The 72,089-nt window shown below is 37.9% G+C and overlaps 1 protein-coding gene across 1 annotated transcript; it reads left to right on the top strand.

The window, feature by feature from the left end:
• Positions 1–23,270: 23,270 nt before the first annotated feature.
• On the top strand, positions 23,271–38,697 carry LOC148193403 (uncharacterized). The gene is made up of 8 exons (XM_088098539.1): positions 23,271–23,525; positions 24,478–24,564; positions 36,817–36,981; positions 37,051–37,148; positions 37,221–37,347; positions 37,426–37,704; positions 37,796–37,900; positions 37,980–38,697. The coding sequence occupies exons 1-8, from the start codon at positions 23,271–23,273 to the stop codon at positions 38,511–38,513; spliced, it is 1,650 nt and encodes a 549-aa protein (XP_087954665.1). The 3' UTR covers positions 38,514–38,697.
• Positions 38,698–72,089: the final 33,392 nt, after the last annotated feature.

The following is a 72,089-nucleotide window of genomic DNA, read 5'->3' on the forward strand; positions in this document are numbered from 1 at the left end:
TTTTGATGTCTTTTCTAATTCCATCTCTCTCCTTCTTCAGTTCTTTCACCAAATTCACCTTAAAACCTGCACAAAAACACTGAAATCAAGCATAAACCTGTCCAGCTCTCTTATTTCTGAAAATATGAACAAAAGCATGATTTCAAGCTAGTTTCTAAGTGTTAAAGGTTGCTTTTAGTATCAATTTTAATCATGAAAATAACAGTTTTTCAACTGTTATCACCTGCCCAGCATATTAATCACAATTGTAATCATGCTTCTGTTTTTAACAAAACTATGAGTAACCACTATCTATGCTTAAAAGCCTCACCAATCATTAACTCAACATGCTTGATAAAACAATAAATCAAACACACTTATCACAAACAACAGTTTATCACATCATACCAAACCATTGCATCACAATTCATTAAACTAAGTACATAACAACACAATTCAAATAAGCATAAAGATCCTGATCCAGCAACATCCATCAGTATATGCTTTCATCTGAATCTTCCAACATCCATCAGTAGATGTTATCAACTGAGTCCTCCTAGCATCCCTTAGTATGTTGTCCAGCATCCATCAGTAGATGCTGTCATTACTGCAAAGTAAAATCAAATCCAAAAGATATAGTCAGAAATTGGGGTGCCTCTCAATAAGCGTTTGTTTAACGTCACAAGCCTGACACCATTAAGATCAATCTGGATTTTTGATGTTGGCGTTCTTCTTTCTTTCATGACACCAACAAAATCTCAGCAAATTCCTAGTCACCAACTTGACTCTCTGTTACGCTGTCGTTGAAGCTATCAAATTAATACTACTTTTCAAGGCAACTTCAGTATTGCCAAGTAGTATCCTAGAAAGTAGATAGGGCTAAAGTAACCCTGAGTCATCTCCCTACGAACACGGAATTGCTTTCGAATATCTGACTCTTATGAATGCTATGTAATGCTTATGAATAAAAGTAATGGTTGAACAATGTTTAAAGAATAAATAAGAAACTTAAAAACAGTTATGATTAAATAGGCTAATTCCACTACTTTTCAAGGATAGATTCATCATCGGTTATTCACGAATAATTATTCAATTAATTATTGTTTAAGTTTCAAATTAATTAAAGTACATTCTTAATTAATTTGAGGGCGATTGTGCATTGATCCAAAGTAAATTCTCAATCAAATGCAAAACCTTTCTAGATTATTCACAATAAATTCAACCAAAGTACATTCTCAATCAAATTCTATTGTGTTTAATCATGTCTATTCTTAACTCTCCTAACCAAATTAAAAGTTAATCAATCTAAGTAAATTCTCAATTGATTATAGTTGAAATTATTACTAATCAATCAAAGTACATTCTCAATTGATAGTAAAAACCATTTAATCATATGAAAGTTCCTAAATTAAATCAAAGTAGATTCTCAATTAAACCTATAACCCTAGAACTCATATAGTCAATATGCATGTAGATTCAAACACATTATGATGCAAAAATCTTTACTTATAACAAGATAGAGAGATGCAAGACATAGAGAGAGAACAACTTAAATCAATAATCAAAATAAACAATTGCATTAACTGAACGTAACCTCAGAATCCATCATGGAATTACAGTAGAATAGCCCTAGATGCTTAGCTCTCCATGAATGGAGTTGAATACAAGATGAAATAAGAGAGAGAGAGAGAGAAGTGGTGAATGAATGAATGAAGTGCCCTTTTCTGCCTCCCCTGGGTCTCTTATATATGACTTGATTGGGCTTGGACTCTGAATATTCAGTTGACAGAATCTTTCATCTCATATCTTCCAAATAACTAAAAGATTTAGATAATTATAACATTATTTGGAAGATATTTTTTATTGATATTCTCAAATTAAATTAATTGAACAACTGAATTTTATCTTTTAGCTTTTCTAACTTTCCAAAATTGCATAAATGCCCTGAAATTTCTTCTATCTGTACTTTAGCCCCAACTGAATTCCCCAAAATTGCTCAAAGGCCCCTGTTTGACTAGCTTTGACCAGAGGAAGACGTACCCAATGAGGGTCTACCACGTGGCAGCCCTCTTTCTCACCCATTTAGGGTTGTTTGATATAGGGAGGAGAAGGATTTGTGCTCTGTGTCGTGAAGGGATTTTTGCTGGTGTGCGAGAATGATGGTGGTTGCACGGCGGCGACGCTGGTTGATGGAGAAGTCGCGATTGCGTTCTATTTCTGCGTTTTCTTGCAGGTTTGGTTTTGATGCAGGTTTTGATGCGGTGATGGAGGACGACACATGATTGAGGCGCTGTAATGGTCGTTCCTACGGCGACTTTTGGTGTGCGCGAGGTTGACCTCGGAGCAGCTCACATTTGGGTGTTCATGATGGAGGATAATAGCGGTTTCATGGTGGCGTGGTGTCCTGACTAGAGAGATCGCGTTTTGATGACAAATTTATGAACATCGAAAAACGACGCCAAAAACTTGTTTAACCCTCGGCAAGTGTGACCGAATCCTATCAAGTAATAAACTCGGTAAGACCAAGTATCGTTCTCCCAAAGGACTCACGACCTAGTTAATTATATGATTTCTTGATTATTTAAGACTTGAGAATAAATTGTTATAAGTTTCAAATGCAAAAGACAAAAGATAAACATGTATGCATGTGATGATCAATGGGAAAGAAGAAACAAAACACGTGAATTGAAATATGTGGATGAGTATGTTGTTGGGGCAATCAATTTCATCTTATCCACTCTCATATAATTTATGAATTCATCATTCTTTTCATCAATGTTAATGCCACTCTCTAAAGTACCTTAAACCCGATGTCTCGGCGAAGAAACCCTAATCATAATCACTAGTTTACAATGTCTTGTCTCCATAGCAATCAATCATGCATTATAGTGAACGGAAGCTTAACGACAACCAACCATCATATTCCTATGTCTAGGTTTATACTACTGTTGGGAGAGTTTCCCCAGATCTAGATTTTACCGTATGTGTCCATATCAACAAAACCAATAATCATGACATCGAGTGAGTTAAACAATGCATGCTTTGAGCAAAGAGGAAAAACCCTAACTAATGATGAAAGAAAGCATGTAACATAAATATGATGTTTAAACATAAAATTCCATATATGAGAGCTTCAAAAGATTACATTGATTCCCCAACAACAAGAAGAGTTTAGTTCACCATATTCATGATGAAACTAGATGAAATATGATGAAAGAGTGAAAGAGAGAACCCTAGAAAGTTGAGTAGGTAGCCTTACCATCCAAGATCTTCCTCCAATGGGTGGAAAGGTATGTGTTTGCTTCATACTCTGCCAAAGATACAAACCCTAGGACGTCCTAAAGCTTATGTTCTAAAAATTACAAAAAAGTAGGCCCAAGCCCAAAATAATGGCGCTCAACGGTAAAATACCGCTCAGCAGTAAGTGCGTGCGTTGAATTCGTCCCCTCAGTTGCACTTTCACCTTTCAGCGGTGCCAACGAGTGTTAAGTAGTGTCGCTCAACGGTAAAATGGCGCTGAGCGGTACTTACAACTTCTCTTCTTTTGCACTTTTTGAGTTCTTTTCTGATTCCATCTCTATCCTTCTTCACTTTTTTCATCAAATTCACTTTAAAACTTGCATAAAACACTGAAATCAAGCATAAACCTGTCCAACTCTCTTATTTCCAAAAATATAAGCAAAAACATGATTCCAAGCTAGTTTCTAAGTGTTAAAGGTTGCTTTTAGTATCAATTTTAAGCATGAAAATAACAGTTTTTTAACTGTTATCACCTGCACTTCAATTGTTTCCTGATCTAGATATTTCTTCTTCTTATTGAGGAATTGCTTCATGTGCTTCGCATAAGCAGGAATTTGCTGCCATGCTTCAGTCCAGGGGATAGTAATCTCCAATTGCTTGAAGATCTCCATGAAACGCCCAAATTGTTTCTCTTTCTCAGTCTTTGAAAAGTTGTTTGGATAAGGAAGGGGCTTCTCAATTATTTTCTCTTTTTTTCTCTCATCCTCTTCTGCTTTCTTTTTCCTCTAATCTTTCTCAACCTCTTTTCTTTCAGCCACTTCTTTTCTCTCTTTATTCATCTCTTCTTTTTCACTCAACTCAACTTTTTATTTTCTCTCAACTTTTCTCTCATCTAACATCGTGCCACTTCTAGTCATAATGGCATTGCACTCGTCCTTAGGGTTAACTTCAGTATTAGCCTCAAAACTCCTGTTAGGCATCTCCTCTAACTTCTTAGCTAATTGACCAACCTGTATCTCCAAATTTATAATGGCAACTTTAGTGCTTTTGTCATTGGAGATTGACACTTGCATGAACTGTTGGAGTGTCTCTTCTAACTTTGCAGTTCTTTCAGATAAGGAGGGTTGTGATTGTCATTGCTGTTGTGATAGTCTATTAAATTGCCCAGCTTGCCCTTGACCCATGCTTTGGTGAGGTTTCCACCCTTAGTTGTAATTACCTAGACGAAATTGATTGCCTTGACCGATAAAATTGACTTCCTCTTGGGTAACTTCTGGCATAACACATTGACCATTAATATGATCATCACCACACAACTCACAAGGTTGTTGTTGAACTTGAGAAACGTTCTGCAAATCCCTTAGCAATTGAGAGATTTTATTCATTAGAGTCTCCAGTTGATGATTCATTGATAACAGTTGAGAAACTGTTATTTTTACACTTAAAATTTATATCAAAAGCAACCTTTAAGACTTAGAAACTAGCTTGAAATAATGCTTTTGCTTATGTTTTTGGAAATAAGAGAGTTGGACAGGTTTTATGCTTGATTTCCTTGTTTTTGCAGGTTTTGAGATGAATTTGATGAAAGAAGTGAAATGGGACAGAGATGGAATCAGAAAAGGACACAAAAAGTGCAAAAGAAGAGAAGCCGCAAGTACCGCTCAACGCCAATTATCGGTGAGCGGCACTTTCAAGGACCCGTTGGCTCCGTTGAGGGGTAAAAATACAGCTGAGGGGCAGAATAGAAGACGCACTATTGCTGTTGAGCACCACTTTTATGGGCTTGGGCCTACTTTTTTGTAATTTTTAGAATACTATATAAGGTTTTAGTTAACCTAAGTCAATCATCTTTGGCTGGGACGAAGCAGAAACACACTCTTTCACCCATTGGAGGAGGATTTTGGATGCTACATCTCCTTTCTCACCCTTCTAGGGTTTATTCTTTTACTCTTCCATTGTATTTCATCTAGTTTCACCATGAATATGGTGAACTAAATTTATTTTGTTGTTGGGGAATCAATCATGTATTGAATTTGTTCTTCAAGATCTTTTATAAGATACATGCTTTCTTTCATTAATTGTTAGGGATTTTCCTCTTTGCTCAAAGCATGCATTGTTTAACTCATTCGATGTCATGATTATTGGTTTTGTCGATATGGACACATACGGGGAAATCTAGATCTGGGGAATCTCTCCCAACAGTAGTATAAACCTAGACATAGGAGTATGATGGTTGGTTGCCTTAAGCTTCTGTTCACTATAATGCATGATTAGTTGATAGGGCGACAAGACATTGTAAACTAGTGATTATAATTAGGCTTTCTTCGCCGAGACATCGGGTTGAAGGTAATTTAGATAGTGGCATTAACATTAATGAAAAGAAAGAAGAATTCAAGAATACATGAGAGTGGATAAGGATGAAATTGATAAACCCCAACAACATAATCATCCATATATTTCAATTCACGTGTTTTGTTTCTTGTTACCATTGATTAATTCATGCATACATATTTACTTTTGAGTATTTGCATTTAAATCTTAATCAATCGGTTTTACAAGTCTTAGCTAATCAACAAACCATACAATTGTCTAGGTCGTGAGTCCTTTGGGAGAACGATACTTGGTCTTACCAGGTTTATTACTTGATACAATTCGGTTACACTTGTCGAGGGATTAACATGTTTTTGGAGCCGTTGCCGGGGACTCGTGGTTTAACTAGTCTATTTGTGTGATTTTTGATTAACTTTGACTTGATTTGTATATTTTTGATTTATCTTTTTATTTTTTTCTGTATCTTTAAGTTTATCCTTTTGGTTTTTTGTTTTTATCTTTTAGTATTTCTAATTTTATTTGTTTTATCTTTCGATCTTCTATTTGTTTTATCTTTCTAATTTTCTTCTCTATCTTTTTGTGCTAACAATTTTTTCTAGGGTTTTGTTTTCTTGTGTATGCAGGAAGCAATTCGCACTAGAAGCAATAAAACTTCAGAACCTCTTCTTGAAGGCTTGGACGAGAGTAGACGGAGGAGAAGAATCCGTACATCTAGAGAACTATTCCCTCCTCTAGAAACACTCTTACAACCTTCACCACAAAGGTTTAACCAAAGCACTGAAAATATGGCAGAGGAGAATAATGGTTGACGAACTCTTGCAGATTACACCACTGTGGTTGGACCTCAACATTTTAACAGTATAGCAAGGCCGAGGGTCAATGCTGCAAACATGGAGGTGAAACCAGCATTGACACAACTGGTAAAGAGTAATCATTTCAATGGGCCATGAAAGTCCATATGAGCATCTCACTACTTTTAATGAAATTTGTAACACCGTGAAGATAAATGGGGTGCCGGATGAAGCAATCAAGCTTAGCTTGTTTCCTTTCTCATTGGAGGCAATGCTAAGTTATGGTTAAATTCTTTTCTAGAAGGAAGCTTTACAGAGTGGTAAGCTGTGGTTGAAAAGTTTTCAAACAAATACTTCCCACAATCTAAAGTCAATAAAGGGAAGTAAGAGATATCTTCTTTTAGACAAGGCATGGAAGAGACATTAGGTCAAGCATGGGATCGTTATAAAAGTTTGTTGTGAAAAACTCCCACACATGGCTTTGATGAAGCAGTATTAGTCGTACTTTTCCTTCGAGGTCTTGGTTCACAAACCAAGTTGATGCTAGATGCCCTAAAGTATAAAAATACCCTAATGGGCCCTACTCCCGCTGAGCCTAAATGAGCCAAACTATTAAACCCAAGTCTGTAGTGTTACCGCTCAGTGGTAATTGCCGCTACCGTTGAGCGGCACTTGCATTAATTACTCTCCTTCTTCCTAGTTCTCCCTAGGTGTGCCATAATCATGCCTCTCACTCACTCCCTGCATTTAAGTTCTCCCATCACTTAAACATTCAATCCCTATCTTGCAACTAAAACAGAATAAAAAATAATAAACAAAAAAATAAAGTCAATCAACTGGGTTGCCTCCCAGGTAGCGCTTGTTTAACGTCACGAGCTTGACCCAAAATCCACCAACACCCATCAGTAGGTGCAACAAACCTAGCATCCTTTAGTAGATACTTAACCACCTAGCATCCATCAGTATATGCTATAACCAAAAGTCTCAACATACGAAATTGTCCAAAGTTTATAAAATTACTTCACCCAAAAATAAAAATTAAAGAAATTAATGTTCTCAAATCACTGGGATGCCTCCCAACAAGCGCTCTTTTAACGTCACTAGCTTGACCCAGTAAAGCTCAAGTTCCATCTTCAATGTTGGTTTTCATCTTGTTGTCATCACACCAACTCATCAGCTACCTCTGTTCCACCTTTTTGACTCTCCTTGAATATGGAGATTTAATCTCTATAACTCCATTCTCTTTATAGTCTTTCACAACCCACACTTTGTTCTTGAATCTTACAGATTTACCAAGTTTGAGTTGTGCTTGCATCAAGTCATCATGAACCGTCCTGCCTTTGCCATCTTTATCTTCTTCCCTAACCTATGACAAGAAACAATTTTTACCTTTGAAGCCCGGCTTTGCATCTTTAGAGCTAGTCATGGGTACATCTTTATATGTAGCTTTATGACTAGCCTCTTCCTTTTGCATCTACTTCTCCTCTGTGAAGACATTAAAGACCTCCCTTTCTTCTTGTTCTTGAAGCACTATCATCCCTTCATCTACATTAATGATGACCTTGGCTGTTTTCATAAACGGTCTTCCAAGAATAATTGGAATCCTTTCATCCTCCATCTCCATCACCATAAAGTCCACCAAGAATTTTAGTTTGCCTACACAAACTAAAACATCTTCCGCTACACCATAAGGTTTCTTTGAAGATCCATCTGCCATTAGGAAAGTCACCTTTGTTGGCTTCACTTCAAGATCACCAATTCGCTCAAGTAGAGATAAAGACATCAAATTAACACTTGACCCTAAATCAAGTAGGCCTTTCCTTATCTTCTCCTTCCTTATGACGCAAGGAATAGTGAAACTTCCTGGATCTTTCACTTTTTAAGGAAGTGGCTTCTTCTTAACAACTTTGCACTCATTAATCTCCTCATATATATATATTATATATATATATATATATATATATATATATATATATATATATATATATATATATCTTTTCTTTGTGTAGACTTGCTTCATATGCTTCGCATAAGCTGGAATGTGTTGCAATGCTTCATTCAAAGGTAGATCAACCTCCAATTGCTTGAAGATATCTTTAAAATGCCCATATTGTCTCTCTGATGGATGCTTGCTATGGGTGAGACGCATTGAACCAGAAAGCCAAACAGCAAGCATTCCAGTGAGCAATGAAGGCAGCGGAATTCTGAAATAGATGTAGAGAATAGTATGGTTTCAGTGAAGAATGGAGTGGGTTAGAACCTCTCAGCTCAGAGGGCCTTCTACTTTGGAAGGAAGCTAGAGGTAAGGAGAAAGAAAGTGAAGAATTGGGTTGACTCAAGAGCAAAGATAAGCTGGAATTTCATTTCTACAGCAATTAGACTAAGCTCAAAAGTGTCTACAAAAGGAAGAGGTCTCCTATTTATAGGAAGATAAGAGCCTCAAATCTGAAATGAAATTCAATCCAAAAGCAAATGAAAAAGGCGCCAATTTGCTTCAGCTCCAAACATGCCTCATTCCAACTCAGCAGCACAGGTGAAACAACACCAATTCTGAATTCTTATTCCAACTCAACAGCACACGTGAAAGCTGGGCTAGCTAGGTTATGAGCTTTTTTGATAGCTTTGCAACAAGCTTCTCCCTCCAAGTCTCTATTTTCATGTGCTCAAATGCTATGCTGGCAGCTGCTCCCTCCAATTTTATTACTCCTAAAAGCAAAGAAAAAATGTGCTTTTAATTATGGGAAGAAGGATTAATGTAAATTACCTTCCATAGAAGCAAAATGGTAAGTGATCCTTCTTCCTCTTGAATCCTCTTTGCCATGGCTCTAGTAAGAGGTCCAATGTGTGTCTTAGATGGTCTTCCATCAGACCCTCCCTCTTGAAAAGGATCTGTCCTCAGATCTGATTCAACCTGTTGATCATTCCCTGTGAAAGGAATTAAGTCGCAGATGTTAAAAGTATGACTGACACCATAACTTTCAGGGAGATCTAAGATGTATGCATTATCATTTATCCTTTTGACCACCTTGAATGGACCATCTCCTCTTGGACTAAGTTTGGACTTCCTTTGAGAGGGAAATCTTTCCTTTGTCAAATGAAGCCAAACTAGGTCTCCTTTTTCAAAAACTATTTTCTTTCTCCCTTTGTTGTTGTATTCTGCATATTTTTGAGTTTGTTTTTCAATTTGGAATTTGACTTTCTCATGTAACTTCTTGATGAACTTCGCTTTAGAAGCACCTTCTTTATGAAGAAAAGAAGATGATTCTGGAAGAGGTAGTAAATCAAGAGGTGTGATAGGGTTAAAACCATAAACAACCTCAAAAGGAGAAAGATTAGTAGTCTTGTGGACTACTCTATTATAAGCAAATTCAATATGAGGTAGATGTTCATCCCAAGATTTGTTATTACCTCTTAATATTTGATAACAGTTGAAAAACTGTTATTTTCATGCTTAAAATTGATACTAAAAGCAACCTTTATACTTAGAAACTAGCTTGAAATCATGCTTTTCTTCATATTTTCAGAAATAAGAGAGCTGGACAGGTTTATGCTTGATTTCAGTGTTTTTGTGCAGATATTAAGGTGAATTTGGTGAAAGAAGTGAAGAAGGAGAGATATGGAATCAGAAAAGACATCAAAAAGTGCAAAAGGAGAAGCCGAAGTCACTGCTCAGCGGCAGTTTACCGCTGAGCGGCACTCAGGAGCTCACGGGAGGTCCGCTGAGGGGCAAAATGGTCGCTGAGGGGAAGAAACGTGACACGTACTTACTGCTGAGCGGTATTTTACCGCTGAGCGGCACTTTAATGGGCTTGGACCTAATTTTCTGTAATTTACGAATAATATATAAGCTTTAGGGTTTCCTAGGGTTTGTATCTTTGACTGGAACGAAGCAAACACTCTCTCTTCCACCCCTTTGAAGGAGTGATGGACGAACGCCCGAGGAGAGGACGAAGGTGCGTGTCGCGATGTCCTTCGAAGCTTCCTCCAGAGATGTACGCAGCGAAAAATGATGACGAAGCTCTAAATCGAGAGACAGACTCAAGAAAAACCTAAGATCTAAGGTTTAATCGGTAGATAACCTTAGAGACACGAAGAAAACCCTAGAAAAGGGGGAAAGCTCAAAATGAACTGATGAATCGGGTCAAACTCAAGATTAAACGATAGGAAAGCTAGATTACTGATGGACAAATTTATGAACACCAAATTATGATGTCACAAACTTGTTTTCAATCGGCAAGTATGACCGAATCGTTCAAGTAATAAACTTGGTTAGACCAAGTATCGTTCTTCCCAAAGGACTCACGGCCTAGTTTAGTTATGTGGTTTCTTGATTAACTAAGACTTACAAACGAAATATTTGGAGTTTAATATGCAAGACAGAAAATAAACATGTATGCATGAAGTTTTGATCAATGGCAAAAAGCAAAAGATAAACACTTTCAATGAAATTTATGTATGAATATGTTGTTGGGGGTCAATTTCATCTTATCCACTCTCATATATTTTTAGGAATTCAACAGTCAAATCATCATTGTTAATGCCACTCTCTAATGTACCTTTCCAGAAGGCTTCTCCCTAATCACGAGTTCATACAATTCCTAGCATTCCTAATGATCAGTTCATAAGTGCAGGAGCTTAACGACAACCAATATCATATTGGAAGAAATTCCCCGGATCTAGACTTCCTCGTACGTGCCCGTATCGACAAAACCAATAATCATGCATCGAATGAGTTAAACAATGCAAGCATTAAGCAAAGAGGAAAAACCCTAACTAATGATGAAAGAAAGCATAAGTCTTAATTAAAAGATGTAAAAACAGATTCCATATATGAGAGTTTCACAAGATTACATTGATTCCCCAACAAACATACAGAGTTTAGTTCACCATATTCATGGTGAACCTAGATGAATTACAATGAAAGAATGAAAGAATAAACCCTAAAAAGGTGAAGAGGAAGCCTCAGCATCCAAGATCCTCCTTCAAAGGGGTGGAAGAGAGAGTGTTTGCCTCGTTTCTGCCAAAGATGCCTAACCCTAGGAAACCCTAAAGCTTATATATCATTCGTAAATTACAAAAAGTCAAGTCCAAGCCCATTAAAGTGCCGCTCAACGGTAAAATACCGCTCAGCGGTGAGTGCGTGACTTGTTTTCTCCCCTCAGCGGCCATTTTGCCCCTCAGCGGCCCTCACGTGACTTCCAGAGTGCCGCTCAGCGGTAAACTGCCGCTGAGAGGTGACTTCGGCTTCTCCTTTTTGCACTTTTTGTTGTCTTTTCTGATTTCAACTCTCTCCTTCTTCACTTCTTTCACCAAATTCACCTTAAAACCTGCACAAAAACACTGAAATCAAGCATAAACCTGTCCAGCTCTCTTATTTCTGAAAATATCAATAAAAGGCATGATTTCAAGCTAGTTTTTAAGTGTAAAGGTTGCTTTTAGTATGAATTTTAAGCATGAAAATAACAGTTTTTCAACTGTTATCACAACCCCAAACTTAGAACTTTGCTTGTCCTCAAGCAAACAAGATGTAACTCCATCTTCAACCAATTCATATGATAGTTCACCTCATTCAAAAAAATCTTCTTTCAAGATAAGTAAAAACTTCAATTAAACTTATAACCAATATTTCAATCAAGATGTGCACATGCTTTAGTGTTCACAAAGTCATTTAAATTCCAACAAATGGTATTCTTCATGAATGATCAATCAATTAAGCATGGATGTTCATGTGTTAATGGAATATCTCCTCACTAGGTAAAGTGTTTCACTCACACACAAGTGTATAAGAGGTAATCACTCATTCACTCTACTATTACAATGTCACATGAATTAACTTTGCCTTTCATTTTACCACAATCAAAAACATTCACAAGCATGCATCATCACAAGGACTTTTCAATGGCTTATAATGTGGCTGGGCTAACAAGAATATTGGTTTTTCTGGATCACAAAATCCTTGAGCTAATAGAATCATAACAACACAATCATCTTATTCATACCCAACTCTCTTTTTGCCGTTGCATTGAGCTTTGCTTCTTTTTCTTTTCTTTTCTTTTTCTTTGCATATTCTTACTTTTTAACTCTTAGCTCAATGCTTTTCATGTTTTCCCAATAACCCCAAACTTGAGCATTTAATAATACCACCCAAGATCTTTTATTTAACTCAAGGTAAAGATTTTCAACTAAGGGTTTTCAGTGTATATTCAAGGCTAAGGGTTCAAAGGATAGAACACACAGTGTTCTCTTTTAGTGGGCTAATTTTATGAATTTGGCCAATAAAAAGGTTTTCAACAAATGGCCTTGATCATGTGATGCAAAACAAGCAATTGATTCAATCATAGAAAACCTGGGCAAAACCATTCATGCTTTCAAAGTAATAGCATTCAACAATAACAACTCTGGAGCTCAAAATCTCACATATAAGCTCATTCGCATTTGACATACACATCCTGCTTAATTTCAAAATCACAATCATGATATCATGCATTTGTTCACAAAGCTTGTGAATCACCTGTATAAGCATTTTAATGTGCACATCATCTCAACATCAATCAATCATAAGCATCATTCCGCATTACTTATCACACAATCACAATTAATAGCAAACCATCACAAGAAACCAGGTTTCAAATAGAGTACATCAAACCCTAATCTAAAAACAAAAACAAATAAGTTCAGAAAACTTAAACCACAAAAGCATAATCATATGATAGCATTTATCAGTAAATGCTATCTCAGCTCCTCATCAGTCTGAGCTGTCCTCTGTATCTTCCTCTTCCTCTTCATCTTCATTATCTTCAAATGCATCATCATCATCAGCTTCATCTTCTTCCATCTCTCTAGCTGAAGCTTCAGCTGCTCCAGCTCCTCCTCCATGCACTGGCTCCTCTGGCCAAGCTACCACATTATGGAATTCATCCATAGTCCACCTGTGGGCTGGAGGTGTATCATACATCCCCACAATCATCTCAGCAGTGGCCACCTGCCCTCTGTGAATGGACTGCAACTGAGCACCTATAAGAGACATGTACATGTCCCTCATCTGGAATGGTTCTGCTTCATGTGTATCAGCAGATGTCTTGCTCTGTGCTGGCCCTCCTCTCTACGAGCCCGGCGTGGTGGAACTGGCTGAGCTGCATCATCACCTCCACAATACTGTCTATAATAGGCCTCATCAATAGCTTTTCTTGGCCTCTGAAATGGTGGAGCAGAAGTGTCCACCCCAGCTATCTTGCAAAGGTGCGTGATCAAACAAGGATGTCCCAGTGGTGCTTTGTTGTTTGAAGTATTGGCGCACACACTAATCTCATCAGCTATCACCTGCCCAATATTAACATTCAAGTTTCTGATAGCACAGTAGATGAAGAATGCCCTGCTGAGAGTAATATCTGACACATGTGAACATGGCTGAATGTTGGCATGAGAAAACGCCATCCAATACTTTGCAAGAGGAGTCAAATCTGTCCTCCTAATGTTAACCACTGAGCCAGATCGATTCCTTTGGAAGTGTCCTCCAGGTATACACAGTACTCTCTCCACATCCTCATAATCAGCACCTTCCTCCATGGAAAGAGCAAACTGGAACTGCTCACCAGCCCATACAGTGTCCAGAAAGTTATTAATTGAATCAGGATCATACCTGATAGCATGGCCTCTGACATAGCCCAAATAATTCTCAGCTGGATAATCACCAATCTTCTTTGCATTGGTGTAAAATTCCTTAACCACAGCTATGTTGGCAGGTGCAGGATAAGTGGCTAGCTTTCTCCAGTCATTCCCTAAAACTTGCTCTCCAAATTGAGGAGCAAGGTTAGGTATCATTCCAACCTTTCTCTCCATTAGAAGTCTCCTGTCCTGAACCACTTTAAAGTGCTTCTCATGTTTCCTAGAGAGGAACCTACTAGAGTGGGGTTACTCTGGTTCCTTTTCCTTTCTCTTGGTTGCCATGGTTTTCAATCTTTTTCCTGAAGATGATGCCATTCCTACATTCAAAACACAAATACAAAACCACAGAACATGATGTTAATCATTAGTAAAACACAGAACACAACTCCTTTCGAAGCTAAACCACCGCTGAGGGCCAGAATTCCCCCTCAGCGCTACTAGTACCACATTCCATATCACAAAAAAAAACAGAAAAATCAAATCTGGCAGAGTGCCGCTCAGCAGCAGTTTACCCCTCAGCGGTAACTCTGCAGATTTTTGAAAAACTTGTTTTAAAGCTTTCCTAACTCCACCCAAATGCAATTTTCAGTTTTCCAATTCATAATCATGCAGTTTAATCGGTTCAAACATCAAATATATCATCAAATCATGCAAAGAAATCACAACCCCTAAATCTTCATGCTTTGACAATCATATTCAAAATCAAAAACCCTAGAATGAACAAAATGCATTTTACTTACTTGGGTGGAGATACTAGATGCAATGAGAATGCTTCCAAGCTAGAATGCTCTCTTCCAACCCCAAACTTTGATGGCACACTAGTGAAAAAGTGAGTGGAAGAGAAATTTTCTTAAGAGGGAAGAGTGAAAAGATGTGGAAAACCTTGGAGAAGGTATGTGGGAGTGTTTGTGCAGAGAAAAATCTGAAAGTGTGAAAGAATACGCAGCTTAGGGTTTAAAAATACCCTAATGGGCTCGGGTCCCGCTAAGGGGAACTAAAACCCACTCTGCGAGAGTACCGCTCAGCGGCACTTTCGTGATGTGTTCTTCTCCTTCTTTTCTTAACCTACGTGCCTCCTAGACATGCCCCTCACTGGCTCCCTGCAATTCAATGTTCAAAATGCTTATGCAAACCCTAACTAAAACAAATCAACAAAAATATTCAATCAACTAGGTTGCCTCCCAGGTAGCGCTTGTTTAACGTCACGAGCCTGACCCAAAATCCACCAACACCCTTCAGTAGGTGCAAAATTTTCTTACCAACACCCATCAGTAGGTGTTACAGCCATTGTATCCTTCAGTAGATACTTAACCACCTAGCATCCTTCAGTAGATGCTATTTCCAACAAAATAATTACAAAAATAATGTTCACAAATTAAAAATTACAAAAACCAAATCAAAAGTCTTTAAATCCACTGGGTTGCCTCCTAGCAAGCGCTCTTTTAACGTCATTAGCTTGACCCAATAAAGCTTAAGTTCCTTCTTCTTTTTCTTCTTTCTTCTGAACTTCTTCAGAAATTTGATCAAACCAGGAACCTGTTGCAGTGTCTCAATCATAGGAACTTTAATCTCCAATTTCTTGAAGATTTCCATAAAGCACTTAAATTTCTTTTCCTTCCTATGATTCTTCTTTAGATGAGGATGTGATTTTTCATATGATTTCTTCTTCTTTCCTCTCATCTTCTTTTTCTTCCTTTTTCTCTCCCTAAATTTTCTCTTTTTCTTTTCTTTTATTTTTTCTTCCCTTTTCTTTTTCTCCTCAACTTCTTTATTTTCACACAAATTTTCTTTCTCTCTTCTCTCTCAACCACTTCTTTTTCTTTTTCTTCATCTTTATCTTTCTCACTCAACTCTTCTTTCTCTTTTCTCTCTACCCTTTCCTCATCTCCCTTTAATTTTTCCTCATCAAGAATCTTGTCACTTTCAGTGATAATGACTTGCCCTTCCTCCTTAAGGTTAACTTCAGTATTAACATCATCATTCAATCTCTGATTGATGTAACGAAGTTGGATCTCCATTCTTTTACATGATTCTTCAATGCTTTTCTGAGTAGAGTCGGAATTTTTCAAAAATCGTTGAAGGGTGTCCTCCAACCTCTCCAAACTTCCTGATAGAAAGGATTGTTGCTGCCATTGTTGTTGTGGTTGGTTCTCAAATTGTCCAGCAGCTTGCCAAAATTGGCTTTGATCCATGCTTGAGTGAGGTTCCCACCAGTGGTTGAGATTACTTTGGTGGAATTGAGTGCCCATATAGTTAAATTCTTGACCAAATTGCATTCTGCAGACATTAGGCACAAAACCCTAAAAACAATTGTTAGCACAAAAAGATAGAGAAAAAAAAATCAAAGGATATAATTGAAAAGATAAGAAGATAGGAAATAAAAACAGAAAAATAAAAACAGAAAAATAAAATAAAATAAAATAAAATACAAACAGAAAATAAAATAAACTAAAATAAAATCTAATCTAATCAAAATAAAATAAAATAAAATCAAATAAAAACAGAAAAATAAAAGAACAGAAAATAAAAACAGAAAACAGAAAAATAGAAAACAGAAAAATAAAATAAAATCAAATAAAATACAAACTGAAAAATATAAACAGAAAAATAAAATAAAAAAAAAAATTCGAAATTTAAATTAAAAATAAAAAAAATAAGTCAAAGATAATCAATAATCACACAAATTAACCAGTTAAACCACGAATCCCCGGCAACGGCGCCAAAAACTTGATGGACAAATTTATGAACACCAAATTATGATGTCACAAACTTGTTTTCAATCGGCAAGTATGACCGAATCGTTCAAGTAATAAACTTGGTTAGACCAAGTATCGTTCTTCCCAAAGGACTCATGGCCTAGTTTAGTTATGTGGTTTCTTGATTAACTAAGACTTACAAACGAAATATTTGGAGTTTAATATGCAAGACAGAAAATAAACATGTATGCATGAAGTTTTGATCAATGGCAAAAAGCAAAAGATAAACACTTTCAATGAAATTTATGTATGAATATGTTGTTGGGGGTCAATTTCATCTTATCCACTCTCATATATTTTTAGGAATTCAACAGTCAAATCATCATTGTTAATGCCACTCTCTAATGTACCTTTCCAGAAGGCTTCTCCCTAATCACGAGTTCATACAATTCCTAGCATTCCTAATGATCAGTTCATAAGTGCAGGAGCTTAACGACAACCAATATCATATTGGGAGAAATTCCCCGGATCTAGACTTCCCCGTACGTGCCCGTATCGACAAAACCAATAATCATGCATCGAATGAGTTAAATAATGCAAGCATTAAGCAAAGAGGAAAAACCCTAACTAATGATGAAAGAAAGCATAAGTCTTAATTAAAAGATGTAAAAACAGATTCCATATATGAGAGTTTCACAAGATTACATTGATTTCCCAACAAACATACAGAGTTTAGTTCACCATATTCATGGTGAACCTAGATGAATTACAATGAAAGAATGAAAGAATAAACCCTAAAAAGGTGAAGAGGAAGCCTCAGCATCCAAGATCCTCCTTCAAAGGGGTGGAAGAGAGAGTGTTTGCCTCGTTTCTGCCAAAGATGCCTAACCCTAGGAAACCCTAAAGCTTATATATCATTCGTAAATTACAAAAAGTCAAGTCCAAGCCCATTAAAGTGCCGCTCAGTGGTAAAATACCGCTCAGCGGTGAGTGCGTGACTTGTTTTCTCCCCTCAGCGGCCATTTTGCCCCTCAGCGGACCTCACGTGACTTCCAGTGTGCCGCTCAGCGGTAAACTGCCGCTGAGCGGTGACTTCGGCTTCTCCTTTTTGCACTTTTTGTTTTCTTTTCTGATTTCAACTCTCTCCTTCTTCACTTCTTTCACCAAATTCACCTTAAAACTTGCACAAAAACACTGAAATCAAGCATAAACCTGTCCAGCTCTCTTATTTATGAAAATATCAATAAAAGGCATGATTTCAAGCTAGTTTTTAAGTGTAAAGGTTGCTTTTAGTATGAATTTTAAGCATGAAAATAACAGTTTTTCAACTGTTATCAATTACTCAGAGGAAAGTGGATTAAACGGTAGAAAAGGGAAAACAATCGGTGGAAAGTCTGGATCGAAGGTGAAAGAAGATGGAGACCTAGCGGATGATGTGTTCAGGAGATGCGGGAATAGAAAATGCAAATCTGAGAAAATAATGTGAGTGACGAAATGATGGCTTACAGTGATGAAAACAGAAGGCTCGCGAGGATGAGCTCTCGAGAGAGATGGCAGCGAGACGTGGTTATGAGACAAAGGAGGACGCGTGGCTGCTGAAGATGTAGGCTGCTTGGAGCGACGTGAGGTTGCAGCAAAGAATGGTAGCGAGGAGGTGAGAGAAAACACCGTGAAAATGGAAAATGGAAGGCAGAGAGTGTGCTTGGAAGGTGGCTAGAGGGAGTCTTTGGACTCTCTAGCCTATGACTTTCAAGAGAGAATAGTTTCTGATTCAGAAAACTCAATTCTCATTAATCTCAAAAGTGCTAATACAAGAGAGGAGTTGGGTATTTATAGTAACCCATACTCCTTAAGAGCTAAGCTAGGAAAAGTGAAAATACAAAAGGAAAACTAAGTCAAGTAGGATTCCATCATGCCCTCCCTCTTAAGAAAAGATTTGTCCTCAAATCTGGCAATCGCCTTATGAAGAAACTCCACACAATCTTTGGGAGCATGGCCATCTTGGAGTGGCCTTATTCTTTTATATTAACTTTTTCTTCCTCCTGGATCAAACACAAATCTGCAATAAACATCAAATATATTTTCAATTAATACCAATCCAAGAAAGAATTTTTTTATAAAAACAAGGAAATAAGGACTTCTAATATTTTGTGTTATCACATTTGGAAATTCTAGAAGTCCAAATTCACTTTCATCTTGAGTTATTTCTTTCCTAAAAGATTTGAATAATTCAAGATTTAAATTGTCATATTTTGAAAAAGTTTGCATAGAATATAAGATGACAATTTGTTTGAAAGAGAAGTTAAAATTTGAAAAATAATCAATTATTGGAGAAGAAGTAAAGATTTGGAAACCTTCCCTTTTAAGTTCTATGGTCTTTGGAAGAATAGGATTTGCCATAAGGAACAATTTCTCCTTTTCCTTCTTCTCTCTTTCTTGCCTTTCTCTCTTTTCTTCTTCTCTTCTTAATTCCTCTCTTCTTCTCTCTTCTCTTTTCTCTATTTCTTCTCTCTCTTTCTTCTCTTCTTTCTTTTCTTCCTTTTCTTTTCTCTCAATCTCTCTTTCTCTTTTCTTATCCTTGATCTCTTTAAGTCTTGCCCTAAATTCTAATTCTCTACGAAGAAACCCATGATCATTTAAACTCTCAAGAAATGATTTTCCATCTTCAATGCAATCCCTAATTAGTTCTAGGTTTCTTTTAATACTTGAAGGCACAAACTTTCTTCTCATGCAAGCTTTTAAATCATGCCAATCACGTATGGAGTACTTTCTACCTTTCCTAACATGATATTGTCTTTCATTCCACCACTCTCTTGCATGCACTTCTAACTTAGAGAGATATATACTAAGAACATAATATTCACTCTCTTCATAAAGCCAAGGATTTATTTTATCAATTTCTTTTTCCCAAGCTAGGTATGTTAATGCACCTATGTCTTTACCAAATGATGGAAGATTCCTAGCTTGTTTAAACATTTCATCAACTTTATCTAACCTAGAAGACCTATATGAACCATAAGAAGACATCTTTGTTTTTAAAAGTTTTCTTAATCTAAAGGGTTCAAAACTTTCACTTAGACAAGTCCCAGGTAAGAGAGGTGAGCTAAAGAGCTGCTTAAGTACCAAGTCTTGCCTTGCCAGAAGTGTCTTAGGCTACTAACTAATTACCCCTTAAACTAAAATCACCTTTAGAAACAAAGTACAAAACTCAAACAATTAAGCACAAATAAAAGACTAGACTCTCGGACTCTAATGTGAAAAGGCTTAGAGTTTAATCCCTTTTAGCCTAATCACCCCTAAACGTGAACACAAAATCAAAGAAACAAAACACTAAGGAAACCAGCAGACTCTAATGACCCTACGAGATACACAAATCAAATCAATATTAAAGTATACTCCTATGGTGAAGCTTGTAGCTTTGGCTAACAAGACACATTCACCTGTCTAGCTATGCTAAAAATAAAAGCAAATAAAGTTGCCAAGAGTTTGAAAGAGCACCAAGGACTCTTCCAAAGAACTTGGACTTTATAAAAGGCCTTTTTACAAAACAATCTAAAGCTATCAGTAGGCTAACACAAGCCTATTACAAACAAATTGAAGAAAATAATTACAAAAAGAAAAACTATACTAGGCTGCTATGGTCCTGGTCCTGGTCCACTTCATTCAGCTTTGTTGCTCAACTTTGTTGCTTCTGGAATCAATTGTCGTGAATTTTCCAGGCCAGTTCAATCCTACAAAAGTAAATGCACAGAGCTGCAATCAAAATTTCCTTAGCTAGAACAAATTGCACAATTAAAACACATAACAGTAAGAACTTCCCTTTTATTCTTTGGCCTTCACAAACTTTCTAGTGAGATTCTGCAGCTGCTCACTTAAACTCTTGGACAATTTGAATTCCAATGAAAACCACTCTGCACAAATAATTCACACCAATTCAGCAGATCATGTAATTCAACAATGAACAATTTAAATCCAAAAGAGTTTAAACAGTCAGAAGCAATTAAACTAGATAACTCCCTTTAGTTCAAAGCTTCCAAATTAAATGCTTAGGTTGCTGTTTTCTCAGTAATTTCCTGCTTAAGCTAAACTCTCAAACAAATCAGTTCTGCACACACCAAAATCAAACCAGATTCTATTAGACACATGCAAATGGTCATTATACCAGATTCAAAGAAATGTAAAATCTAAGCTGAAACCAAATTGATTAAACAATCATTCCAAATTAATCAAAACCTGATCAAACCAATGGACAAAGAGTGATATGATGTAATGCGGAAAATTCAGCTAACATTAAACAATGAATTTAAACAGAATAGAAATCTGCACAAATAAATCTCAGCTATTTAAGCTCTCAAATCATTTCATTGAAATTCTGATATGCACTCATAGGCCAATGTACTCAATTTTCATCAGATTCAAATATATGAAGTTCAAACCTTAATCCAACTGATTAGACAACCTCCACAAGATAATCAAATCAATGGAGAAAGATTAACATGATGCAATGCAGAAATTGGCAGTTAAAACAATGTTGATGCACTTCCAGAAATGCTCATAAAACAATCAGCACATTAATTGAAAATCCTATGCATCTACCAAGTTCCCATAGGTCTTATCAAATCAGAATCAACATTCAACTTGCCCAATTAAACCATGAAATCACACTTCATTTTCAAAACAGTAAATACATCATGAATTCAGCAAGCAATGTTTTAACTAAAATGAATGCAATGACAGTTTAAAGATTCACAAGCACAAATACAGTTCCAGGAAATCAATAATCAATCAAAAAAACAGTGATTGCAGTTCCAGTTGCAACAAATCACAGTTGCTCCAATCTGATTAATCCAATTTCTTTTCCTGCACAATGAACACAATCAACAAATGGTTAAATGAAACTGAACTCTCTTGCAAATGCCAAGGAATTTAGGCTAAATTAGCCTTACTAAGCTCACAGCACTGAGGTTTCTCTTTAAAAATTTAAAGCTCATAAATGAAAAGGTTTGGAAGGGAGATTCTCCCTTGGCAGTTCAAAGCTGGAGAATCTTTCAGACCACCACCACCTAAGATACTACCAAGCACACAAACCTTCCTTCAAATTCCAGAAACCAAAGTGTGAAAACTTCTCAATCAAGGTTCAAATGGTCCTTCACACTAATGTAAGAAACAACCAAAGACTAACTGGCTAGGAAGGACAAGGTTCTTAACCTTGTCCATATTATGACTTTTATCCTATTCTGCTAACTAGTTTTAGGTTCTAGGTAGTCATGTTTTCAGTTTTAGGTACTTTTGGTAGTGTCATTTTTGTACTAGGTAGGTTTAACTGTTCTAAACTTTTTAGAACAGTGTCTGTGTAGTTTGGTAGCCTACTTTAGTATTTTGTGTTTCTTGGTCAAACATTAAGACTTACTTTAAATGTGGTTGGATGTTGGACATAAAGGGAGAGAGTGAGATCAAGTTTGGACCATAAACATGAACCAAAGGCACGGATTATAGGTCTGTTATGTAGTTTTTTACCATACAAATCAGAATTTAAATCAAATACAAGTCCACAATTCAAAATATTCCAATAAGGTTATTTACAATGCTAAAATCAACACATACCCAACAAAGTTTACAATAAATGCACATTCAGGCACCAAAAACAGGACTTTGAAAACTTCAATAAAATATGATTGAGTACATACTTGTTTCAGATGCTTAACTCCTCCTAATTTGCAACACCTCCAAATTTGACACCAACTTTATTCAATTGAACAGTGGGTCTTCCTCCAAAAAACCTATATTTGCAACATATAATAATCTTTATATACCAACTTATAATAATGTTATATATTATAAACAAACAATAGCTTAAAATGAGTAATGCACGACAAAAAGTTCAAAATTACCACTCTACTTCCATTTTAACTCAAAAAGTAATGGTTTAAACACCAAATCTGGCTATAAGCTAAAATATCTGGTGTTGAAACTAGACCAAATTGATCAAAGTACTACTTCAAGATTCAATCGGGTAGAACAAATATTAATAAAATTACTATAATAATTTAATAACATAACATATAAAGTAATATTTAAAAATGTCATACTGTAATTTTGATAATAAAAGTTTTATGGATTGTTGGTAAGTTTGGAAGGTAATTTCTAATGCAGAAAAGAGAGGAAAAAGCACGTAAGGTCTCTTGCAGCATATGAAAATGTGAATACACCTGAATAACATTAGATGACATAACACTGAATGATTAAGACATGAACATGGTTATCTGTCTTGGTTGATGGTAGAATGGTCATTTCAGCAGAGGCTCTGCCAGTGCCATTGGTGGCCCAAAGCCGTCATCGGGTAGCCCCAAATCAAATCATCAAACTGGCCATTATGAATACAGCTAACTTTGTTTTTATTTGTCTTTTCTTCAACTCTTAAATATTAGACCAATGGACAATTGAACATGATCACCACCTGTTTGTAAATTTTCCCATCCCAGAATTTCGAAAAAAATAATACAAGGAAGAAAGAAAGTACTCACCCTCTATTCAATTCCCCAACTGAAATTCTAAATCACCATTTGAGATGGCATCATTTGTAGGCACCACCCAGAAGTGCACAGCTTGTGAAAAGAAAGTGTATTGGGTGGAACAGCTTACTGCTGACAACAAGGTGTACCATAAATCGTGTTTCAGATGCCACCACTGCAAGGGCACCCTCAAGGTGAGACCAAACACAGGATCATGCTTTTATCTTTTTTTTTCTCTGAATTTGATCAAAGCTTCATTTGAGCTTTCACTCTTAGATTGGTCGAATGATTCTTTTTTTTTTTTTCTTCTGGTGGATTGATGATGATTTTTATGATTTAATGCTTGGAAAGTGTATATTTTCTTCTTTTATGAGGACACATAGCTAAAGAGTATATGCTCGAAAAATCTGTTCTGTTTCCAGTAATAATCATACAATGTGACTTGAATGAGATATAGGAAAAAGGAGCATTGTAATCATAGAATTGAGGGTTGGAAATAGACCAGAATTGATGATATCTATTGTAACTTAGAGAGAATGGTCCAGTGTGAATAACAGATTGAGATATATTATTTGTTTTTCAATCTGAATAAGGAGAATGTGGCCCTGAGTAGGGAAGAGGCCAAGGTGAATCCATGTGGCGAATCCATATGGCAAAGTGTAGAATAAAAGGATATTCCTGTTGACACTAAGTTCAGATGAATTAGTTCCTATTTCTACTTCATATCTTTCAAAGAGTGCTCAACACTCTTCAGATGAATTACTATTACTGTGTGAGGTTGCATTTTTCCATTATCTGATAAACTTTTTGTACCTTTCATGAATAGTTCTGATCGTATCTGGTATGCATTTAATTGTAAAGAACCTAATCTTAGATCCTTTATGTATCTTTATTTTATTCTACTAACAGTAATTTAAGAATTCATATTTCGATTCTGAAAGCATACCATTTATCTAACAGCTATCTTCTTCTCGATGTTTGAGATTTGGATGCACGTTACTTATTTCTTCAAATCAAGTACTTCTTTTAGTTCTAACAATATACACTATTTTCAAGTTATTCTGTTCTCTTTTCATCTGACTTTATAATTCATGCTTGAAGGTATTCCAAGAATTGCTAGAGTTGAAAGATCTGCTGATCAGGTTTTTACACATTCTTAATACACACAAAAAAAATCTTTCTATCTTTAGGATTACAGAAAAATGCAATTGCTACTAGTAAAAAAAAGTAATTCCCTCTGTATTGTCTCTGGGAAATCCACAGGTCCAAAACAACAAGGTTTCAAGATTGTTTTCTGGAACTCAGGAAAAGTGTGTTGTTTGCAAGAAAACGGTGTACCCAATTGAAAAGGTATATATAATGTTGTTAGTGATCTTGAGATCTTCCCATTGATAAATATTTCTCTAAAACAATTGTAAGTAGTAGAAATGAACAGTTAAGAATCTATGCACTTAAATTTTATAAGATTAATATCATAACAGGCTTTAAATTAAATTAGCAGTAGATACGTTCTCAGTGCTTATTTTAAAACCAAATTCACTTTGCAAAAATCATTAGCTTAATCTTATAAAACGTGGAAGTACCACTAGAAACATAAATTAATTTTCCAATATTTAATATCATAGCAGTATTTGTTTAAAAAGGGGAAAAGAAATGAATTGAAAGAGCCAGAAATAACAGCGAATAACGCATCTCACACTCTGGCATATAAAAATAATCGACCATCATCATCATATAAAAACATAAATGCTATAATTTTAAAACATCTAAATAATAAAATGGAAATTTTGCAATTGAAATACTAAAAATAGGAGACACTAGATTCAAATAAAACATATAATACTAGAGAAGATAAAATAAAAAAAATTGAAGATATTTGTTTATAATTGGATGAAAGTCAAATGCACACATTCATAGGTCTGGACACTTGGTATCCCAAGATATACCCCAGAAAAAGAGTGACCATAAAAGCATAATGAAAAACTTAACTACCTTAAACCAAATCAGATGATGTCTATTTTTACTTATAGCAGAGTTGTTTCTTCAGGTGGCTGTTGATGGGAAATTGTATCACGAATCAGTATATTACCATAAACCCAGTAGAGAGATAAGGCCAGAAGCATCACAAAATGGACAAAAAGTAGTATATGTAGTGAGAAAAATAATTGAACACCCCTAGCATAGCTACCAATATGTCTGTACATACACTACATCTACATCGATCCCTGTTTGATTTTAGATCAATAATTGGTGAAGTAAGACATTATAAAAGCAACTGTCTAGAAATTTTGGTAGTAAGACCAATAAATAAGGTCTCTGGTTGATTATGGGCCATAATTTTTTACTGCCTTTACATGTTATTTATATAGAGGTGCTAGGTTAGATAATTAGGTTGTAGAATCACATGCAGAATGGCGATAAAGTAGGAAAGGAGGTTTGGCGTCCGGGATATATAGAAAAGGTGTTTGATTTTACATATTGATAACAGAAACCGATGTTCAATATTTGGTAAAGGAAAGGGAAGAAAAGGTTTGGGAGAAATGCATTAGAGATTTGGATGTTCAGCATTATATACGAAGTGCCTGCTTTGTTTAAGTTGGTATTTGAGGTGGTACCACATATAATAATGAGAGATGAGTAAAGGTAATATAAAAAACTAGCAACGAGAAATCATGTGAAATGAGCTGAGATATTATAGACATTGATAAAGGTTATGCTTGCCTGTGTTCTTGAAACAAGAAACAGAGAGAAAAGGTAATCCATAATGTAATGATGGAGATGGGAAGGGAAGGTTATGGCCTAGGGCCCATGAAGGAGCAAACAATCAACAGAGTTGGAATTAAAATTGGGAGCCACCAGCTTTGTTTTCTTTTGCTGAAGTAAGGCAAAACCGTGGAAATGCATGGCAGCAGAGCACACAGCAGCCACGTCCAAGGAGGTTCTGGACGTTACACAGATGCTGGATACTGCTCTTGGATGGAGTTCTCTGCAGAAAAACAATTTGGTTGGAGGGCAATGAGCAGGGGGATGTGATCCAAACAAAGCCTCTAATAAGTAATGAATCAGAAGGGAAGATGCCTAGCAGAATCAAAGGTGACATTGACTTTCAAGATGTTCACTTTTCCTACCCATCACGCCCAGACAAATCAATCCTTCAAGGACTGTCCTTGTCCATTCCAGCTGGAAAAACAGTAGCATTGGTTGGTAGCAGTGGCTGTGGAAAGAGCACTGTTATTTCCCTGGTTAATAGATTTTATGATCCCTCAAAGTTTAAATAATCTTCCACTATCTCTTTTACTCTAACTATCTCAATAATTTCTGTTATTTTATTTTCTTAGTTCTACGTTTATATAAGGGATAATCTAATATAGTGTCATAACCTTCTGCCACACTGGAGTCTAATATTAATTTTACTATCTACAGAAAGCTTCATAAGAGAATCGCAATAAAACATGAGATGATCTTCTAACCTAACCCACCATAAAATAAGTGGCATGGTCTCTCCAAGCCACAAAACAAACGGGAGTCAATCCAACCTGCCCGGTTTTAAGCTGCCCTATTGTAGATGGGGATAAGTTGATGCACTCATGATATCTTGTGCATAAGTCCATGCACAAAAGGAAGTCATATAAAACAACCACAAAATCCAATACTTAGTTTTGACATACTGATGTACAGTTTCATATCAAATCAAGAAGTAGAAGCTAACTATATTTGATGGTGTTCGACAAAAACAAACAAACAACTTTGTGCATAAATCTTCTGTTACATTTTGATATGATGTTTAAATTCTTCCAAGAACATAAATAACGAAAAATCATGCTATTATCCAACACTAAAAGAGGAACTTCTAAATGCAGTTAACTACAGCGGTGGAAGATAGCAAACCTGATAAAAAGCTCCACAGCACCCTCTGCAATGGCAGACCCAGCCCAACTACACCACCAGTTAAAGCAACGTCCACAACACGTCACCACCGCAATGCCCTCCTCACGCTATCCACGAAGCACCACCCCTGTTGCCACAACCACAATCCAATATAGAATGACTTGCAAGGAATTGCAAGAATTTGGAAGCACGAAAACAAATAGAAATCAATTAAGGAGGAAGCCCCAAACCTAAAATTCAAATGAACAGAACACTAACCTTGCGGCAATCCTAGCGGGAACACCCTCCCTACTCCACGGCAGCCGCAATAAATGCCCCAATCACCGGCCACCAACACCCTTCCCGGAGAATCCCTCAAAAACACCTCCAAACCTACCGAATGAAGGATGACACCTCAGTCACCAACCCTCCTACTCCACGGCAGTCGCCTCAGTCAACGACAACCACTGTCACGCCGCCTCACTAACACGACCGAATGAAGGATGAGCTCGACGGACAACCGTGACGACAGAGACAATGCGCCTGAGGAGATGATTCGCAGGGAGAGGGAAATAGGCTTTCGTCGACGAGCTCGAAATGGGAGAGGGAAATCAGAAGTTTTGATTTTAATTCACCCTCAAACATACCGACGGCCTAGGACCCTCGGTTTTTAAAATCACCAGTTCATTACCGAGGGCCTAAGGACCTTCGGTAAAAAGCCGCCTGTATTTTGCGATATTTTTGTATTCAATACCGAGGGATCATAGACCTTCGGTAATACTATAACTGACCGTCGGTAAATTACTTTTACCGAAGGCCGTGAGGCCGTCTGTAAATACCCTTCGGTAATCAAACAATTTCTTGTAGTGATCCAAGATCCTCCTTGATGGAATCCTACTTGACTTAGTTTTCCTTTTGTATTTTTACTTTTCCTAGGTTAGCTCTTAAGGAGTATGTGTTACTATAAATACCCAACTCCTCTCTTGTATTAGCACTTTTGAGATTAATGAGAATTGAGTTTTCTGAATCAGAAACTATTCTCTCTTGAAAGTCATAGGCTAGAGAGTCCAAAGACTCCCTCTAGCCACCTTCCAAGCACACTCTCTGCCTTCCATTTTCCATTTTCACGGTGTTTTCTCTCACCTCCTCGCTACCATTCTTTGCTGCCACCTCACGTCGCTCCAAGCGGCCTACATCTTCAGCAGCCACGCGTCCTCCTTTGTCTCATAACCACGTCTCGCTGCCATCTCTCTCTCGAGAGCTCATCCTCGCGAGCCTTCTGTTTTCATCACTGTAAGCCATCATTTCGTCACTCACATTCTTTTCTCAGATTTGCATTTTCTATTCCCGCATCTCCTGAACACATCATCCGCTAGGTCTCCATCTTCTTTCACCTTCGATCCAGACTTTCCACCGATTGTTTTCCCTTTTCTACCGTTTAATCCACTTTCCTCTGAGTAATCTAGCTTTCCTATCGTTTAATCTTGAGTTTGACCCGATTCATCAGTTCATTTTGAGCTTTCCCCCTTTTCTAGGGTTTTCTTCGTGTCTCTAAGGTTATCTACCGATTAAACCTTAGATCTTAGGTTTTTCTTGAATCTGTCTCTCGATTTAGAGCTTCGTCATCATTTTTCGCTGCGTACATCTCTGGAGGAAGCTTCGAAGGACATCGCGACACGCACCTTCGTCCTCTCCTCGGGCGTTCGTCCATCAAGTGGTATTCAGAGCAAGGTTCGAGCACGCGTCAACAGATAAGTTGTTCTATCTGTTCTGAATTTTTTTCTCATTTGCTTCGCGTTTGTTTGTTTTTGGTTTGTTCTTGTTTGTGATTCATTTTTTTTCTCTGATTCACGTAATGTTGATTCAAGTCTTCTGTTGAATCTGTGTTTGTGATATCTTGATTCTGAGTTGCTGTTTCGCATTTCTGTTTCGCATCTCTGTTGCGTTTTTCTTCATTTATGAGGTGTTCAGTCATCTTATTTTGTCTCGGTTTGCTTTTGATTCTGAGCAATTTGTGCTGTTCTTTTAATTTCTGATTTGTTCATCATTTTCTATTACTGTCTTGTGATCTGGTTTGTGTCTTCATTGAATCAATTCCAGGTGTTTTCTGGTTTGATGTTGAACTCATTTTCTGATTAGGTGCATCTGTGCATTTTTTTCTGTGTTTGAGTCAGTGTTTCATCATTTTAAATCGGTGCATTCTATTTTGAGTCAATTTTCTTTTGAAATCCAAGTTCAGTTTTGTCTAAAAGTCATGTGCATTGGTTGAAACTGATGTAGTTTTTGAATGTCCTAAAACGGATTTCAGTTGTGCATTTGATCGTCAAATTGTGTTTGATCCTTGGTATAAACTCTATCACACCGCAAAAGCAATGAAACATTTAAATGAATGAGCTGGTTGATAGATATCCATTGGCCAGTCCAAGTGATTCTTTAAAGTTGAAAAATGTTTTAGTCCAGATTCTTTTGCTAAATTCATTTCTGGATTTTGAGCTGCTGTTAAAAAGCAAGTGCATACTGCAAAGATCAATGAAAGGCATAGCCTAGATTAGTAGCACTTGTGAACACAGTTTAACTTTGTTGCAGCAGTTGGCCGATCTGCGTTACTTTGCTTGAGTCTTTTTTTTTTCTTTGTGTTTTGAATCTGGTCTAGCATATAGATCCTTGCTGGACATCTTACATTAATTTCATAGTGTGTGTTTTTTTTTAGAACTTTAAATTTTGTTTTTGAGTTTAGTTAGCTGATCAAAAGCTATTTGATTTCATTGAGTCAAAATTTGAGTGGTTAAGTTGCTTACATTGAGTAATTTGGGGGCTGACTAAGTCAAATTTTGAGATAGTGTGTTTCTGCACCTATTTGCTTTATAAACAAGTTTGTTTTAGTTGTTTGAAATTGATGATGCAAAGAAACCACGAGTTATAGCTGCCCTAAGCATTTTCACTCTTTAAACCACCAAATTTTTGGCATTTTTCATTGACAAGTTGCTAGTTGGTTGCCTTTTCTGAAATCTGTGATTGCTGCATGTGACATTGAGTTGTCATTGCAGCAAAAGCTTGGTCGTTCTGTTTTCATATAAAAAAAAATTGACAAAAGAAACATTTACGTAGTTATAAAAAGCTGAAAGACCAGTGCAATTAACTTTTTTGAAATCTGATGCACCAGAAAACTGTTGTTCTCTATTACCATTTCATCAAACAGTTTCACTCAATTGCTTTGAGCTTAAAAGCTTGATGATATTGCAACTTGTTTCTGTTTCTTGTTTTATGAATCTGTTCTAGATCCTTTGGTAGGTTCAGTTTTTGTGCCTTCTTCTTAAATAGCTTTGTTTCTTGTTTGTAGATTGTTGGCTGTCTTGGTTTTGTCTTTCACGTGTGAACTCTGATCTGCTGTTCCTAATTGAAGTTTTTGTTTGCTTTTGTAATCTGGTCTAGAGTTTATCTTGAGTCAGTTTCTCTGTTGTGTTGTCAATTCCTTTGCTTTAGTGGCTGTCCTGTTCTGTTTTACCTGTCTGTCCATTACTTTGATCTTAGCCTAGCCATTCTTGATTGAGAAGTTTTCACACTTTGGTTTCTGGAATTTGAAGGAAGGTTTGTGTGCTTGGTAGTATCTTAGGTGGTGGTGGTCTGAAAGATTCTCCAGCTTTGAACTGCCAAGGGAGAATCTCCCTTCCAAACCTTTTCATTTATGAGCTTTAAATTTTTAAAGAGAAACCTCAGTGCTGTGAGCTTAGTAAGGCTAATTTAGCCTAAATTCCTTGGCATTTGCAAGAGAGTTCAGTTTCATTTAACCATTTGTTGATTGTGTTCATTGTGTGAAAACAGTATATTACCATAAACCCAGTAGAGAGATAAGGCCAGAAGCATCACAAAATGGACAAAAAGTAGTATATGTAGTGAGAAAAATAATTGAACACCCCTAGCATAGCTACCAATATGTCTGTACATACACTACATCTACATCGATCCCTGTTTGATTTTAGATCAATAATTGGTGAAGTAAGACATTATAAAAGCAACTGTCTAGAAATTTTGGTTGTTTCTTACATTAGTGTGAAGGACCATTTGAACAGTGCACAGTAGTTTGTAATGACCAAATACACTTGCATAATTGGTTAAAAAACAGAAAGGTACACAACTTCTCAAAATGACTATTGTAGTTGCTATTTATGCAGCAAAAAGTGCTAAAACAGCACTATAAATGACCAAAACAGCAGAATCAAAGATAGCTAGATCAATAAACATGTAGGAAAAATCCTAAACAACAAGATATAGCTTGAACATCTGAGCTAGGAGAATTAAAATGGGCTAAAACACCAAAGAAAAACAATGGCAAACAGCAATAAAAATGAACTCTGCACCTTACAAAGTGGCTGGAAAAATTAACAGCAGTGCCTAAAATGAGCAACAGTGATTGTGAGGTTCAAATGATTTGTCAATCAAGTTTATATCATCAAATTGGATGTGTGCAAACACTTAAACAGCCAAGGAATACACTACAACAGAATTTCACTACTGCACTTCCAAATATAGGCAAAAATGATGGTTTAAAAGGTGATTTTGCATATAGGTTCAAAATGCACCAAATGAACAGTGCACACTAATTTCAAATGGTAAAATACACTTGCTCAATTGTTCAGAATGCATAGAAATAGGCAGTACATTCGTATGACAGTAGCAGTTGCCAAGATTCAAGAAAATTAGACCAAAACTGCATCAGATTTGAAAACTAAGTGGAATCAAAGCTGGAAAGCACCAACAAAGATTATGAAAGTCCTAATTGAGTAGATCTAGCTTTAGAATATGAGCTAGGAGAGAATATGAAAGTCTTTAGAAGACCACTATTTCACACAATAATTAGTACCAAACTAGATCAAAAAGTGGACCAGAAATGTAGAAGGACAGCTCCATATTGTGACTTCAATTTTAAGCTTTTCATGCACCATTATCTAATCTACACTGGTCCTAATCCTCTGCATAACAGATAAGTGCAGATTTTTATAATTTGTATATAACAGATAAGCTTTTCAAGGGTCTTGTTTCTGTAATTTGTATATAATGTGGCTGGATTTTCAATGTGGCTTCATTTTCAATGCTGTAACAAGTTTAATACAACAATTACAACCTTTATAAACTGCCAAATAGCACAACATCCCTGCTGCACGAAAATAGACACCCACTACAACTTTTTCTTCTTCAAAAGAACTTCATAAAGTGCACTAGAATTGTTTGAATTTGCAAACTGCATAAAGACATCCATGGTTAAATTGTTGTATATATCCATGCTTTTATAGATATTTGATTGTCTAAATTATGTTGATGTGTATATGGTATGTTCATTTACCTTGTATTTCATTTCTTAGCCTATAACTTCATTAAGTGGAGTAGTCATTTAAGTACCTATGGTACTACACACATTCTCAAATCAATGAGAAGGGTAAAAATACACTATCTCAAATCAATGAGAAGGGTAAAAATACACTAAACACTTAGAAACTAGAAATTATTAGGAAGTACTCTAGAGAAGAGAACTTTTGTTTTAATAAGTTGTCTCCTCCAACTTTAATACAGAGCCCCCCTTAGTATGTCTAAGGCATTTCAATACCGAGGACTTCTCTTTGCATGCCCTTATTGAATGCCTATGACCATAGTGTTGAAATTGCCTTCCATGTCCGACTTGAGTAGCAATAGGTTTATTACTTATGTGACATGGAGTGTTGCTGTTTTGGCTAAGTTTTTATTTGTTTGGCTTGTCACAGAACATGGCCCATTTTCCCAACCATCGTGCATGGATGTACGACCGTTGTTATAGTGGAAGGAGAGGTTTGAAGGAATCATTTGTCATTGGAGTTGAAGAGTTCGTGGAGACGGCTCGACGATATCAATATTATGCCCTTGATGGAGGGATTCGATGTCCATGCATGAAGTGCGAATGTACAAGCATTCTGAAAGATGAAGTCGTCAAAGTTCACCTTTACCAAAAAGGGTTCATGCCTAATTATACGGTCTGGACATTTCATGGTGAAGAAATTCCTTCGACCTCCACTGCAGCTGAAAAACGGCTTGCATCAGGTTCGAATACTGTTGTACATACATGTGAGATAGATCAATTTGCCTACATGCAAGAGATGGTCGACCATGCTCTTCGTCACCATGCTGCAGAAGCAGACGATAGTCATGATGAAGAGCCTCCAAATGAAACGACGCAGAGGTTTTACAATTTACTGACAGAGGCAAATCTACCTGTATTTGAAGGTTCATCTGAGTCAAAATTGTCAGTGTGCATTAGACTCATGGCTGGCAAATCTAATTGGAACGTTCCCATTCAAGCAGTGGACTTCTATACAAAACTGATGTTAGATTTGACACCACCAAACAATTTGATGCCGAAGAATTATTACCAAGCCAAAAAATGTGTTTCAAAGTTGGGATTGGATGTGAAGAAGATTGATTGTTGTGTTAATGGATGTATGTTATTCTATGACAATGACAGTGGCAAAAATGATGCAATGTTGGTGGAATGCAAGTTCTGTGGCTCACCTCGATATCAGACAATGCATGCTGGACGGAGGCAAAAAAAACCAATTCCATTAAAGTCCATGTTCTACTTACCTATAATTCCAAGATTACAAAGATTGTTTACTTCAATGCAAACAGCAGAACACATGACATGGCATGATGGTAACAAAACTCCGGGACTTTTGCGTCATCCTTCTGATGGTGAAGCTTGGAAGCACTTCAATCGTAAACATCCATCCTTTGGTAGTGAACCGCGTAACGTCAGACTTGGTTTATGCTCTGATGGGTTTACCCCGTACATTCAGGCGTCTGCATCACCGTATTCATGTTGGCCCGTGATAGTTACCCCATACAATCTACCACCTGAGATGTGCATGACAAAGCCTTACATGTTTTTATCGTGTATAATACCAGGTCCATCTAATCCCAAATCATTGATTGATGTTTACTTGGAGCCTTTGATTGATGATTTGAAGAAGTTATGGAATGGTGTTTGGACGTATGACGTTTCAAGGAGGCAAAATTTCCTTATGAGGGCAGCCTTGATGTGGACTATTAATGACTTCCCAGCGTACGGCATGTTATCTGGTTGGAGCACACATGGTCGATTAGCTTGTCCACATTGCATGGAACATACAAAGTCATTCCAATTGAGTCATGGCCGGAAAAGTAGTTGGTTTGACTGCCATCGACGGTTCTTGCCCATTGATCACCCCTTTAGAAGAAACAAAAAGGCATTTCGAAAAGGACAACTTGAAACGGATATGCCCCCGCCAAAGTTGACTGGATCACACGTGTGGAGAAGAGTGAAAGACTATCCAAAAGTGACTGAATCTGGTCAGAATAGGCTAGAAGGGTTTGGGGAATGGCATAATTGGACTAAAAGAAGCATATTCTGGGAACTTCCCTATTGGAAGGACAACTTGCTAAGACACAACATCGATGTCATGCACACAGAAAAAAATTTCTTTGACAATGTCTTCAACACAGTCATGGATGTTAAAGGTAAGACAAAAGATAATGAGAAAGCAAGAAAAGATTTACCTTTGTATTGTGGACGAAAAGACTTAGAGTTGAAGGCACAAGGTAACGGCCGATTATTTAAACCAAAAGCAAATTACACCATGTCAAAAGACGAGACAAGAATAGTGTGTGCATGGATCAAGGAGCTTAGAATGCCAGATGGATATGCTTCTAACTTGTCCAGATGTGCCAATGTTCAGAACGGTACTATTCAAGGGTTGAAGAGTCATGATTGTCATGTATTCATGGAGACTTTCATCCCTCTTGCGTTCAGTTGTTTGCCAACACACGTGTTACATCCACTGATAGAAATCAGTAACTTCTTTAAAGATTTGTGTTGCACGACACTAAAGGAAGATTCCCTTAAAAAGATGGATGAAAATATCCCGATTATTCTCTGCAAATTGGAAAGAATATTCCCTCCTGCATTCTTTGATTCAATGGAGCACATTGCAATACATCTTGCATATGAAGCTTGGCTTGGGGGACCCGTGCAGTACAGGTGGATGTATCCCTTTGAAAGGTTTATGGGAGAATCCAAACGCTCAGTTAAAAATAAAGCTAGAGTGGAAGGCTCAATTTGTGCAGCTTACTTGCACAGAGAGACAACTTATTTTTGTTCACATTATTTCAAGAACTTCATGTTGTCCCCCACTCATGTCAGAAATGAAATGCAATGGCAAGTTGAGCGACGTGAAGGTGCATTATCAGTTTTTCGACAAACAGGCCGTCACGCAGGGAAAGAATTCACTCACTGGTTAACTGATGCTGAATTAAACTCTGCTCATGTCCATGTCTTGATCAATTGCAGTGAAGTAAAGCCGTACCTTGAGTATGTCATCATCCATCTCTAATCTATCAAACGGTTTAATTGTTATACACTAATGAATTTCATTTGTACCAGCTCATTTGTTGTGGCTGAGCAAGTCGCAGAAGGAAACACTTCTGCTAGAATACACTCAGAGTTTTCGCATTGGTTTAGAAATCAGGTCCGTAGTTTTTCCTACGTTTAGAGCAAGGTAAATTTGACCATTGCTTTTATAATTTTGTTACTACCTTTGTAGGTTTTTAATCAGGCATTAACTCCCACGGTTCAAGAGTTAAGACATCTCTCCAATTGGCCAATGAGATGTGTCAAAGAATGGCACACTTACTTCATCAATGGTTACAAATTCCATACACATGAATGGTCTAAAGGAAAGAAAACATCAAATTGTGGCGTGTATGTCAAGGGCCTAACAGAGGGGTCTTATGATGATTTCTACGGCATCATTCATAAAATATATGAGTTAGAGTACAACAGCACTACTTCTCCAAACAGAGTGGTACTCTTCTATTGTGAATGGTTTGATCCTTCTAGAGCTGGTACTAGAGTCGATCCACGCTTTAATATTGTCGAACTGAACCAGAGATTAAGATATGGGCCTTTTGATCCTTTCATTCTACCATCTAATGTGAGACAGGTTTATTATGTGTCATATCCACCATTTCGCAATATTGACAAGCGTGGTTGGGCCGTAGCAATACAAACGAAGCCTAGAGGTCGCATAGACTCAAATGAAGTTGAGGAAGATGTAGCCTACCAACTTGACCAAATGTCACAACCACAAGAAATTATCGAAGTTGAACGTATAACCGCATTGGTCGACCCTGATGGTGATGGAGATGAATTAGAAGCAACAGTACAAGGTGATGAAGAACAAGAGGAAGAAGAAGAAGAAGAAGAAGAAGAAGAAGAAGAAGCAAATGAAGAAGAAGAAGAAGATGATGATGATGGTGATGACGATGAAGAAGAAGAACAAGAAGAAGAAGACGATGATGAAGATGAAGATGAAGATGATGATCATGATGACGATGATTGAATGTTGAACATCTATTGTAGCAAATTGGACTATCATTTCATTACCATTATCTAAAATACCATCTTTAAGTTGTATGCAATTACTTGTACATTGACTTTGAAAACAATTCATCCTTCTTTATTTATTTATATTTATTCGCTTTGTTTGTAACCATTTCAATGCAGTAATGACAGGACAAGGTTCAGAGCGTCCTGATAAAGGAAAAGGGGTAGCAAGGCCTACAAAGAGGCAACGGCAGACACCAAAGTATGTACTTAGGGTGCCTGCTAGACTACCTACCCCTGCTCCCGGTAGTTCATCATCTGTGGGGCCTCCTCCTACCCCTATTATACAGACTCCTACACCTGCAGTAGACCCCACTCCTCCTCCTCCTGCAGTACACCCTTCTACTACCACTACAGTAGACCCTTCTCCTCCTCCTCCAGCACACCCTTCTACAACCCCTGCCACAGACCCTCTTCCTCCTCCTATTATTGCCACCCCCACTCCTCCCCCTATTGTTATTACCCCCACTCCTCTCTCTGACCCTACTTCTATACCTTCCTCATCTTCTGTACCTCCTTCTGAGACCGTCACACCACTTGGTGATCCAGATTCAAGTGGTGATGTTGAAGATCTTGACCCGCCCCTCCATGATCGACCATGGATTGAGCCCTATGGTAAAGGGTAAGTTTATAATCTGTTGATATCATTTGATGTTTAAACCATATTGTAATTGAAATGAGTTTTGTTATGCAGGTTTATTCCATCTAGGGTTGCTTCCCAGGCCATCACACGTTCAATAAAGCAACAGTTTTTAACTCCATGGCCTACTTGGGGAGCAATACCTAAGGACGACAGGAAGCCATTCTGGCAGCGCTTTCAGGTGAGCAATCTATTACACTAATGTTGGGAATATTTTAGTATGTTCTGTAATCAATGTTTGTTCTCTTTAATGTTACAGATGAAGGTGCAGTGGAAACCTGAACATGAAACTCAGATACACAGAAATTTCCACATGAAAGCATCTCATCGGCTGTCAGAGATGTTTAGGGATGCCCGGAATGCAGCACAGCGCCCTAACTGGCTGGGTGAGCACATTTGGAACTCTTTACTGGCCCATTGGAATACAGTAGAGTTCCGCAATAAGTGTGCCAAAGCCCAGCGGAACAGAGCGTCTGAAAGGGGTGGCACCCTGCATACTGGTGGGTCGATCACCATTCATGAGCATGCCATTCGTATGGTATAATCTCATTACATAACTTTTTCTTTCATACACAAGTTATGTATATTGTATTTCATATGTACGCTTGTAATTCTTAATTATGTTACAGGCACAGGCTCTAGGACGGGCGGTCCATGTTGATGAGGTCTTTGCACAGACTCATGTTCGGAAGGGAACTAATGAATTTGTTGATGAAAGATCTCGGAAGACTCATGTAAGCAAATAACACTATTACTAATTTTTTATTTCTGTTATACTGTCGTTCTCTGACATTGCTTTTAATGTTTCAACAGGAAGACTTTTCTACGAGACTTTCACAGGTTAGATCTGAACATGAGTCAGCTCCTACACCGGATGATGCCAGTAATGCAGATGATGACATCCGTAGGACGCAGTGCTGGATCGACACCGTTGGTGGGAAGAAAAAGGGACGAGTGTATGGTGCGGGACAGCTTGCTGCAAACTATACAGCATCCAGAGGAGGTACTCTGAAGCACCAGCCTTCTTCTTCCACCAGTACTCCTGACGAGGTTCTTCAACTCAGGCAGGAACTCCATCAACGTGACCAGGAGCTCACTGATCTCAGAGCAGAGTTTTCAAATTTTAAGGCCCTGGTCATGACTGTCTTGCCTCAAACCTCACAGGACGTACAAAATATCCCTCCCACCCAATCACGACCGTCCTCATCACCTGCTGCCACTCAGCAGCCCACTTCAGTCCAACCCTCATCAGTCCAACCCTCATCAGTTCAACCCACACCAGTCCAGCCATCAATAGAGGAGCAGGATGATGAAAATCATTCTGATGATAGTTATGTACATTATTAGGTTTCATTTTCTTATTACTTGTTAGACAAACATTTGGATATTAGAACATTTTGAGTTGATATCATTTCAATGTTAGATGTACTTACAGACTTTGGATGTTACAACATCCTTGTGTTACATTGTTTTATGTTTGAACTATAAATACATTATTTATACATTAATGGATGTCCTGTGGATTATTTGATGTGCCTTGGATATTGATCATTGATTGGATCTTTGAGATGCACATTATGCATGTTTGTATGTGTTTGAAAATTGTTATGCAGGTCTGTTTGTAAATTAAATTTGTTATACAGGTCTGGGTTGCAGAGGGAAAACCATTTCTCTAAAACCTGCTCTGCATTTTACCGAAGGCTTTTGCCCTTCGGTAAATGCCCTCGTCTGGCCATTACCGAAGGCTTCCGCCCTTCGGTAAATACCCTCGAATGCTCATTACCGAGGGCTTCTGCCCTTCGGAAATTACCGAAGGCTTTCGCCCTTCGGTAATTACCGAAGGCTTCTGACCCTCGGTAATTACCGAAGGGCAGAAGCCCTCGGTAATGGTTAGCGACAAGGGATTTACCGAAGGATTTTTGGCCGTCGATAGGCCTTCGGTAAACGTCCATTATCGACGGCTTTTGGCATTTTCCGAGGGCTTCTGGCCTTCGGTAATGCCCTACTTTTTTGTAGTGGATGCTGAGGCTTCCTCTTCACCTTTTTAGGGTTTTATCTTTCATTCTTTCGTTGTAATTCATCTAGGTTCACCATGAATATGGTGAACTAAACTCTGTATGTTTGTTGGGGAATCAATGTAATCTTTTGAAGCTCTCATATATGGAATCTGTTTTTAACATCTTTTAATTAAGACTTATGCTTTCTTTCATCATTAGTTAGGGTTTTTCCTCTTTGCTTAAGGCTTGCATTGTTTAACTCATTCGATGCATGATTATTGGTTTTGTCGATACGGGCGCTGATGAGAGGGTCGCACCTCTCACAAAAGTTGTGCATAAAAGAATAATGCAGTATAGTTACTAGTAAGTGACTCCTAGGTCGTCTCTCAAGGACCAAATTGTGGTTCAGTCTAAGATCAACACGTAGTGGGGGGGTTTTGTGAAAGCAAGTGAACTTAAATTAAAATGAGAATTAAACACAACCGAACATAATTGACAACCTTAAAGTGAATGAAAATATTAAACCGAACAATGCAAAGATAAATTTCCAAACACAATTAAAATGTTATTCAAATGCAACACTAAAGCTAAAAATGAAATGCACATTACAACTTGGAATGAAAATTCAAAGAAACATGATGTTAACCAATTGAAACATAAAACAACAAGAATAAAAGAAAATATGCAACGCTTAATCTAAACATTGGAATGCACATTATAGTCATCCACCAACACATATCCATCACGAAAACAATAAATTAAAAATGCTTAAACAGTGAAATAAAGTAAAATGAGTCAGCGTTTTCTCTCCTAGCCAAATGAATGCAAAGAAAAGGGATTGAATGGCCGTGATGCCTCCTGCTGGATGAACTTGTTCACCATTTTCAAGCCAAATAAAAATGAGCTTTTTCTTCCATAAGAAAAGTTGAATGCAGCGTGCTTCCCTTTCCAATCCATCATGTGTGCCTAATTTTTAAAGAAAGAAAATAAATCCCTTGACGTGACCGTGTTCTTCATTATCTCATCACTTTCTCTTTTCTTCATCATCAATCATCACACTTTGCCTCATTAGCTCCATGTCACCTTGTGCTACACGTCCAGCCCCCATTCAATGGAAATTAAAACCTTATCTTCACACACAATAAAGCACCGTTCACTTTCCAGTGCACACCTCTGCACCATGCTTCTAGACAATTCTTTTCTGATTTTTAAAGATTGATATGTGTGCAAAATGTCGTGACCACTTCCTACACATATTATACTTTATTCTAGCAAAACCAAAGACTTAATCTTCCTTGAAGCAATTGAACAAATATTATACTCTTTCCACTCCAGCAATTATTTAGTTCAACCGTGTAGAAGTGACAAAGCTCATGGAATAAAACAAAGATACAAGAAACAAACGAAACATTAAATGCAATTCAAAATGAAATGGCATTAGATGAAAGCGTTAATAGCAAATGAACAAGGCTACTTCGGTTAATGCTTTCCAAGGTGTAAAATAATAATAAAATGATTCTTGGTTCAAGCATTAAAGATACAAACAAAACCCATTCAAGCTAGGCTCCATTCCATTGTGCTGACAGAGAACTAAACCAGAAGCTCTTACTTAGCGGCAACTAAACGCATTTCTACTCTCCTTGCTCTCCAACAACTTTGTTTTCCTCCAGAGAACTCCAGCCAAGAGAGTAGTATCCAGACCCCAAGGTGGCGGCTGGGCTCTCCTCCCTCCTCAAAATGAAAAGTGTACCCTCCATGTGCGTGGCCTCTCCTCTTTTCTATTGTCGCTGGCTGCCCTAGGCCATGTGGTGTGTTTCTGCTTTTTTTTTCTCTTCCCGTGCACTCCCACCTTTGCTGGACTCAACCCCTCTTACGTGGTGCCAAGTTGCTGGACGCGCAACTGCTTCTGCTGGACGTAGCTTCCCTTCTTGCTGGACGTAGCTTCCCTTCTTGCTGGACACACCCCTACTGGACCATGGTGCCTCTTCAAAGCTGCTGGACCCTTGTTGAAGCTGTTGGTGCAGGCCGTGACACTTCCATTCAAATAAGACGTGGCAGCACCTTCTAGATCAAGAAGTGAATCCCCCATAACCTCCATGTTCTCTGGACCGCTTTGCTGGATGTGACCCTTTCCTGGACTCTCCTTCATGTTGTTATTGCTTTTCTGGACGCTCTTTTTGTGCTCAAAGAAAAACCAAGACGCTTCTCCAATTCCAGCCCCTCACACGACAGCACCGCTTCTTTATCAAGCCCAAAATCATCATCTGTTGTAGTGCATGGAGTGTGTTGGACCAACTTCTTCTTTTGCTGTGTGAAGGTTGAATACTGGACCAGGCTTTTGCTTCAATTTGCTGGACGCGTGCAGCCAAGTGTGGGCCGTGTGCTTCAATGCTTCCATTCTCAGCGTGAAGGCTTTTTCTCCCAGGTGGCAGCTGGATCTCCAAAAAAAAAAATTGTTGGACCGTGCCAAACAAATGGGACCGTGGGTGCTGCTGGAAAATGTTGGAGCGAGTTGAACTTGGACGCGTGATCTCCTGCCACCACATTTCTCTGCTACGTGAGGCCCACCAACAGCCCTTTGCTTTGCTGTTTTCCAAAAGAGAAAGAAAGGGAACGTGCGGATCCATGTGCTACTGTCCAAAAATCCCTTCTCATGGGCCCTCTCTCATTTCACGTGGCAGCTCACCATTTCTCTGGACCGTGTGCTTCAATGTGGGCCCCTCTTCCAAAATTAATTTTCCAATGGACCTTAGCTGTTACAAATTCAAGAAAAATATTTATCAACACACAGAATAAATAAATGCAGTGCAGGTTCTTCTAAGCAAACTGTGTGAATGTTTTTCCAAATGTCCCAAATTATTATCCAATAATGTCCCTATAATTAATAATGCAAATAATTAGCTCAAATAATTCAAATTAATTAAAATTTGAATTTCCGATCAAATTAAGCACAATTGGTGAAAACGGGAAAATATCGGACATTTAAGCACAATTCCCTGATTAAATCCGGTACAATAAACTAAGTGAAATTGAGAAAATATTGACTCATCAATTGTTCAACAAGTTTGTGGCGCCGTTTGATCAAAAGTTCATGCATACACATTTAATTTTCGTCTTTTGCATATAAAATCCAAATATTTCGTCTTTAAGTCTTAGCTAATCAAGAAACCACATAACTAAACTAGGCCGTGAGTCCTTTGGGAAGAACGATACTTGGTCTTACCAAGTTTCTTACTTGAACGATTCGGTCACACTTGTCGATTGAAAAACAAGTTTGTGACATCATAATTTGGTGTTCATAAATTTGTCCATCAATATTACCCTTAATAATGTAGATAAAGATCTATTTACTACTTCAGTTTGCCCATCAGTTTGTGGGTGACATGTAGTAGAAAATAGAAGTTTAGTTCCAAGCTTTTCCCATAAAGTTTTCCAAAAATGGCTTAGGAACTTCACATCTCTATCAGACACTATAGTTTTGGGTAAGCCATGCAATCTCACTATTTCTTTAAAGAAGAGTCTAGAAATATAGCTAGCATCATTTACTTTGTGGCATGGTATAAAATGAGCCATTTTACTAAAACGATCTACTACCACAAATATAGAATCATACCCCCTTTGAGTTCTTGGCAATCCTAAGACAAAGTCCATGCTTATGTCCTCCCAAGGGGTATTAGCTATAGGAAGAGGTGTATAGAGTCCATGAGGCATAATTTTGGACTTAGCTTGTAAACAAGCTATACATTTAGAACAATGCCTTTGAACATCTATTCTCATGTGTGGCCAATAAAATTTACTTTTCAAAATGTTTAGAGTTTTATCAACTCCATGATGGCCCATGAGTCCTCCTCCATGACTCTCTTTGATAAGAAGTTTTCTAATGGATCCTTGGGGTATACAAAGTTTTCCTTTATTAAAAAGATACCCCTCAGAAAGATAGAATCCATCAAAAGGCTTCTTAAGACATGATGAATAAGTGGATGCAAATGTTTCATCATTTTCATATAACTCTTTTATGTCATCAAATCCTAATATTTGGGATCCTAGGGTTACTAATAATGCATGTCTTCTAGATAAAGCATCCGCAACAACATTAGTACTCCCCTTTTTGTGTTTGATGACATAGGGAAATTGCTCAAGGTATTCCACCCACTTTGCATGTCTTTTGTTTAGTTTTGCTTGCCCTTTAATGTACTTGAGAGATTCATGGTCAGTGTGTATTATGAATTCTCTAGTTACCAAGTAATGCTCCCAAGTTTTTAAAGCTCTAATGAGGGCATACAACTCTTTGTCATAGGTAGGATAGTTCAAGGTAGGCCCCCTAAGTTTTTCACTAAAGTAAGCTACGGGATGTCCTCCTTGTATTAAAACAACTCCTATACCTACCCAAGATGCATCACATTCTAGTTCAAAGGCTTTGGAAAAATCAGGCAAAACTAGAATAGGTGCATGAGTTAACTTGTGTTTCAAAGTCTCAAAAGACAAATCTTGCTTATCACCCCAAAGAAAAGGCATATCTTTCTTGACTAGCTCATTTAAAGGAGCAACTATGGTGGAGAAGTCTTTCACAAATCTTCTATAAAAACTTGCTAACCCGTGAAAAATTCTCACCTCTCCTACATTTTTAGGGGTTGGCCATTCTTGTATAGCTTTGATCTTCTCTGGATCAACATGTACACCTTCTTTTCCAACTTTGAAACCAAGGAAAATCACACTTTCTTGACAAAAAGTACATTTGTCAAAGTTGGCAAAGAGATTATGTTCTCTAAGAAGAAGCAAAACTTCTTTGACATGGTTAAGGTGCTCTTGAAGACTTTGACTATAAATTAAGATGTCATCAAAATAGACCACTACAAATCTTCCTATGCATTCCCTAAGGACATGATTCATTAATCTCATGAATGTACTTGGAGCATTGGTCAAGCCAAAGGGCATGACTAACCATTCATACAAACCAAACTTGGTCTTAAAAGCAGTTTTCCATTCATCTCCTTCATGAATTCTTATTTGATGGTATCCGCTTTTGAGATCAATTTTGGTGAAAAGATTTGCTCCATGCAATTCATCCAGCATATCATCTAGCCTAGGAATGGGGTGCCTATACTTGACAGTTATGTTGTTGATGGCCCTACAATCTGTACACATCCTCCAAGATCCATCCTTCTTAAGAACCAACAACACAGGCACAACACAAGGACTTAAACTCTTTTGGATCCACCCTTTATTCAATAATTCATTGACTTGTTTCTCTATTTCTTTTGTTTCCATGGGATTGGTCCTATAGGCTGGCCTATTAGGAAGGCTGGCCCCAGGCACTAAATCTATTTGATGTTCTATTCCTCTTAAAGGTGGTAATCCACTTGGTACCTCTTTAGGAAATACATCATCAAATTCTTTTAAAAGTTTTTGCAACCCCTTTGGTAGAGAACCAAGTTCATGATTTATTGAAACAAGTGCCTCTTTGCAATAGAGAAGAAAATGAGGTTGTCCAAGAAAAAGATTTTTAGAAATGTTCAAAGTTTGAGGTTGGACAACTTCCTTATTTGAGGCATGGTTTAGGGTTTTCTCCTTTCCTTCTTTCCTACTTTTCTTTTCTCTATCCAACTTCTTTTTAAGAATTATTTGATCCTCTCTTACTTGTGAAGGTGTAAGAGGACACAATATAATTTTCTTTCCCTTGTGTTGAATGGTGATTTTATTGGTGACTCCATCATGTAAAGCTTGCTTATCATATTGCCAAGGTCTTCCAAGTAATATGTGCCCAGCTTCCATTGGTACTATATAAACAATTTGATCTTCATATTTGCCAATGGAAATGGGTACTCTTACTTGTTCTTTAACTACTATTCCATCATCCTCTTTGATCCATTGAAGTTTGTAAGGTTTAGGATGAGGAATAATGGTTAAGCCAAGTTTCTCTACCATTCTAGAACTACAACAGTTACAGCAAGAACCACTATCCACAATCATTGAACATGTCTTTTCCAAAACTTTGCATCTTGTGTGGAATAGGTTCTCTCTTTGTGACTGTTCTAATTCTACATGTTTACTTTCCAGGAGTCTCCTTACCATAAGTAAGTTACCATCACAAGGTAAAGCTTCTTCTTCTTCAGAAGTGGATGTTTCAGACTCACTATATGAAGAACCCTCACTTTCACTCTCATGCTCAAGGATGAAAGTTGACCTTCTATTGCGGCACTCAGATGCATAGTGCCCTTTTTCCCCACATCTAAAGCACTTAGTCTCCTTACTCTTATGATCTCTTGAAGGTTCTTTGACTTTTTCTTTTCCTCTCTCTCTCTCTAACTTCTTCATATCTTGGCTTGGTTAGACTACCCTCCCTCTTGTACTCTTTCTTATGGTTGGAACTATGAGGGTAATCTTTCTTAGTGAAGCTTTTCCTCTTGAGTTGTTGCTCCACCCTCACACAAAGTTGGACTAATTCATTGAGATCATTGTAGGGTATAAGTTCAACCCTATCTCTTATGTCATAGTTGAGTCCACTTTGGAACCTAGCAATTGTTATCCTTGGTTCCTCTCTTATTCCAGCTCTCAACATAAGCAACTCCATTTTCTGCCTATACTCTTCAACACTCATGTTTCTTTGTTGGAGTTTGTGGAGCTTATCCATTAATTCCCTATCATAATAGGTTGGTACATGTCTTCTTCTCAAGGCGGTTCTCAACTCATTCCAATATCTGATGGGAGGTAGGTGTCTTAGCCTATAATCCTTGACCAAGGCTGTCCACCAAATTAAGGCATAGCCTTGAAAGCTTAGAGAAGCCATGGTGACTCTCCTTTCATCATCTATTTGGTGGCACTCAAACATTTGTTCAACTTTCATTTCCCATTCTAGGTACTCTTCCACATCATCCTTTCCATGAAAGGAAGGAAGATCAATTTTGGGCTCTCTTGGATGGTGCTCTCTAACTCTATGATGTCTTCTAGGAGGCCTTTGGTAGTGGTCATCATTGTGGTGACTACTATATTGCTCAAGCTCACTATGAGAAGATGATGATTCTTCTCTTCTCCTATGGGAAGATCTCTCTTTCTTTTTGTCTTGATTAGTCAAAAGTTGACTAATCATGTCTTTGAGCTCACTAATCTCTCTATCCCTTTGTTCAAATTTTTGCTCAAATTCCTCCCTTAAAGAACTCTCACTATGGGGTTTCAAACTTCCTTGCACACTTGATTGACTCATTCTTGTCAAAGGATAAGGTTTTCACAAAGTTTTCAAAATATTTGACAAGTAATGAGTGAAAAGATTTTCACAAGCTTTCTTTGTTTTTGGTGAAAAATTTCTAAAGAGATTCTAGAGGCAAAAGATGTTTCTAAGTAGCTCCCAGGAAGAAGAGGTGAGTCACAAATGGACAAGCTTAGAAACCAAGTTCTTCCTTAGCCAGAGTTTCCTTAGAGTTATCTTTTACCTTAGTTTCTAAGTAGAAATTCTTCAAATTCTTTTCAAATGTTATGAAATGAACCTAAAACCAGAGAAAGGTTGACTAAATGCTATGCAATCCTATATACCACGGAGGCTTAAAATAATAAACAAAAAGATTAAGCAAGAAATTAAAGAAAGCAATAAAGATGCAAGAATGTAAATGTTAGACGGCCCTAAGTGAAAGTGCAAGGGACACTTGGAGCCCCTTGACACACTTCCACACTAAGAAAACGAAATTGGACTATTACAATGTTCAATTGTGAACTTGGAATTGCTTCAAGAGCATTTTTCCAAGTCACTTGGCTCAAAAACAGCAAAGAAAAAAATTACAATTTCAAACAGCAAATTTCGTGATATTTGGTGTAAATAAACTTGAAATGAGGCCTAGAAGTAATGTGAGCTTTATCTTCTTGCTGCTGCAGAAAGCTACTCAAAATGAAGGTGTGAGTTGCTCTTTTTCCAGGTTTGAAATGCTGCTGTAACAGAGTTTTTCAGCTGCTGGACAGTGGTGTTTGGGCTGCTGTTGAGTCTTCCTTCTTGCTCCACTTCCAATCCTCAAACCACTTCCTAAAAGGCTACCAAAGTAGGAGTAGGTCTCTGGTGCTGGATGTCCCAAAAAGCTTGCACACACACTCCAAAACTCATTAGAAATCACACCAAATAGATTAAAAATCTGCACCAAATTTCTGCACACTGCACCAGTATAGGTTGTTGTATTGAACACTTTAGATGCCAAAAAATAGACACAAACAATTGGACAACACACAAATGAAAGTAGGTACACAAGAGGAACTTATCAAAGGCACTAGAATGGATGAAGAAAGCAAGAAAAACACAAGCACAGTTCAGAAATTCTTCCAATACAAACTGTTTGATCATTTTCAAAAGTGTTTGATAAAATGCCTCACTGAGTTTCAGCTTTGTTTTTCAAGACTTGTAATCTGGATTGGTTGGTTCTAGCAGCTTTTTAACACTTGATTCTTCTTCTTTTGATCATGTATTTTCATTTTTAAACATTGAACCAGCTTTTTAACAATCCAACAATGTAATTTAAACCAGAATTACCAAAACAGTTGCTGGAAAAAAAATCAAAATCTGCACACACAAAAATATGAACTAAAATGGTGGTTTTGGAACCCAAAATGAGTAGCAGTGTTTAAGCAGCTTGGATGAATGTTCAAACAACTTTTATTCATGATATTAAACATGTTTAAACTCTTAAACAGCTGAATTAATGCTTACTACTCAAATTCACTGGTCCACTTCCAATTTTAACTCAAAATTGATGGTTTAAGTATCCAATCTGCATATAACTTCAATTTTGACCAAATGAACAGTATTAGCAACTTTTAATCATCCATTTAGACTTGTTCAAACTGTCCAAACACACAGAAATAGCAGGATTCGAAAATCACCCTTGCTATGGCCAAATTATGCAGCAAAAACCATCAATGAACCAACCAAATTTAGCTTTTCATGGAATCAAAAACTGGATAGCAAAGGCAATGACTCTAAGAAGTGTATAAACACAGATCTAAGCTAGATTTAATGTGCTTAGCATGGCCAAACTCAGATTAGACCAAATCAAGTATATTAGCACGGTGAAAAGCTAGAAGTTCAAGCTGAAATGGTGAATGGTTAAGGATTTTGAGCAACCACACTATGCATATTGCATTTTAGTGCTTGTTTTGGTTTGCTATACCTTAAGACACATTCAACAACATTACACAATGTTGTACCAAGCTCCAGAATCAAAAGAAAACCACTGAAACAGTTTTAGAATTTTAGCACCAGATTTAAATTCTGTATCAGAATTCACAATGGAAAACAAAACAGAATTGCATTTTGATGCTTCAGCTTGTATAACCCAGGCTAGATCAAGTCCTCATTGCCTTATTTGGTATATATACAGCTTGTTTAGCACTTGCAAATCAATTAAAACGTAATAATTCAGCAGAAAAGAAAACTGAACAGAGACAAAAAAATACTGTAACAGTAAATTGCACAAGACTTAAAACAATACAGAATTGAAATGTAAAGCTGGAAATGACCCAAACAAGAAGGTTTCACCGATTAAAATGAAAGGACAATATAGGCACACAAAGGAAACTAAAATTGAATGACTGGAAAAGCAATACAGAATTGAAAACAACAGCAAACCAGAAACAGAAACAGCACAAACTGGACTGAAAACAGAAACAGAAATAGCACAAAGTGGACTGGAATTAAACAGCAGAATGGAAAGGCACTTAGCTATGGTTTGCGTGGACAACCAGTGCTCTAGATACCACTTGATGGATGCTTGCTATGGGTGAGACGCATTGAACCAGAAAGCCAAACAACAAGCATTCCAGTGAGCAATTAAGGCAGCGGAATTTTGAAATAGATGCAGAGAATGGTATGGTTTCAGTGAAGAATGGAGTGGGTTAGAACCTCTCAGCTCAGAGGGCCTTCTACTTTGGAAGGAAGCTAGAGATAAGGACAAAGAAAGTGAAGAATTGGGTTGACTCAAGAGCAAAGATAAGCTGGAATTTCATTTCTGCAGCAATTAGACTAAGCTCAAAAGTGTCTACAAAAGGAAGAGGTCTCCTATTTATAGGAAGATAAGAGCCTCAAATCTGAAATGAAATTCAATCCAAAAGCAAATGAAAAAGGCGCCAATTTGCTTCAGCTCCAAACATGCCTCATTCCAACTCAGCAGCACAGGTGAAACAACACCAATTCTGAATTCTTATTCCAACTCAGCAGCACACGTGAAAGCTGGGCTAGCTAGGTTATGAGCTTTTTTGATAGCTTTGGCAGCAAGCTTCTCCCTCCAAGTCTCTCTTTTCATGTGCTCAAATGCTATGCTGGCAGCTGCTCCCTCCAATTTTATTACTCCTACAAAGCAAAGAAAAAATGTGCTTTTAATTATGGGAAGAAGGATTAATGTAAATTACCTTCCATAGAAGCAAAATGGTAAGTGATCCTTCTTCCTCTTGAATCCTCTTTGCCATGGCTCTAGTAAGAGGTCCAATGTGTGTCTTAGATGGTCTTCCATCACTCTCTTTCTCTATTCTCTCACAACCTTTTGGATAAGGAAGAATTTTTTTCATTAGGGTTAACCTCAGTATTAGCCCTAAAACTCTTATCAGGAATATCTTCCAACTTCTTAGCTATTTGGCCTACTTGTATCTCCAAGTTTCTAATGGCCGCTTCAGTGCTCTTATGGTTGGAAATAGTCACCTATATAAATTATTGAAGAGTCTCTTCCAACTTTGTTGATCTTTCATTGAGTGTAGACACTTGTTGCCATAATGATGGTTGTTGTTGTGGCCTATTGAATTGCCCTGATTGTCTAGCTTGTCAATTTTGACCCTTACCCATGATGGGATGAGCTTTCCACCCTTGGTTGTAGTTACCTTGGCGGTATAGAAATTGATTGGCCATGAAATTTACATCTTCTAAAGCCTCTACTGGAAAAGCGCATTGACCATTGATATGGTCACCACCACATAGTTCACACATATGTTGTTGTTGAACCTGTGCAACTCCCTTTAGCTCCTTTAGCAATTGTGCAAGTGTCTTTGTTAAATTCTCCAACTGTTTAGTTATGATCTTACTCTGAGCGAGCAAGGCATCATTTGATTGCAATTATAGAACCCCTTTCTATTGAATTGGAGTTCCTCTTTCACTGTGCAACTCGTTATCTTTACTAGCCATATTCTCTATCATTAGTAGCATCAACTTGGTTTGTGAACCAAGACCTTCAAGGAAAGGAAGGACTATTGTTGCTTCATCAAAGCCATGCATGGGAGTCTTTCTCAACAAGCTTTTATACCGATCCCATGCTTGACCTAATGTCTCCTCCATGCCTTGTCTGAAACAAGATATCTCTTGCTTCCCTTTGTTGACTTTAGATTGTGGGAAGTACTTGTTTAAAAACTTTGCAACCACAACTTCCCACTCAGTAAATCTACCCTCTGGAAAAGAGTTCAACCATAACTTAGCATTGCCTCCCAATGAGAAAGGAAACAAACTAAGCTTTATTGCTTCATCCGGCACCCCATTAATCTTCACAGTGTTGCGAATCTCATTGAATGTTGTGAGATGTTCATATGGACTTTCATGTAATAGTCCATTAAATTGGTTGCTCTTCACCAATTGTATCAAAGCCGGCTTTATCTCCATGTTTGCGCCATTGACCCTCGGCCTTGCTATACTGTTAAAATGTTGAGGGCCAGCCACAGTGGTGTAATCCGCAAGAGTGCGTCTACCATTATTGTCCTCTACCATATCTTCAGTGCTTTGGTTGGACCTTTGTGGTGAGGGTTGTAAAAGTGTTTCTGGAGGAGGGAATAGTTCTCTAGATGTACGGATTCTTCTCCTCCTTCTACTCTCGTCTATTCCTTCAAGAAGAGGTTCCGATGTTTTCTTGCTTCTAGTTCGAATTGCTTCCTGCATACACAAGAAAACAAGTTCCTAGAAACAATTGTTAGCACAAAAAGAGAGAGAAGATAGATTAAAAAGATAAAAAAATAGAAGATAGAAACATAAAACAACAAAAAGATAAAAATATATAAACAAAAAGATAAAAAGATAAAAAATTCAAAAATCAAGTCAAAAGTAATCAATAATCACACAAATAGAATAGTTAAACCACGAGTCCCTGGCAATGGCGCCAAAAACTTGTTAACCCTAGGCAAGTGTAACCGAATCGTATCAAGTAATAAAAATGGTAAGACCAAGTATCGTTTTCCCAAAGGACTCACGGCCTAGACAGTTATGTGATTTGTTGATTATCTAAGACTTGTAAAACCAATTATTTGAGATTTTAAATGCAAATTACTAAAAAGTAAATATGAATGCATGTATTAATCAATGGAAAAGAAGAAGTTAAACACGTGATTTGAATTATATGAATGATTTTGTTGTTGGGGTTTATCAATTTCATCCTATCCACTCTCATGTATTCAAGAATTCATCTTTCTTCATTAATGTTAATGTCACTCTCTAAATTACCTTAAACCCGATGTCTCGGCGAAGAAAGCCTAATCCTAATCACTAGTTTACAATGTCTTGTCTCCCTAGCAATTATTCATGCATTAAATAGAATAGAAGCTCAAAGGAAACCAACCATCATATCCCTATGTCTAGGCAATACTACTATTGGGAGAGATTCCCCGGATCTAGATTTCCCCGTATGTGTCTGATGACAAATTTAAGAACACCAAAAAACGGCGCCACAAACTTGTTTAACAATCGGCAAGTGTGACGGAATCGTTTCAAGTAATAAACTCGGTAAGACCAAGTATCGTTCTCCCAAAGGACTCACGGCCTAGTTTAGTTATGTGATTCGTTGATTATTTAAGACTTAAGAACGAAATAAGTGGAGTTTAATATGCAAAACAGAAAATAAACATGTATGCATGAATTTGATCAATGGCTAAAACAAAATACAAACACTTCAATGGAATATATGGATGAGTATGTTGTTGGGGTTATCAATTTCATCTTATCCATTCTCATATACTTTAGGAATTCAACATTCTTTTCATCATTGTTAATGTCACTCTCTAAATTACCTTGCAAGAAGGCCTATCCCTAATTACGAGTTCATACGATTCCTAGCATTCCTAATAATTAGTTCTTTTAGTGCAGGAGCTTAACGGCAACCAATATACTATTGGGAGAAATTCCCCGGATCTAGACTTCCCCGTACGTTCCCGTATCGACAAAATCAATAATCATGCATTGAATGAGTTAAACAAAGCAAGCATTGAGCAAAGAGGAAAAACCCTAACTAATGATGAAAGAAAGCATAGGTCTTAAATATAAGATGTAAAAACAAATTCCATATATGAGAGTTTCACAAGACTACATTGATTCCCCAACAACAATACAAGGTTTAGTTCACCATATTCATGGTGAAACTAGATGAATAATAATGAAAGAATGAAAGATAAAACCCTAGAAAGGTGAAGAGGTAGCCTGAGCATCCAAGATCCTCCTTCAAAGGGGTGGAAGAGAGAGTGTTTGCTTCGTTTTTGCCAAAGATACAAACCCTAGGACGTCCTAAAGCTTATATACTATTCTAAAATTACAGAAAAGTTAGGCCCAAGCCCATAAGTGTGCCGCTCAGCGATAAAGTACCGCTCAGCGGTAAGTGCGTGAGTTGGTTTCTTCCCCTCTGCGGCCATTTTGCCCCTCAGCAGATCCCCCGTGAGCTTCTGAGTGCCGCTCAGCAGTAAACTGCCGCTGAGCGGCAGTTGCGGCTTCCCCTTTTATACTTTTTGATGTCTTTTCTGATTTCGTCTCTCTCCTTCTTCACCTCTTTCACCAAATTCACCTTAAAACCTGCACAAAAACACTGAAATCAAGCATAAACCTGTCCAACTCTCTTATTTCTGAAAATATGAATAAAAGCATGATTTCAAGCTAGTTTCTAAGTGTTAAAGGTTGCTTTTAGTATCAATTTCAAGCATGAAAATAACAGTTTTTCAATTGTTATCACAACCCCAAACTTAGACCTTTGCTTGTCCTCAAGCAAACAAGATGTAACTCAATCTTCTACCAATTCATATGATGGTTCACTCATTCAAAAATTTCTTTTCAAGATAAGCAAAGACTTCAATCAAACTTTTGACCAAGATTTCAATCAAGATGTGCACATGCTTTAGTGTTCACAACGTCAGTTAATATCAAACAATTGTTATTTTTCATGAATGATCAATCAATTAAGCATGGATGTTCATGTGCTCATGGAATACTTCCTCACCAGGTAAAGTGTTTCACTCACACACAGGTGTATAAGAGGTAATCACTCATTCACTCCACTACCACAATGTCACATGAATCAACTTTGCCTTTCATTTAACCACAATAAAAACATTTACAAGCATGCATCATCACAAGGACTTTTCAATGGCTTATAACGTGGCTGGGCTAATCAAGAAAATTGGTTTTTCTGGATCACAAAATCCTTGAGTTAAGAGAATCATAACAACACAATTATTCTTATTTTTCCCAACTTGTCTTTACATTGAGCTTTGCTTTTTCTCTTCATCTTCTTGGCCATTCTTATTCTTAACTTTTAGCTCAATGCTTTTCCTTTTTCTTTTTCATGCTTTCCCAACAACCCCAAACTTGAACATTTAACAATACCACAAAAGATTTTCTACTTAACTTAAGGTAAAGCTTTTCAACAAGGGTTTTCAATTTATGTTCAAGGCTAAGGGTTCAAAGGGTAGAACACAAAGTGTTCTCTTTTAGTGGGCTAACTTCATGAATTTGGCCAATAAAAAGGGTTCCAACAAATGGCCTTGATCATATGATGCAAAACAAGCAATTGATTTAATCATAGAAAACCTGGGCAAAATCATTCATGCTTTCAAAGTAATAGCATTCAATCAATAAAAACTCTGGAGCTCAAAACCTCACAAATAGGCTCATTCTCATTTGACATACACATCCTGCTTAATCTCACAATCACAATCATAATATCCTGCATTTGTTCACAAAGCTTGTGAATCACCTGTATAAGCATTTAATGTGCACATCTATCTCAACATCAATCAATCAATAATCATCATCAAGCATTACTTATCACACAATCACAGTCAATAGCAAACCATCATAACAAACCAGGTTTCCAATAGAGTACATCAACCTTAATCTAAAACAAAAGTAAATAAGTTCAGAACACTTAAACCAATAAAAGCATAAGTTCATGATAGCATTCATCAGTAAATGTCATCTCAGCTCCTCATCAATCTGAGCTGTCCTCTGTATCTTCCTCTTCTTCCTCATCTTCATCATCTTCAAATGCATCATCATCATCAGCTTCATCTTCTTCCATCTCCCTAACTGAAGCCTCAGCTGCTTCAGCTCCTCCTCCTTGCACCGGCTCCTCTAGCCAAGCTACCACATTATGGAATTCCTCCATAGTCCACCTGTGAGCTGGAGGTGTATCATACATCCCCACAATCATCTCAACAGTAGCCACCTGCCCTCTATGAATGGACTGTAACTGAGCACCTATAAGAGACATGTACATGTCCCTCATCTGGAACGGTTCTGCTTCATGTGTCTCAGCAGATGTCTGGCTCTGTGCTTGCCCTCTCTCTCTGCGAGCACGGCGTGATGGAACTGGCTGAGCTGCCTCCTCACCTCCACAGTACTGTCTGTAATAGGCCTCATCAATGGCTTTTCTTGGCCTTTCAAATGGTGGAGCAGAAGTGTCCACCCCAGTTATCTTGCAAAGGTGAGTGATTAAGGAGGGATGTCCTAGAGGTACTTTGTTATTTGAGGTATTGGCACAAATATATGATCACCAAAATATGATGTCACAAACTTGTTTTACAATCGGCAAGTATGACCGAATCGTTCAAGTAATAAACTTGGTAAGACCAAGTATCGTTCTTCCCAAAGGACTCACGGCCTAGTTTAGTTGTGTGGTTTGTTGATTAGCTAAGACTTAAGGACGAAATATTTGGATTTTTATATGCAAAAGACGAAAATAAACATGTATGCATGAGGTTTAGATCAATGGCAAAAGCAAAAGATAAACACTTTCAATGAAATATATGTATGAATATGTTGTTGGGGTTCAATTTCATCTTATCCACTCTCATATATTTTAGGAATTCAACATTCAAATCATCATTGTTAATGCCACTCTCTAAAGTACCTTTCAAGAAGGCTTCTCCCTAATTACGAGTTCATACAATTCCTATCATTCCTAATAATTAGTTCATCAAGTGCAGGAGCTTAAGGCAACCAATATACTTATTGGGAGAAATTCCCCGGATCTAGACTTCCCCGTACGTGCCCGTATCGACAAAACCAATAATCATGCATCGAATGAGTTAAACAATGCAAGCATTAAGCAAAGAGGAAAAACCCTAACTAATGATGAAAGAAAGCATAGGTCTTAAATATAAGATGTAAAAATAATTTCCATATATGAGAGCTTCAAAAGATTACATTGATTCCCCAACAAGCATACAAAGTTTAGTTCACCATATTCATGGTGAACCTAGATGAATAACAATGAAAGAATGAAAGATAAAACCCTAGAAAGGTGAAGAGGAAGCCTAAGCATCCAAGATCCTCCTTCAAAGGGGTGGAAGAGAGAGTGTTTGCTTCGTTTCTGCCAAAGATGCCTAACCCTAGGAAACCCTAAAGCTTATATATTATTCGTAAATTCCAAGTATAATGTCCTCTGCAATCCCACATGGCTCCTTTGAAGATCCATCGGCCATTACTAGATTAACCTTTACTAAATCAAGGAGAGCTTTCTTCACCTTTTTCTTCCCTATGGTACAAGGGATAGAAAAATTGCCTGGATCTGTTGCTTTAGGAGGGAATGACTCTTTTTTAACAGTTATACACTCTTTTGCCTCATCATCTCTACGTCTCTTCTTTGTAGAGATTTCTTCATCAGATTTTGTGTAAACTGTGATTTGCTGTAGAATTTGTTCCCAAGGTGCTTCATTATCCACCATTCTGAATAATTCTGTGAAGTCCAGTTGTTTCCCTTGATGAATTGGAAAAGGAAAAGTACTTTTGCTCTCGTCTGTATCTAACTCAACTTTCTCATCATTAACACTCTTTACCACCTTGCACTCTTCTCTGGGGTTAACCTCAGTATTAGCCCCAAAATTTCTATTTGGCCTTTCTTCCAATTGCTTGGTAATCTGACCCATTTGAATCTCTAAGTTCTTTATAGCGGCTTCAGTGCTCTTTTGAGAAGATTCAGTTTTCTGGATGAATTGCTGAAGAGTTTCTTCCAACCTTGTTGATCTTTCATTAAGCATAGATAACTGTTGCCATAAGGTTGGTTGCTGCTGCTGCTTATTATATTGACTAGCTTGCCCAGTTTGTCCTTGACCAATGCTTGGGTGTGGTTTCCACCCTTGATTGTAGTTCCCTTGACGGTATGGAAATTGATTGGCCATGAAATTAACATCCTCTACGGCTTCAACTGGAAAAGCACATTGACCATTGATATGGTCGCCTCCACACAATTCGCACAACTGGGTTTGTACCTGTGCAGCAGTTTTCAACTCTTTGGGTAATTGTGCAAGAGTTTTAGTCAGAGTCTCCAGCTGTTGAGTTAGAATTTTATTTTGAGCTAGCAAGGCATCATGTGTCTGTAATTGGAGAACCCCTTTTTGTTGCATAGGAGCTCCTCTCTCACTCTACAGCTCATTATCACTAGTAGCCATGTTTTCTATAATCTCTGTTGCTTCCTCTGGAGTTTTCCATTTAATATTGCCTCCTGCTGAGGCGTCCACCATCATCTTGGTTTGTGAACCAAGCCCTCCAAGGAAAGTTAAGACTACTTCCTGATCTTCAAAGCCATGCGTGGGTGTTTTTCTTAGCAAGCTTTTGTATCTGTCCCATGCATGCCCCAGTGATTCTTCCATGCCTTGCCTAAATGAAGAAATCTCTTGCTTGCCTTTTGTCACCTTTGATTGTGGGAAGTACTTGTTTAAAAACTTTGTTACCACTGCTTCCCACTCTGTGAAACTTCCTTCTGGGAAAGAATTCAGCCAAAGTTTAGCATTGCCTCCCAATGAGAAAGGAAACAAACTAAGTTTGATCGCTTCATCTGGCACTCCATTAATCTTCACTGTATTGCAAATCTCATTGAATGTAGTGAGGTGCTCATATGGGCTTTCATGAGATAACCCATTAAATTGGTTGCTTTTTACCAGTTGGATTAGTGCTGGTTTGACCTCCATGTTAGCTGCATTGACTCTAGGTCTAGCTATATTGTTAAAGTGCTGAGGTCCAGCTATATTGGTGTAATCAGCAAGAGTTCTTCTAACATTGATGTTCTCCATATTTTCTGTGCTATTGTCAGAACCTTGTGGTGATGGTTGCAACAGAGTTTCCGGAGGAGGGAAAAGTTCTCTAGATGTTCGGATTCTTCTCCTCCGTCTACTCTCGTCTAAACCATCAAGCAGAGGTTCTGTTGTTTTCTTGCTCCTAGTTCGAATTGCCTCCTGCATACACAAGAACACAAAACCCTAGAATATTTGGTTAGCACAAAAAGATATAGTAGAAGATAAAAACAGAAAACAGAAAAATACAAATAAAAACAGAAAATAAAATAAAATAAAATAAAATAAAATCTAATCTAATAAAATAAAATAAAATAAAATCAAATAAAAACCGAAATATATAAAAAAAAACAGAAAATAAAAACAGAAAATTCAAAATTAAAGTCAAAGATAATCAATAATCACACAAATTAACCAGTTAAACCACGAGTCCCCGGCAGCGGCGCCAAAAACTTGATGGACAAATTTATGATCACCAAAATATGATGTCACAAACTTGTTTTACAATCGGCAAGTATGACCGAATCGTTCAAGTAATAAACTTGGTAAGACCAAGTATCGTTCTTCCCAAAGGACTGACGGCCTAGTTTAGTTGCGTGGTTTGTTGATTAGCTAAGACTTAAGGACGAAATATTTGGATTTTTATATGCAAAAGATGAAAATAAACATGTATGCATGAGGTTTAGATCAATGGCAAAAGCAAAAGATAAACACTTTCAATGAAATATATGTATGAATATGTTGTTGGGGTTCAATTTCATCTTATCCACTCTCATATATTTTAGGAATTCAACATTCAAATCATCATTGTTAATGCCACTCTCTAAAGTACCTTTCAAGAAGGATTCTCCCTAATTACGAGTTCATACAATTCCTATCATTCCTAATAATTAGTTCATCAAGTGCAGGAGCTTAAGGCAACCAATATACTTATTGGGAGAAATTCCCCGGATCTAAACTTCCCCGTACGTGCCTGTATCGACAAAACCAATAATCATGCATCGAATGAGTTAAACAATGCAAGCATTAAGCAAATAGGAAAAACCCTAACTAATGATGAAAGAAAGCATAAGTCTTAGATTAAGATGTAAAAACAATTTCCATATATGAGAGCTTCAAAAGATTACATTGATTCCCCCAACAAGCATACAAAGTTTAGTTCACCATATTCATGGTGAACCTAGATGAATAACAATGAAAGAATGAAAGATAAAACCCTAGAAAGGTGAAGAGGAAGCCTAAGCATCCAAGATCCTCCTTCAAAGGGGTGGAAGAGAGAGTGTTTGCTTCGTTTCTGCCAAAGATGCCTAACCCTAGGAAACCCTAAAGCTTATATATTATTCGTAAATTACAGAAAATTAGGTCCAAGCCCATAAAAGTGCCGCTCAGCGGTAAAGTGCCGCTCAGCGGTAAAGTACCGCTCAGCGGTAAGTGCGTGAGTTGGTTTCTTCCCCTCAGCGGCCATTTTGCCCCTCAGCGGATCCCCCGTGAGCTTCTGAGTGCCGCTCAGCGGTAAACTGCCGTTGAGCGGTGACTTCGGCTTCTCCTTTTGCACTTTTTGATGTCTTTTCTGATTTCATCTCTCTCCTTCTTCACTTCTTTCACCAAATTCACCTTAAAACCTGCACAAAAACACTGAAATCAAGCATAAACCTGTCCAGCTCTCTTATTTCTGAAAATATGAAGAAAAGCATGATTTCAAGCTAGTTTCTAAGTATAAAGGTTGCTTTTAGTATCAATTTTAAGCATGAAAATAACAGTTTTTCAACTGTTATCACATCACCTGCCCAATATTAACATTTAAGTTCCTGATAGCACAGTAGATGAAGAGTGCCCTGCTGAGAGTAATATCTGACACATGTGAACATGGCTGAATGTTGGCATGAGAAAATGCCATCCAATACTTTGCAAGAGGAGTCAGATCAGTCCTCCTAATGTTTACCACTGAACCAGATCTATTCCTTTGGAAGTGTCCTCTAGGTATACATAGTACTCTCTCTACATCCTCAAAATCAGCCCCTTCCTCCATGCAAGAGCAAACTGGCACTGCTCACCAGCCCACACAGTATCCAGGAAGTTATTAATAGAATCAGGATCATACCTGATAGCATGGCCTCTGACATAGCCCAGATAATTTTCAGTTGGATAATCACCAATCTTCTTTGCATTGGTGTAGAATTCTTTTACCACAACTATGTTGGCAGGTGCAGGATATGTGGCTAGCTTTCCCCAGTCATTCCCTAACAATTGCTCTCCAAATTGAGGAGCAAAATTAGGTATCATTCCAACTTTTCTCTCCATAAAGAGTCTCCTGTCTTGCACCACCTTGAAGTGCTTCTCATGTTTCCGAGAGAGGAACCTACTAGAATGGGCTGTTCTGGTTCCTTTTCCTTTCTCTTGGTTGCCATGGTTTTCAATCTTTTTCCTGAAGAGGATGCCATTCCTGCAATCACACACAGATACAAAACCACAGAACATGATGTTAATCATTAGTAAAACCCAGAATACAACTCCTTTCGAAGCTAAACCACCGCTGAGGGTCAGAATTACCCCTTAGCGCCACTAGTGCCACATTCCAGAACAGAAATTTTCAAAAATTTCAGGTCTGGCAGAGTGCCGCTCAGCGGCAATTTACCCCTGAGCGGTAACTCTGCAGAGTTTTGAAAAACCTCCTTTTAAGATGTCCTAACTCCACCCAAATGCAATTTTCAGTTTTCCAGATCAAAATCATGCAGTTTAATCGGTTCAAACATCAATTATATCATCAAATCATGCATAGAAATCAAAACCCCTAAATATTCATGCTTTGACAATCACATTCAAAATCAAGAACCCTAGAATGAACAAAATGCTTTTACTTACTTGGGTGGAGATACTAGATGCAATAAGAATGCTTCCAAGCTAAGATGCTCTCTTCCAACCCCAAACTTAGATGAAACACTAGTGAGAAAGTAAGTGGAAGAGAAATTTTTCAAAAGAGAAGAGGTAAAAGATGTGGAGAACCTTGGAAAAGGTATGGGGGAGTGTTTGTGCAGAGAAGAGCCTGAAAGTGAGAGCATTTGCGCAGCTTAGGGTATAAAAATACCCTAATGGGCTCGGGTCCCGCTAAGGGGAAACTAAAGCCCACTTTGCGATAGTACCGCTCAGCGGCACTTTCGTGAAGTGCTCTTCTCCTTCTTTTCTTAACCTACGTGCCTCCTAAACATGCCCCTCACCGGTTCCCTGCAATTCAATTCTCAAGTTACTTATGCACAACCCTATTATACTACTACAATGAAACAAACAAAAACAATCAATCAACTGGGTTTCCTTCCAGGTAGCGGTTGTTTAACGTCACGAGCCTGACCCAAAATCCACCAACACCCATCAGTAGGTGTTACAATCTTACCAACACCCATTAGTAGGTGCAGAATTTTCTTACCAACACCCATCAGTAGGTGTTACAGACTTACCAACACCCATCAGTAGGTGTTACAAACTTAGTATCCTTCAGTAGATACTTAACCACCTAGCATCCTTCAGTAGATGCTATATCCAATAAAGTATTTACAAAAATAATGTCCACAAATTAAAAGTTACAAAACAAAATCAAAAGTTTTTAAATCACTGGGTTGCCCCCAGCAAGCGCTCTTTTAACGTCATTAGCTTGACCCAATAAAGTTCAAATTTCTTCTTCATAGTTGATGTTCTTGTCCCACCAACTCATCAGTTGTTTCCTGTGTACTGCTTTGATTTTTCTAGAATGTGGAGACTCTATCTCTATCATCTCCTTCTCTTTATAGCCTTTCACAACTCACAACTAGTTTTTGATTCTCACAGGTGTACCAAGTTGGGGTCTTCCTTTATTCCAGTCATCAGGAACTTTTCCTCCTCTTCCAATCTGTTCTCCTTTATGCACCTGAAACAACAAACAATGGTTACCTGTAACCTTGGGCTTTTCATCTTTATGGCTAGTCATGTGTGCATCTTGAAATGCAGCTTTATAACTAGCTTCTTCCTCCTGTGTTTGCGTCTCATCTTTAAAGACATCTACAACAACTCTCTCCTCTCGGTCCTGGAGCACCACTATACCTTCGTTTACATCAATGATAGCTTTGGCCGTTTTCATAAACGGTCTTCCAAGAATGATAGGAATCTTTTCTGTCTCCATCTTCATCACCACAAAGTCTGCCAAGAACTGGAGTTTTCCAACACAAACTATGATGTCCTCTGCAATCCCACATGGTTCCTTTGAAGATCCATCGGCCATTACTAAATTAACCTTTACAGGTTTCATATTAACATCGCCGATTTGCTCCAATAAAGAGTAAGGTATCAAGTTAACACTTGAACCTAAATCAAGAAGAACTTTTTTAATCCTTTTCTTCCCTATGGTACAAGGGATAAAAAAGCCTCCTGGATCTGTTGCTTTTGGAGGGAATGGCTCCTTTTTAACAGTTTTACACTTCTTTGCCTCATCATCTCTACGTCTTTTCTTTGTAGAGACGTCTTCATCAGATTTAGTGTAAACCGTAATTTGTTGTAGAATCTGCTCCCAAGGTGCATCATTATCCACCATCTTCAATAATTTTGTGAAATCCAGTTGTTTTCCTTGATGTATTGGAAAAGGAGAAGTATTTTTGCCCTCTATTTCTCTTTTCTCTTCTGTTTCTCCTTTGTCTAACTCAACTATCTCATTTTTATCACTCTCTACCACCTTGCATTCTTCTCTGGGGTTAACCTCAGTATTAGCCCCAAAATTTCTATTTGGCCTTTCTTCCACCTGCTTGGTGATCTACCCCATCTGAATCTCCAAATTCTTGATAGCAGCTTCAGTGCTCTTTTGGGTAGACTCAGTTTTCTGTATGAAATTATTAAGAGTGTCTTCCATCCTCATGGACCTTTCATTAAGCATAGAAATCTGCTGCCATAAGGTGGGTTGCTGCTGCTGCTTATTAAATTGACCAGCTTGCCCAGCTTGCCCTTGACTAATGCTTGGGTGTGGTTTCCACCTTTGATTGTAGTTCCCTTGATGGTATTGATTAGTCATGTAATTCACATCCTCCACGGCTTCTGCTGGAAAGGCACATTGACCATTGATATGGTCTCCTCCACATAATTCACACAACTGAGATTGTACCTGTGCAGCAGTTTTCAACTCTTTAGGCAATTGTGCAAGTGTTTTAGTAAGAGTCTCCAGCTGTTGAGTTTGAATTTTATTTTTGTGCTAGCAAGGCATCATGTGTCTGTAATTGTAGAACTCCTTTCTGTTGCATAGGAGCTCCTCTTTCACTATTGAGCTCATTATCACTAGTAGCCATATTTTCAATAATTTTTGTTGCTTCCTCTGGAGTTTTCCATTTAATGTTTCCTCCTGCTGAGGCATCAAGCATCATCTTGGTTTTTGAACCAAGACCTCCAAGGAAGATTAGGACTACTTCCACTTCGTCGAATCCATGCGTGGGTGTTTTCCGTAGCAAGCTTTTGTATCTATCCCATGCATGACCCAGTGATTCTTCCATGCCCTGCCTGAATGAAGAAATCTCTTGCTTGCCTTTGTTCACCTTTGATTGTGGGATGTATTTATTTAGAAACTTGGTTACCACTGCTTCCCACTCTGTGAAACTTCCCTCTAGAAAAGAATTTAACCAAAGCTTAGCATTGCTTCCTAATGAGAAAGGAAACAAGCTAAGTTTGATCGCTTCATCTGGCACCCCATTGATTTTCACTGTGTTGCAGATCTCATTAAATATAGTGAGGTGCTCATATGGGCTTTCATGAGATAACCCATTGAATTGATTGCTCTTCACCAGTTGGATCAATGCTGGTTTGACCTCCATGTTAGCTGCATTGACTCTAGGTCTAGCTATACTGTTAAAGTGCTGAGGTCCAGCTGTATTGGTGTAATCAGCAAGAGTTCTTCTGATATTATTGTTCTCCATATTTTCTGTGCTATGGTCAAAACCTTGTGGTGATGGTTGCAACAGAGTTTCCGGAGGAGGGAAAAGTTCTCTAGATGTTCGGATTCTTCTCCTCCGTCTACTCTCGTCTAAACCTTCAAGAAGAGGTTCTGCAGTTATCTTGCTCCTAGTTCGAATTGTCTCCTGCATACACAAGAACACAAAACCCTAGAATATTTGGTTAGCACAAAAAGATATAGGAGAAGATATAAGATTCAGAGAATAAAATAAAATAAAATAAAATAGAATAAAATAAAATAAAACAAAAATAGAAAAAATAAAAACAGAAAAAATAAAAACAGAAATTCAAAATTAAAGTCAAAGATAATCAATAATCACACAAATTAACCAGTTAAACCACGAGTCCCCGGCAACGGCGCCAAAAACTTGATGACAAATTTATGAACACCGAAAACCGGCGCCACAAACTTGTTTAACAATCGGCAAGTGTGACCGAATCGTTTGAAGTAATAAACTCGGTAAGACCAAGTATCGTTCTCCCAAAGGACTCACGGCCTAGTTTAGTTATGTGATTCGTTGATTATTTAAGACTTAAGAACGAAATAAGTGGAGTTTAATATGCAAAACTGAAAATAAACATGTATGCATGAATTTGATCAATGGCTAAAACAAAATACAAACACTTCAATGGACTATATGGATGAGTATGTTGTTGGGGTTATCAATTTCATCTTATCCATTCTCATATACTTTAGGAATTCAACATTCTTTTCATCATTGTTAATGCCACTCTCTAAATTACCTTGCAAGAAGGCCTATCCCTAATTACGAGTTCATACGATTCCTAGCATTCCTAATAATTAGTTCTTTTAGTGCAGGAGCTTAACGGCAACCAATATACTATTGGTAGAAATTCCCCGGATCTAGACTTCCCGTACGTTCCCATATCGACAAAATCAATAATCATGCATTGAATGAGTTAAACAAAGCAAGCATTGAGCAAAGAGGTAAAAACAAATTCCACATATGAGAGTTTCACAAGACTACATTGATTCCCCAACAACAATACAAGGTTTAGTTCACCATATTCATGGTGAAACTAGATGAATAATAATGAAAGAATGAAAGATAAAACCCTAGAAAGGTGAAGAGGTAGCCTGAGCATCCAAGATCCTCCTTCAAAGGGGTGGAAGAGAGAGTGTTTGCTTCGTTTTTGCCAAAGATACAAACCCTAGGACGTCTTAAAGCTTATATACTATTCTAAAATTACAGAAAATTTAGGCCCAAGCCCATAAGTGTGCCGCTTAGCGGTGAAGTACCGCTCAGCGGTAAGTGCGTGAGTTGGTTTCTTCCCCTCAGCGGCCATTTTGCCCCTCAACGGATCCCCCGTGAGCTTCTGAGTGCCGCTCTGCGGTAAACTACCGTTGAGCGGCAGTTGCGGCTTCTCCTTTTGCACTTTTTGATGTCTTTTCTGATTTCATCTCTCTCCTTCTTCACTTCTTTCACCAAATTCACCTTAAAACCTGCACAAAAACACTAAAATCAAGCATAAACCTGTCCAGCTCTCTTATTTCTGAAAATATGAATAAAAGCATGATTTCAAGCTAGTTTCTAAGTGTTAAAGGTTGCTTTTAGTATCAATTTCAAGCATGAAAATAACAGTTTTTCAACTGTTATCAGTGTCCATATCGAAAAAATCAATAATCATGCAATTGAATGAGTTAAACAATGCATGCATAGAGCAAAGAGGAAAAATCCTAACAGTTAATGAAAGAAAGCATATATATTAAAGAACCAATTCAATACATGAGAGTTTCAAAGGATTACATTGATTCCCCAACAACAATAGAGGTTTAGTTCACCATACTCATGGTGAAATTATATGAAAAACAATGAAAGAATGAAAGATAGAGCCCTAGTATTTGAAAAGTAGAGCTTGAGCATCCAAAATCCTCCTCCAAGGGGTGAAAAAGTGTGTTTCTGCTTCGGTCCAAGTCGACTAAAACCTTATATATTATTCTAAAAATTACAGAAAAGTAAGCCCAAGTCCATAAAAATGGCTCTCAGCGGTAAGGGCGTGTCTTCTATTTTATCGTATCCCTGAAGACTCTCAGCACTAAAATGTTGTTTGATAACTCAATTAATTAAGACTTAAATAAAATGAGATTGTTGGTTTCAAATGCAAAGACATAAAATTAAATATGAATGCAAATTGATCAATAGTAGAGTAACACAAAGATGAACGGAGGTTGTTTATAAAATGATATGAGTATGTTGTTAGCGTTTGATTTCACCAAGTTTACTCTCATGTATATAAGAATTCTTCTTTTTACATTAATATTAACGTCACTCAGTAAATTACTTACAACCCGATCCCTCGGCGCAATAAGCCTGCCTTAATTCCTAGTTCGTACAATTCCTAGCGTTCCTAGAAAATCAAGTCTAAAGATCAAGAGCTTAAGACGACCAATTACTCAAACCCTCATCCTTGAGAAATATTACCCTTGGGAGAATTCAACAAGAACCTGAATTGTAAGGATCCTCCCGGCACTTATGCAATTAATAAATCATGCTACTAAATGAGTTAAATAGAGCAAGCATTGAAACAGATGAATTCCCTAATAATTAATGAAAAAGCATATAAATTAAGAATCAATTCAGATACATGAGAGTTCACAAGGTTACATCATTCCCCAACAACAAATATAGTTTAGTTCCCCATAGACATGGAGAAACTATATGAATAATGGAAAAGCATGAGATAGTGAAACCCTAAGAGTAGAAGAGGAAGCTCCCGCCAACAGATCTGCCTTCAGAGGGTATAAGAGTGTGCTATTGTGTTGATCCAGCTAGAGATACAAAACCTAGAGCGCCTGGGTCCTTTAAATAAATTCGAAAAAAGAGTGGAAACAAGGCTCGATCCAAAAGAGTCGAAATAGAGCAAAAATTGAGTTGGATCTGCGACGCACGACGTTTGGGCGTCCCATTTAGGGTGCCTGGGCGGTGGACGATCCTCATGTAGGGCTTGAGCTCTAATTGGACGCCCAGGATTCGGGGGCCGCCGCCCGGGCGGTGGACGTCGATTTTCCGAGGCTCAAGCCTCGGACAGGGCGCTCAAGCGTCGTGTGGTTCCTCCTTTTGGTGCTTTTCCAGGCCTTTCTGAGCTCTAACTCCTTAACACTTCATCTTTGCTTTCCGCATTCTCTGATTACCTATCAAAACAAGGATAAAGAGTCATAAAATCATCAAATTCAACCTCAACTCTCTTATTCACACAACTTTAGAACTTTGCTTGTCTTCAAGCAAAACAAAATGTAGCTCAGCTCTTCAGAACAATCACTACAATGACTCAACATTTTTCAAAAACTTTTCCTTCCAAGACAAGAAATTACTTTTATCAATTCAGCATAAAGATCTCAGTCAAGATGTGAAGATGCCTTAATTCAATCAAAATCAATGTGATGTTCATATACTTTCAACAGATGCCATGCTTAAGAATGATCAATCAACCAAGCAGAGATGCAATCAGAAATTCAGAAAAGTACTCTTCACCAATTAAAGTGTTTCACTCAAGCGCTAAAAAATGTATCACTCAAGCACTCAAAAGTGCATCACTCAACTCACAGGTGTATAGTGAGATCTCTCAATCACTCTCATATCACAATGTCACACAAATTAATTTTTCCTTTTATTTAACCAAAATCAAACATACTCACAAGCAGGTTTTCATCACATGGGCTTTTCTTGGCTTGTAACATGGCTGGGCTAAGAAGAAACATGGTTTTTCAGGAATGCAAAATCCTTGAGTTAAGAGAGATTTTTATGAAATTAACAATTACACACAGGTTTTCTTTTCAAGAAGATCTTTCCCAACCTTTTTCCCTTGTAGTGAGCTTTTCTTTCTTTTCTTTTCATCTTTCTTTTCTTTTGATTTTTCTTTCTCTTTTTCTTTGTGCTCACTACTTATTTTTCTAGCAACCCCAAACTTGAACCTTTATCAATACCTCACAAATATTCTCAACTCAACTCAAGGTAAAGAATTTAAAACAGGGTTTTCAAAACATGCTTAAGGCTAAAGGTTCAAAGGATGGAACAATTTCATGCGTAGGCTAAAAAAAATAAGGGATAACATGATGGGGAAGTGCATACCTAGAGAGAATATACTAAATGACATTTAAGAAATGGAAGAGAAATTAAAAGTGGAAGAGATTAGAGAAAAGGAAACTTAGGAAATGAAGATGCGCCACTTGAACAAGCTTCCAAGATAAGCATCATGAAGAGGACCGCCACTTGCTTGAGCAAGATAAGGCCTGCCCAAATTTGGGACTTTAGAGACAGAATTCTATCTCAAAGAAGAATGCAAGATTGCAATTCAACTCAAATTTCATTCAATGCAAAGGTGTCTACAAAGAAGAACCCCTAGGTTGCTTATATAGCTTTTGGAATGACTTTGGTGATGAGTTTCAAGAGATGTGGGACTTGGAAGGCTCCAAGTTCTGTCCAGCAGCAGCTGCAACGTCCCTAGGTGCATGGGAGCCCCACATTGCTTAATTCTCTCATTCCAAAAGGGTTTATAAGCTTCCTAGCTCTCCTAGAGTTCAAAAACTAACACTAGCTATGCTTCCTAACTCCTACATGCCTAAAAATGCTCACTTTCTCTTCTATTCCTTTTAAGACCAAGTTATGGAAAGTCCCACATTGCTTACTATTAAAGAGAAAGAAGAGTTTATAAGCAATTATTCACAAGAACTAAGAGAAAGAAATCAAAAGGCAAATACACGCCCAAAGGAAACCTATTCTACTCAAGTCCCAGAAGTTAGAAAAACATCCTGCTTAGTATCCCAATCAAATTTTATCTCAAGCACCTGTTTCACATCATGCATCATCTCAACATCAATCAATACACTAGAATATCATAAAGCAATACTCATCATAAAACACATCACAGTTGAATCAAAGCAGTGTAGTTCATTCAAGCAAAGTACAATAACAAAACAATTGATTAAAAAGAAAACAAATAACAAAACAGAAAATTAAAACGAAAACAAATAACAAAACAGAAAATTAAAACGAAAACAAATAACAAAACAGAAAATTAAAAAGATTTAAAAAGAAAGGTTTAGAAAGCTGGGTTGCCTCCCAGTAAGCGCTTCTTTAACGTCACTAGCTTGACCCAATAAGCTCAATCTGGATCAATGATGACAAATTTATGAGCACTGAAAAACGGCGCCAAAAACTTGTTTAACTTAAACAAGTTTTTGGCGCCATTGCCCAGGTTCATCATTCTTTTCATCATTGATCGCACAGTAGAGGAGGATTGCCCTGCTAAGAGTGATGTCTGAAACATGAGAACATGGCTGAATGTTGGCATGAGAAAATTCCATCCAATACTTTGCAAGAGGGTTCAAGTCAGTCCTCCTAATGTTCACCACAAAACCAGTTTTGTTCCTCTGAAAATGTCCTCCAGGTACACATAGAACACTCTCCACATCATCAAAATCAATGCCTTCTTCCATACATAGAGCAAACTGACACTGCTCACCAACCCATTCAGTACCCATGAAGCTATTGATAGAGTCAGGATCATACCTAATAGTGCGGCCTCTGACATAGCCTAGATAATCCTCAGCCGGATAATCACCAATCTTCCTTGCATTGGTGTAAAATTCCTTCACCACAACTATATTGGCTGGTGCAGGGTATGTGGCTAGCTTCCCCCAATTCCTTCCCAACAGTTGCTCTCTAAACTGAGGAGCAAAGTTAGGTATTGATGCGGCCTGTCGCGGCCCATCAAATTTGATGTGCATTATAGAATGCAGTACAGTGCTAGGAAGTGACTCTAAGGTCATCTCTCAAGGACCAAATGTGGTTCAGTCAATAGGTCAAACACGTAGTGGGGGGTTTTGAAAGTGTTTTTGTGATTTTAAATGAACTAAATTAAAACTTGAAATTAAATACAACTAAACATAATTGAAAACATTGACAGAAATGAACAAAGCATGAAGACCGATGGTCCTATAGATGACCGAACGGTTCTACATTGAGACGGACTCTAAAATAAGTGAGGAAATTGGAAATGCAGGAAGATAAAGAAGCCGAAGAAAATAGACAGCATAGTGAACGAAAACAACAAACCGAACATAATAGACAACATAGTGAATGTAAAAAGTAAACTGAACAATGCAATAGATAAATATCCAAACACAATTGAAGCTATTAAAATACAATGTAGAGTTGACAAATTAAATGCACGATGCAGCGGTTAGTGACACTAAAATAAAACGCGTAACAGTTAAAAAAAAGGAATGGACCGTGAGCTTCCTCCGTGCTCTCCTAAATAATCATCACTCTCCTCGCTCCACGTTCCTGGATTAAGATTGCAATTTTGGAGCTCTATCTCCCAACATGTCACCGTGCACACCACTTCCCTCAACCAGCCCGTGACACTTGTGTGCTTACTTTTCCTTCAATCCATCACCGTGCTCCAATCACCGCTTGAATCAAATCATGTGTTTCCTTCTTCCAGCTCCACTCTCCCGTAACGTGTGCTTCCTCTACTTAATTACCACTTCTCTTTCTTACAAGAAATAAACTGGATGCCAGCCTTTTTCAAAAACCAATGAAAGTAATAAAGGATCTAACAGCGTGCACTCTCTCAACAACACTCCTTTTCTCAGTCGTCCGTGTGGAAGCTTGCAGCAAAATGTATCAGCATTTCTAAAATAAAATCATCATCCACACTTATCTACGCAAAGTTATCAATATGCTTCATTCTCAAAAATAAAAGAAAAGATATCCCCTGTAACAGCGTTGCCTCTCAAAATGAAAAGCACTATTTTAAAAATGAATCACAAAAGCTGTTCCGAAAATGAAAAGGGACGAAAAGAAATGCAACTAAAATGAAAATGGCAGTGTGTAAAATCAGCAATAACCATTTTTTTTCCAAATAAAAACGTACCCAGCCAAAGATAAAAAAAAACATGAGGGTGGCGGCTGGCTTTCCACACGTCCCAGCTCTGGACCATCCACTTTCATAATGAAATGTGCTTGCTTTTTAAGTGGAAGAAGATGCCTTCATTCCAGGTGACGGCTGGACCACGCTAGGCTGAGACACCCTCTCCCCTGTAGCAGCTCGAGCTTAAATCCAAAAGACCCTCATGCAGCCCTCCACGCGTGATGCTCTCCAAGCTTGTTGGCCCGTGTCCTGCCAATTGCTGGATGCTACCAGTGTGGGATGTTGGACCGCGTGTTGATTGTTGCTGCTGTCCTCGTGAAGATAGCTTGGAGCTCTTTACTCCAAGCACCTCCATGCCTTGCTGGACACACCCCCTGTAGCTTCCCATTCTCCGCGTGAAGCCCCCATCCGTAGCAGCTTTTGCTGGACCGAAACCCTCCCTAAAATCCAAGCTGGACGTGGCAGCCAAAGAAATTGTTGAACGCCCTCCTCCACTACGTGTGCACCTTCCAGGCCTGCTACTTTCTTCTCTACTGGAACTTTTATTTCTGTGTGCACCCCTCCAAGCTTGTTGGACGCGTGAAGGTCTTCTCCTGCCTTGGGTCGTGTGCTCTCAGAAAATGAAAAATCCTACTTCCTTTTTCCCATGTGATGAGTCAATATTTTATTCACTTCACTTAGTTTAGTGTGCTAGAATTAATCAGGGAATTGTACTTAAATGTCCGGTATTTTTCCGTTTTTGCTAATTGTGCTTAATTTGACCAAAAATTCTTATTTTAATTAATTTGAATTATTTGAGCTAATTATTTTCATCATTGATTGTAGGAAAAATTTTGGAAATACATTTTCGGACATTTGGAAGAGCATTCATTTGTACACGGTGTTATTTACTTGGAAGATTTATTTTGTGTGTTGATGCGTGGAAACTTGAGATGGAATATTTTGTTTGGATTGGCTTGGAATCATCACACCACACGGCCTAGGCAATCAGCTGTCAAGGAATCTTCTATCTCTTTTAAAGTAAAGGACACCAATGGAGGGGGTCACCACGTTGAAGGAAGGAAGCTCACAGTTTTCTCTATGTTTTGGCTCCAACTCATGTAAAGAAGGAAGAGGGCAGTGGACGACCCACATGGAAAAGAAGTAACCCATCCACCACTTAGAAAATAGAAACATATTCACGGAGAACATTTGGAGCGGATGCACGTTGATGGAGAGCTCCAAGCCAGCAGCTTTGAATTGGTACAACAGGCCCACACTTGGATCCACGGTCCAGTAAGCAAGAGGGGGTGGCATCCAGCAACTATGGAGTGTCACGGCCTGATTCTGGAAGCAAAGCAACAGCGGGGCCCATGGACAAATTGAATTGGAGTGTCCAGCAAAGAAAAAGCACGTGAATTGGGAAGATATTAATTAGGAGGTGCAGCAGCTGGTCCACGGGGGGTTCAATCCAGCAGAGGAAGTGACTTCCATTTGGAGATCCAACAGCTTGGAGAAAGGCTTCCAACTGCCAACCGAGAATGAGGAATGATGATGGGATTTAGGTGTGTGCTTGGAGAGAATAGAGGTGCAGCAGTCCAGCCTTCACACGGACAACAGCTTCACGCGGAGAATGGAAGGCAACAGTGGGGGTGCACACAAGAAAAAAGAGGGAGCCCGTGGAAGAGGGGAACACACCTAGCAGAGGACGTGCTTGGAGGGAGGGGTGTCTCGGCCTAGGGCAACTGCCTCCCACATAAAAGAAAAGCACATTTCATTTTGAAAAAGGGGGGCTGTTGGACGTGTGTGGTTCAGCCGCCAC

Source organism: Vigna umbellata, chromosome 9, assembly GCF_029865625.1.
Source record: "Vigna umbellata cultivar VRB3 chromosome 9, Vumbellata_1.0, whole genome shotgun sequence".
NCBI lineage: Eukaryota > Viridiplantae > Streptophyta > Magnoliopsida > Fabales > Fabaceae > Vigna > Vigna umbellata.

Excerpts from the sequence above, each read along its gene's own strand:
- LOC148193403 (XM_088098539.1), top strand. The coding sequence starts at position 23,271 with ATGGCATCATTTGTAGGCACCACCCAGAAGTGCACAGCTTGTGAAAAG. Across the intron at positions 37,149-37,220 it reads ATTGAGCCCTATGGTAAAGG|GTTTATTCCATCTAGGGTTG; the intron begins GTAAGTTTATAA and ends TTTGTTATGCAG. Across the intron at positions 37,705-37,795 it reads ATGAGCATGCCATTCGTATG|GCACAGGCTCTAGGACGGGC; the intron begins GTATAATCTCAT and ends ATTATGTTACAG.